The 72,089-nt window shown below is 40.6% G+C and overlaps 2 protein-coding genes across 4 annotated transcripts in view; both read left to right on the top strand.

The window, feature by feature from the left end:
* The window catches only part of KERA (keratocan), an 8,554-nt gene extending 6,721 nt beyond the window's left edge, over positions 1–1,833 (top strand). For both annotated transcript variants that reach the window (XM_054016212.1, XM_054016210.1), the window contains exon 3: positions 1,152–1,833. In XM_054016212.1, the coding sequence (XP_053872187.1) occupies positions 1,152–1,321 (170 nt within the window). In that variant the 3' untranslated portion in view covers positions 1,322–1,833. The remainder of the gene's footprint in view (positions 1–1,151) is intronic.
* Positions 1,834–37,047: 35,214 nt separating this feature from the next.
* Positions 37,048–70,352, top strand: EPYC (epiphycan). 2 transcript variants are annotated; one of them, XM_054016209.1, is made up of 7 exons: positions 37,048–37,165; positions 39,500–39,676; positions 58,213–58,366; positions 63,662–63,820; positions 65,651–65,853; positions 67,381–67,476; positions 69,477–70,352. In XM_054016209.1, the coding sequence occupies exons 2-7, from the start codon at positions 39,509–39,511 to the stop codon at positions 69,645–69,647; spliced, it is 951 nt and encodes a 316-aa protein (XP_053872184.1). In that variant the 5' UTR covers positions 37,048–37,165; positions 39,500–39,508; the 3' UTR covers positions 69,648–70,352. The 2 variants fall into 2 exon arrangements, with proteins under 2 accessions (XP_053872184.1, XP_053872183.1); XM_054016208.1 differs by having other exon boundaries at positions 39,496–39,676.
* Positions 70,353–72,089: the final 1,737 nt, after the last annotated feature.

Genomic DNA, 72,089 nt, shown 5'->3' with positions numbered 1-72,089 from the left:
GCTATCAAAAATCAGAAAATGCCTCAAATCAAAAATTTCAGTTTTTTTGTTGCCAAAAATCAGAAATATTTTTAAAAGATTTAAACAGAAAAACATTGCCTGTTTCCCTGCTAGAGGAGACCTCCTCAAGCTCTTTTTGAGGGGTGTACGATAGCCAGCTGCAGCCTCAGGTACTCAGGTTAGTAACTAAATGGCACAATTTGGCCCAATGAGTTTGGCACCCTTGGTACATATAAAAAAAATCACTTCAGCCATCATTAATCTGAAGCCACTTATAGGCTGAAGCAGGGTACCTGTTGAAAATCACTACAGAACAGTTCAAGACAAGACATATAGAATACTTTACAAAACTGAAACTGCAGATAGAATTTAGCAGGGCAGATTTAAAGAGGGTAACACCCCTAATTTTAATGAAAATAACATGATTTGAGCCACAATTTCAAATCTTTATCTGAAATAAAATGAGATACTGTATCTATTGCTTATATATAACTGCAGTTATTACCTGTAAAATAGGAATGGTAGCACCCCAGTCCATCAGTGATGTGAAATTTGATGAAGCCATTGTTCAGCAGGATAGGAGAACTGGGGAGCTTGTATATTAACACTCTAGAAAGGACACTTGTAAGAGGAGTTCCTCTGATCAATATTCTTAGCCTTTGAATGTCAAATATCATGAATTGGACTATATATATATATATATATATATATATTTTTTTTTTTTTTTACTGCCGCTAATGCGCAGACACTCAAAGTGGGATTTTCAGCGGTGCTCAGGATTGACCTAACTCTGCGCTCATTGAAGTCCTATGCGAGTAGAGTTAGGCCAAAACTGAGTATTTTTGAAAATGTCACTTTAGCAGTTAAATGCCTTACTCTTCCAGCTGTCCAAAATATAGTCAGACATTCTGGTACCTCTCTAGAAGGTAAATTGATCATAATCATGACAAGTCATTTACAGAATGAATTTGATTATACTATCTTAGCACACTTACTCTTTTAGAACTGAAATTATGACTAATTCAATATTTTACAGTATTGAAAAGAACAGCCAAACACTGTATAAATATTGTTTAAATGCACCTTAAAAAGTTAATCTCCTTGCACCTTTTTCATACAAATTAAATGACATAGTTTATTTGTAATTATAGGTGTCAATGGCACTCTAATGTGTCCCACCTCTATTGCCATAGAAGATCACAGATCCTATGGTAATATGCCACGTCTCCGCTACCTCCGCCTGGATGGAAATGAAATTCAGCCTCCTATTCCATTGGACATCATGATATGTTTCCGGCTTCTTCAGGCTGTTGTTATTTGAAGATATCTCACTATCGCATTTTCATTTTCAGAGTTTAAGGAGCAAGTTTTGCTGGCATGAAACATGTTCTAATTCATAAGTCAATCAATATTTCTTTTCTCTTTTTACTCTAAATTCCTACTTGCTACTATCATTTTATATTTGCAAATATTTCTCTTCCTTCAGAAAAGAGGTTCCCAGATTTGTATGCAATCTGGTGGGTTTTTTTTAAAATTCCTAATGCAAATATACTGCAAATTATGTATTTTTAATGTTCCTACAGTCCCAGCGCAAGTTCGTCTACTCTTCACCTATCTTGTTAAATTCTACATTAAGTGCGAGTTCCACTAAGGAATTCTATTATAATGCACAGATTTATGAATTCAGGTACACTTGGCCTGATATGTATTATAAAATAATCAAGTACTATACTGCTATTAATTTTCATACCTTACACTCTCCTTCCTTAAAATAGGCACTGCTGTGACAGTGAACAGCCTTTCATTGTATCAATAAATTACACCAATTTCTTGTTTGTTTGTTTTTCTTTACAGATTGAAGTCTTCTAGCGATACTTCCCTAGCTGCATAGGCACGACATTTATTAGACTCTGGATACCATAGCACTTCTAGGGGTACCACATACATTGAACTATGCATATATAGAACTGGCATACAAATACATGAGATGTGAAGTGTTCTAAACTCAAAACCATGGATAAGGAAATCCAGGCTGAAATCCTGACTCCATTGAAGTCAATGGAAACCTTTTTCCATTGACTTCAGTAGAGCTAGGATTCCATCCCCAATGTTCTAATTCTGTTTCCTTCTGTGGCCTTGAGTAAGTCACTTAACTAATGTGTTTCAGTTTCCATATAGGTAAAATGGGGATAATACTGCTTACCGACTTCACAGGAATATTGTGGGGAAATAGTTCATGTTTGAAAAAATATGATAACACACAAAACCCCCAAAATGTGTCCTGCAGATACATGACAAGGATGTGTCAAAATATCCAAACATTTTAATTGGAAGAAATGTCATTTTTAAGGCAAATGTAATCAGCAAAGTGTAATATTTAGTAAGCTATTGACTCATGCAAAGAGACTGGATTTTAGAGAAGTCCAGGTACTTAAACATACAAAATCCATCAATAGTGGCAGTACCATTGGGATAGCTTTCTATAAAGTCTTTCTTTCCTTTTTTTATAGTAAGTTATGTCAATAGTCAGGGTTTCAGTACACAACCTGAATATTAGAGTGAACTGCTCACTGGGGGGAAATATGAAGATTTTAGCTATTTCTGATATTTAGTATAAATTATTACCCACCGATCACATTGTTTTAATCTCTTTTTATCTGTAAGTAGAAGCAAATAGTTGATGTTTGATGGGCTGCATCTAATTCTGATATTTTAAGACTGACCTCAGTGACAAGCATATAAGGACTATGCATGATGTACGTAAATTCTAATTTTCCCCTTCAAAATGAAACATTTTCTTAACTATTTTAAGAAGGGCTGAGAATGTGAAACTCTAAGTTGCAGGTTCTCAATATTTCCAAAAACCAGGCCTGTAAAGTTTTTATTCTGCTCTAACGTGCTGGTAATAATACTGATGGTATGTTGATGTAATTAGTTGCAATTTTGCCTAAAATGTATAATTTTTCAACCAGCATGTTGGAATTGAAACCTTGGTCAATGTCTGAATTCACCAAAGCTTGCCAAATGAACACTGCATATAGCAGAAATTAGTTTTTAACTTAAAACTTCACCATAATGCAATTATCTCTTTCATAAACCCTACTGCAAAAGATTTTGCTTTCATGGTTAATTCCATGTGTTGGTTGGATACCATCCTGCCTTTATAACTAAATATTGTCTAGATTTAGGTGTTCACAAATAGGGAGAAAAACAAACACAGAGGCTTAAAAAATGTAGCTGTATAGTACATATGCATGTTTAATTATGTTCTTAACTTTACTAATGGTAGTGTACAGTAATTTATTTTTTTATAAAAGCAATTATATTTCTACTAATTAAATTAAGATCTGATTATGTGGCTTTATTTGGAAAATAATTCTTAATTGCTTTAGAAGACAAATGATATATATCTATATAAATAAATATAGTGTGCACCCATACACCCTATCAGTAGTGGTAAATATTTGTATTTCAGTAGTATCTAGAAGCTCAGTCAAGGACTGTGGTAGGCACATAACAAAAAGATTGTTGCTTTTCAGAGGCAGGGACTATCTAGTATATGACAAAGAACAATAAATAGATAGGGACCCTAGATTGTGAGGGAGCATGATTGTATTTATAACAGCATTGTAAAGTTTTAAATGGCATTAGTCTTATCACTTGTTTTCCACTTGATGTGGTTGTCATCAATGACTTTTCAAAAGCCCCAACTAAGGAGGTTTAATTGTGTGTGTGTGTGTGTATGTGTGTTGGAGGGTGGGGGTGACTACATAAAATAATGCTTCTGGAGTCAGCATTTATTGCATAACCTTCATTGGCTGATCCTGTGGATACTGGCCATTCTTGGCCTTGTCCTCTTCCATTCTATAAAGGCAGAAGGACCATGGGATATCCATGAGGAAGGTTCCATGGTGCACATTTCCTTCCTGGGCACCGAGGAGTTACTGTTGCTGCCCTTTCTGTGTTCCGCATCCCCGAAGCACGCAATCTGGCTTCCATTCTATTCTGTATAGTTTCTTATACATCAATCATCACCCTAGTATCTGAGCACCTTCCTGTAGCACATTAAGCAAAATGACTATACATCTGTCACATGTGTGTTTTCTTATCCTCTCCCCAAGGGGAGGAGTGTGTGCAGTGGAGTGTCTTGTTTTGGTTAGGTTTTTTTGCTACGTGTTTATGTTAGACAAGGCAAAGTCAGAGAAATGCACCTTGCAATTGGAGCAGATTTGTGATGGTCCTTCATTCCTGGGGGAATTAATTTTACAGTCTTACACAAGCCCTTGAGAATATTTTGTCTCCCGCACAGACAACTGAGAGAACCATTATGCCAAAGGAGCATAGCAGGCACAGCAGCTGAATGAAGAACTGGGATCCTTGAAACAGATATTTTGCTCCATTCTGATTCCAATCCTGGCTAGAACCAGGAAAAGCAGAGGCATATAATGGAAAATAGTTTTGTTACAGCATTTAAATCTCAGAGACTGGTTCAGTTCTAACTTGGGGGTGGGCCCTATTGTACACAATCCTGTTCTCCCATCTCTATTTACAATACTATTGTTGTTCTGAATAAATCAGTGAAAGCAAGGAATTTTCTCCCACCTTGTAGTTAGCAGACCAAACTCCATCTGGTTTCAAAGTTATAGAACTACATTCAGGCTTAAAATATCTGAAATCATGGATGAGATAATTGCTGAGAAGGAGACTGTATATAATACTGACCTTTGCAGGCTCTCAAAGCACACACCATTCACTCAGTTTGTCCAATATAGAGGAGAATCAAATTTTTAATTTAAAAAATAAAAGTAAGATTTTAGCCTTTTTTATTGCAAAGATGGCCTCTGAAACAGTCCAAAATCATTACAAAAGTTAAAAGGTTGCCAGTGATTCTTCTTAAAGAACATAGAAGAACATAAGAACGGCCATACTGGGTCCGACCAAAGGTCCATGTAGCCCAGTATCCTGTCTTCTGACAGTGGCCAATGCCAGGTGCCCCAGAGGGAATGAACAGAAGAGGTAATCATCAAGTGATCCATCCCCTGTTACCCATTCCCAGCTTCTGGCAAACAGAGGCTAAGGACACCATTCCTGCCCATCCTGTCTAATAGCCATTGATAGGCCTATCCTCCATGGACTTATCTAGTTATCCCTGTTATAGTCTTGGCCTTCATAACATCCTCTGGCAAGGAGTTCCACAGGTTGACTGTGCATTGTGTGAAAAAAATACTTCCTTTTGTTTGTTTTAAACCTGCTGCCTATTAATTTAATGTGGTGACCCCTACGTCTTGTGTTATGAGAAGGAGTAAACAACACTTCCTTATTTACTTTCTTCACACCAGTCATGATTTTATAGACCTCTATCATAGTCCCCCTCCCCGTTTAGTCATCTCTTTTCCAACCTGAAAAAGTTCCTGAAAAGCTAACAGACTATTCACAATCCCCTCACAGACATGTTGTGGTCCAGAAAAAAAAATGTAGTCCCTCCACAATACTCTACTACAAGCCAGGGAAGAATAGAACTTTGAATGTCCCCGAAGCCTGTGTCAATAGCTGCCAGCATATGGTATCAGTGCAATGGTACTCACATGCAGCACTCCATGGAAAGTCAGATTCCACATCTGTCTGACTCTACATGTGGGGAAAGGCTAGCTTGCTAAGGAGTGCTTCAGGGAGGACAGCATAACAACATCATATGACAGGCCTGGAATTGTCCCTGAGGTGTGCGTGCACTCATCCAGCCTGCTGTCCATGGCATCAGTTCAACAGGCTCTTATTTCCTCCCCTGGGAGACTTGACATCTATTTTACATGATTATTTCTGTTCTTCTCAAACTGCTCCGATTGGAATATTAGTGAGGCTAAGATTTTGTCATTGAGATCATGGAAGTCACGGAATCCATGACTTTCAGAGATCTCCATGATACTTTTGCTTCAGACGTGGGGCAGCGCAGCTGGAGTTTTCAGTCAGCAGGGCCCCCTCTACAACTCCCCACTGCTGGCAGTGAGGATGACTCTAAACTGCCTCCTGTTGTAGGTCATAGTCTTTTACAAAACCAGAAATTCACAACCCCTCAAACTTTTCTAGTATTACTTGCTTCAGAACTAGCAGGGGAGTGATCATAGTCAGGAAAATTGTCTATTGTCTGGAATATTGTTTAGTGATGCCATGATTAAAATGTAATCCAACACTTTGGCAAGGTGAAGCATGCAGGATCTGAGCCCATGTGAAACCACCACCACTGAGCATTCTTCAAATCATTCATTACTATATTCTGTGCACTATTACATGATGTGGAATAGCCTTTCCAAATAAGTTCCAGGAAAAATTTAGTAATAGGTCACAACAATTAATTTTGTTAATGATTTGTTGGAAGCCATGTGAGAAGGCAATGTCAGTTTGCAAATCAGCTCTATAATGTTCTGACCTGAACCCGCATCTTGTAAAAACATGCAATCCGCTGTGTACTTAATTTTATTGGCAGAGACATTGAACAGTGGATGTTCTAAGGTCAGTGGCCTATTATAAGAACAAAAGAATGGCCATACTGGGTCAGACCAATAGTCTATCTAGCCCTGTATCCTGTTTTCCGACAATGGCCAATGCCAGATGCTTCAGAAGGAATGAACAGAACAGGTAATCAGCAAGTGATCCAATCCATTATCTTTGAGTGACACTCTCACTTGCAGTTTGTCATGGAGTAATGTGGTACATCAAACCCTTGCAGATGCCTGGTCACAAGACAGGCATACCCACAAGCTCAGAGGCAAGCGCTGTAGATACTTTAAGTTCCAGGCCCTGTTGACTTTTGCTTCTTGTGGGTGTCCAGTTAACAGCCAAAAGTGAAAAGTCTTTATTTTTAGCCTGGCAGAAAAGAAAAAGAAAAAGAAAAGGGTGTCAGTGTCCTAGCTGAAAGTCTAAGTTGGGTGGCTACAGAAAGAATATTTGCAGATTGAGTCCTAAGTATAGACTTCTAGGGTGCAGTCCAACAAATGGGTAACCTTAATCCTCATGACTCTGCAGATCTCACATATGGGGTGTCCCATCAAATCCATCTCATTTAGGGAGGGCAAACATAAATGTTGGTCTTTAAGACATGGTGGTGTGTATTACTTCTGTCTTCAATATCTTGGGTGAGATCAGGAGGTCTCATTTGCAGAATAAATTCATTATTGGACAACTGTAACCTAGAAATCAGAGGATGAGGAGACCATTTGAAGAGAAAAACATCATGAGATCATCCTGCCTCTTGAAATAAAGTCATTGAACTTTGGAAGATATAAGCAAAAACAGAAGTCATATTTGGCATCCATCACTAGACAAGAGGACAGAGCTTTTGCAAGCTGAGAAAGATGTACTGGGCCCAGTACTATTTAACATATTCATAAATGATCTGGAAAAAGGAGTAAACAGTGAGATGGCAAAATTTGCAGATGATACAAAACTACTCAGGATAGTTAAGTCCCAGGCAGACTGCGAAGAGCTACAAAACAATCTCACAAAACTGGGTGACTGGGCAACAAAATGGCAGATGAAATTTAATGTTGATAAATGCAAAGTAATGCACATTGGAAAACATAATATTACCTATACATATACAATGATGGGGTCTAAATTAGCTGTTACCACTCAAGAAAGATCTTGGAGTCATTGTGGATAGTTCTCTGAAATCATCCACTCAATATGTAGCGACAGTCAAAAAAGCGAACAGAATGTTGGGAATCATCAAGAAAGGGATAGCTAATAAGATAAAATATCATATTGCCTCTATATAAATCCATGGTATGCCTACACCTTGAATAGTGTGTGCAGATGTGGTCGCCCCATCTCAAAAAAGATATATTGGAACTGGAAAAGGTTCAGAAAAGGGCAACAAAAATTATTAGGGGTACAGAATGGCTTCCGTATGAGGAGAGATTAATAAAACTGGAAAAAGAACAGGAGTACTTGCATATTACTATATGCATCTGAAGAAGTGGGCTGTAGTCCATGAAAGCTTATGCTCTAATAAATTTGTTAGTCTCTAAGGTGCCACAAGTACTCCTGTTCTTTTTGCGGATACAGACTAACACGGCTGCTACTCTGAAACCTAATAAAACTGGGACTTTTCAGCTTGGAAAAGAGGCAACTAAGGGGGATATGATAGAGGTCTATAAAATCGTGAGTGGGATAGAGAAAGTAAATAAGGAAGTGTTATTTACAGCTTCTCATAATACAAGAACAAGGGTCCACCAAATGAAATTAAAAGGTAGCAGGTTTAAAACACAAGAAAGTATTTTTTCATGCAACGCACTGTCAACCTCTGGAACTCCTTGCCAGAGGGTGTTGTGAAGGCCAATACTATAACGGGGTTCAAAAGGGAGCTAGATTGATGCATGGAAGATAGCCATTGATGGACCTATTAGCCAGGATGGACAGGGATGGTGTCCCTAGCGTCTGTTTGCCAGAAGCTGGGGTTGGGTGACAGGGGATGGATCACTTGATGATAACCTGTCTGTTCATTCCCTTTGGGGCACCTGCCATTGGCCACTGTCAGAGGACAGGATACTGGTCTTGATGGACCTTTGGTCTGACTCAGTATGGCCATTCTTATGAGTTCTTCAACCAAGGGGCAAGGGTTCAAGTCTCCGGAAACTGAATATAGGTGAAAACCCCACATAATCAATGATCTTTCATGGAGAAAGACAAGGGAAGCCAGCATCTGGTTCTTCTGTAGAAGGTCCTGACTGAGGAAAAAATCAGCCATGGCTGGGAAGAAGAGTGAGTGAGAAGAAGCCATCTGGAACAAAGTCTGTACCTTGCTAGATTAAGTTTTAGACTTTTAGATGCATGTTTTCACTTTTATTTGCTTGTAACCCTTTCTATCTTTGTTCCTTTTACTTGGTATCACTTAACCTATGTCATATTGTTAACGACTTCTCTATTAGTAAACCAATTCAGTGCTGTGTTTAAATGGAAGGGTGTATTAACCCCCAGTTAAATTAATAAACTGTGGGGTGCTTTTGTGTCTTTAGAGGAACAAAATAAACCTTATTTTCTCTCTCAATTGTCCAGGAGAGGGCTGGACTTTGCAGAGCACATGGTTATAGGGAAATTTGGGACTGGGAGTGTGGTGGGGTCACCTTGCTGATTGTAACCAAGGCTGGTGGAAGCCACCGTAGAGCTGTAGACAGGCTGCTTTGGTCAGAGCTCCTGAGCCAGGACTGTCTAGCGCACACTCTTCAGGGTATAACCTGCAGGCGCGCACACACTCTTCAGGGTATAACCTGCATGCTTGTGAACACCCCAGGCTAGGAGTACCAGCAGCAAAGCATTCATTGCAGGGCACTCAAGGTTGCAGGACAAATAGTGACAACCCCTCACTGGTCTGTATTTCATCTCAAACCCTGTGACATATGTGGGCTTCAGTCCAGATAAGAAAAAAGGAGGGAAGAAGAAAATTGTGGGAAATATGGATAATGTTTTCCTCTCCCCTTCTGGAGTAACAATACCTGGGGAATTGGTACCAGAGATGGTGTTTAGGGCCTGAAGGTTCAACATCAGGTAAGAATGATAGACAGATGGTTTTGTGATGTGAGTAGAGATCTTAAATGGGAGTGAAGAAGCTCTTGTGCTGAGCTCCAGTGCCTACAATGCTATCTCCTTCAATATGATCACAATACCATTGTGTGTTTATTGCAATAGTTTAGGGGGTGAGGGGAACCTATTCTATTGCACATTGCAGAAGATCTCATACTCCTTACACTAGCCAAAAAACAAAACAAAATAAAAAGCAGATTTGAAGGCATTCATGCGTTTAACATTCACTGGGATTTTTCCTTGTGTAGATAGTATGAGATAAGGCCCTGTGTGTGTTTATTTCAATGTACCGCCATCCAATTATGTGCATGTCTGATGCATGAAAAGAACATATTGCCCATGCACAGTACTGATAGGCTATTTACATGTGACTATACATTCTTTAATTCTCAGACAATAAAGTATGCTTTTTTCACAAAGCCAATATATATGCTAGGTTTGACACACAAAATGAAACTGGCTTTAAATTACCCCACGGGAGAAAAAAGTCTGAACAATTTTCTTTAGCTTTAGGGGGCAAGGGATGATGAAGTATCCTAGAATGCCTAGTAAACATGACATTTTTTACATGGCTGAGAGCAATTAAAAAGGGGACAGTCCTGTGTGAAATGGCCCATGGAGTTTCTGCCTAGGAATCAGACTGCCATGGGAGTCTAGGATCAGCATTAAATTTGCAGATGATACCAAACTGGGAGGGATTGCAACTGCTTTGGAGGATAGGGTCATAATTCAAAATGATCTGGACAAATTGTAGAAATGGTCTGAGGTAAACAGGATGAAGTTTAACAAAGACAAATGCAAAGTGCTCCACTTAGGAAGGAACAATCAGTTTCACACATACAGAATGGGAAGAGACTGTGTAGGAAGGAGTACAGCAGAAAGGGATCTAGGTGTTATAGTGGACCACAAGCTAAATATCAGTCAACAGTGTGATGCTGTTACAAAAAAAAGCAAACGTGATTCTGGGATGTATTAACAGGTGTATTGTGAGCAAGACACGAGAAGTCATTCTTCCACTCTACTCTGCGCTGGTTAGGCCTCAACTGGAGTATTGTGTCCAGTTCTGGGCACCACATTTCAAGAAAGATGTGGAGAAATTGGAGAGGGTCCAAAGAAGAGAAACAAGAATGATTAAAGGTCTTGAGAACATGACCTATGAAGGAAGGCTGAGAGAATTGGGTTTGTTTAGTTTGGAAATGAGAAGACTGAGAGGGGACATGATAGCAGTTTTCAGGTATCTAAAAGGGTGTCATAAGGAGGAGGGAGAAAACTTGTTCACCTTAGCCTCTAAGGATAGAACAAAAAGCAATGGGCTTAAACTGCAGCAAAGGAGGTTAGGTTGGACATTAGGAAAAAGTTCCTAACTGTCAGGATGGTTAAACACTGGAATAAACTGCCTAGGGAGGTTGTGGAATCTCCATCTCTGGAGATATTAAAGAGTAGGTTAGATAAATGTCTATCCGGGGTGGTCTAGACAGTATTTGGTCCTGCCATGAGGGCAGGGGACTGGACTTGATGACCACTCGAGGTCCCTTCCAGTCCTAAAATCTATGAATCTATGAAGTATGTCCTGTCTACAGGCATGTCTATGGTAGAAGCACACACTGACAAGGAGACCTGCTGCTCACTTTTTCTTCAAACTCAGGTAAGTCAAAATGGCTGAACAAGCTCTCAACATTTAAAAGGAACACCTTATATAAATGAGAGCAAAAGCAAACATAAAATATGTCATTGCAAAAGATAGTTTTAACATTGGTTGAAAATGTGTTTTTGAAAACAAAGGGTTAGAATTAGCATTCTTCTTCAACCAGAACTGTAGTATCTCTCCTAACAGCACTGGAGGAAATCCAGCAAAAGAGAGTTGAAAAGCCAGATGGACGAGGGAAGCGGTATAATAGTGAATACAAACTATTATGAAACAAAGGCACTTTTTTTTCCATTTGAACTGGTTTTACTTACAGAATAATGAAGCTTTTAGGCACAATCAATGCTTCAAGCTACTCCGGAAAGAATCCAACAGAAATGAAATGAGAATGGAACACATCAAAGCTTCTGTGTTTGCAGTAGTGACAGCTGTGTCTAAAAACTTGAGCTGAGGTGGAGGGTTTGTTATTCAAACAAGTCTGTTTGAAACAGCATTTTGAATTCAAGTGCACATAAATGTCTATTAAAACAAAGGGAAAGTGTAAGGATATAGAACAAATGACATATGATTTGAAATAAGGTGCTTTTACAATAAAATGCCACAAAATTTAGTGCAAGAATAGAGTGCTGAAAATGTGTTGCAATTCTATTGAATTTAGTCTTAAGGAGTTGTAAAAAGGAACAAATATTCTAGGACCAATGCCCATTTATCCTATTCTGCTCCACATGAAAGAAATGTGTATTAAACCAAGTGCATATCTGGAAAAAATTAAATCATCATCTACCATTGGCAAGCTTAAAGGAAAAGTTCACGAAAAAGCTCAGTTTTGTATAATAAAAGTTCTCATGTTTCTTGGTCAGAATGGAAAAGCATGACTGCCAAAGGGAACATTTTTTATTGCCTTCAGTTATTCTCCTCCCTGGATAATATATTTTAGGGTTCTCCATTGCACCCTTTCATTGAATGATCCAGTGTTCTGTACTTTGTACCAGTGTTATCTAAACAATGTTCTCTAAATGGAGTCAGTTCAAACTATCACAACAAACACCCTAGGAATGAGGGACCCAGTGATATCTAACGACATTATTCATTAGCAATTAAAGTTAACTGCCCCCTGCTACCCAGCCATGTTCCTTTTTAACTTTTGAAGAATAAGGGTTTTTTAACTAGTCCAAAGGTGCTTGATTTATTGAATGTTTTTCATGGGCCAAAATCTGCCATTAATAAATGGGGTTCAATGGGTGTGAATGAGTACTGAATTTGTTCCAAGGGATTAAATTCACCCCTGGCTCAAATTAATTTACCTCAAGGATGCATGTGATTCAGTATTGTAATGCAGAGAAGTGGGATGTAGTGTTCTAAAGCGTTACAGGTCACAAGCAAAATAAGTTTAGTGGTTTCATCCTGTCACCATAGAACATTGGCAAATATTAAGCCACTGACAGTTTTCAGGGCAAGATGCTCAGCTGGTGTCAGTGTTCTTTTGTGGAGATTATTTACACCAGCTAAGGATATGACCCTCAGTCTTTACACAGGAGAAACCCATAACTATAATATAAAACATGTTGTGGATCATAATTGAGCTTTAATAACAGATGTATAGAAAGTTTGCTTTTTAAATCTGGCATCAGAAAATGAAATGATTTACCACTGCTGTGCAGCATTAATGGTTTTAGCATGCTTAGCTTTAAAACAAACATATGCACAACAGCAATGAACGGTGATTTAATTTTGCTTCTTTATGCAAAAGTACATCAATATGCAAATGATAAACTTAGCAGCTGGTAAATTATTCACCATCATGTCTTTCCTGGGCTTTTAAAACTCCATCCATTCCTGGTTCTCCTCCTACTTCTTTCATTCCTTCAATATCTCTTTAAGGCTATCCCCACAATTTCGCTAGGAGTGTGATTCGCTGCTTGTGTACATATACTTGTGCTTCCTCTGAGAGCTAGCTCAAGTATAACTAGCAGTATAGCCATGGTAACACAGGTAGCAACAGCGGGAGGCACAGCCAAGCTGTGCAAAGTATAAACCTGCCTGAAAGCAGTGGGTATGTATTTGGCATAGCTCAGCCATGCCTCCACTACTGCTACCAGTGTTACCATGGATACACTGCTGTCTCTACTTATGCTTGCTTGATGAGAGCTAGTGAGAGTACGTGTACCCCTAGTTCCTAGTATAGGCATATACCCACTGAGGCTGTCTACATACCAAAGGAAAAACCTGCGACTGGCCTGTGCCAGCTGACTGTGGCTCGCAGGGCTGTTTCATTGGTGCAGACTTCTGGGTTCAGGCTGGAGCCCAGGCTCTGGGACCTTCCCACCCGACAATGTCCTAGAGCCCAGGCTCCAGTCCAAGCACAGACATCTCCACAGCAGTGAAACAGCCCCACAACCTGAGCCCTGCAAGCCCCAGTCCGCTGGCATGGGCCAGCTGCAGGTGTCTAGTTGGTGTGTAAACATACCCAGTAAGTCCTTTACTCCATTTTCCCCTTGTCCGGAGAGTCTGTTTTTTACCTCTGCTATTCTCCCTTTATTTTCTTAGGTAACGTTTTTGTAGATGAAGTCGCAGGATAGGCTTTATGGTGATGACTCACAGTCCCAGCCTCTCTCTGACATCTCCTGAATGTCACACCAATAACTTACATTAAATATGGACAAAGTGAACTCCTGATTTTTCCTTGAAATCCTCCCCAGGCCCTTCTTCTCTGTCACAACTGACAGTACCATCATCCTTCCTGCTACTCAGAGCTCAAAGTCATTTTTGATTCCTCCTCCTCCCTAGCTGTGTCCAATCTTACTCCTTCTTCCTCCATATAAAATTTCTCTAAGATCTGAACTTTTCTTTCTATCCACACCATGAAAGCTCTTGCTATCTTCAGTCTTCATTATTGTAACTGCCTTCTCTCTGGGCTCCCTGATAGCCACGTCATGCCACGTCACGTCACGTCACATCACATCATGTCATGTCACACCCCCGTCCCCATCTGCAGCTTCTAAGATCAGCTCCCCTCTCATTCTGACCATGTTACTCCCCATTTTCATCCTTCCATGACTCTCCCTTTTCCACTGCATAAAGTTCAAGCTTCTTGTCTTCACATTCCAGGCCCTCTATATATCTGCCCTTCCCTACAGATTCATTCATCTCTTTTGTGCACTCCACTTTCTGCCAGCAAGGTGCCATTGTGCAATAAATCTACTGCTGCAAGTCCGAACTGGTCAGGAAATGGTTTTCCAGTACAACAAATCTTCTCAGAGTATTGAAAGATTTTCCCATCCAAAATGGGATGAAAAGTAAAAGTCTCAAAAATGTTAATGAAAAAGAGATCCTAAAGAATAAATTTCAGTTGGGTAAAGTGTTGCATTCTGATATTTTCTAAATGTTTCACTGATTTCAAATATTTCATTTTTTAACTATAATAAAGTTCTAAAGGAAAAGTTGTTACACAATGAAAAAACAGAATTTTTCATGTTGAAATACCAAAATGAAGTGTTTTTGACAATTCAAAAATTCAAAAGTTTTCCAAGTTGAAATACTTCTCACTAAACCTCTCACTGAAAGTTTCAGTTTTGACTCATCGGCATTTGGTGATGAAAAATTATTTCCTAAACAAATTTTTGACCATCTGTATTGCAAATGAATTAACAGTAATCAACCCTACACATCTGCAGAGCCTAGAATCCTTATGCTCTCTCTCTGTAATACAAGCAAACACTAGAATGCAACATTGCCCACTCACGGTGGACAGGGTCCTTACGCCATTTCTGTTACACACACTATAGGGTTTTGTCCCAGACTCATTCCATCTACCCGGAGTTGCATCTAATTTAAGCTACAGAAACATAACTAAACAACAGTAGAACTTAACACATATGAGGCAGGGCTGTTCTGCGTGTTTGAATTGGATTGGCTCACAGTGGCTTATGGAACTGGTATTTTTCATCTCCGAGACTGCCATCTTGAACCTTGGAATTTAAGCTGCCACTTAGAGATCATTTTAATTAAGTGTGACCTGCCTTGCATTCTGGCTGCTGTACACCTGGTAAATCTCACTGCTTGAGGATCCCTCTGTGTAGAGAGATGAAAGCCTCCATGACAGACACTACATCACTCCCTGCCAGCCCATCGGCATGGGCCAGATAGCCTTGGATAAGGGATGTTTAGCTAGGGTATCAGTATTCCCTGGTGATCCCCAGCTGCCACAAGGTACCCTGGGCGCTGTTGAAGAAATGTATTATGAAGATTTGTACAAGTGACATTTTTTGTGTCTCCAGTCAATGGAGCTCTGTTGGGTAGATCTTGGGATAGTACCACTGCTTTTCTCCCAGTTCAACCTCTGACCACTCAAAAAGAGCTGCCTACAGACCCTCACTCTAAGCAGATCTATCTTATTCAGTTAGATACAGTTTATTCCCAGTGTTGCTCCCTGTAAGACTTCTTTTCTCTCCCTCTAGTCCCCTCATCTCAGAGGGATACCCATTTTTTCCTCTAACTGGTGCTAGTGAGACCTACTTGGTCTGGCTACTAGGATGAGTCAGTAAAATAACTCTACACATAGCCTGACATCCAGTCACACAACACTAAAGCATATTGTAGTGATTATTAAGGACAGAAACAAAAGTGAAAGGTACATTTATCCAATTAATGTCTAATTCATTCCTCTTCTGCATGGCTGCAGAGTTCCCCTATGTAACAGAGCCAGCGTGGTTCTATTGCACTAAAGGAAGGTGGGACTGGGATGAATATAAATGGAGGTTTTCACCTTCTTGCACAGAATGAAACCTTTCTCTACATGAGACCCCTGGGTGGCTGTTAGCAGAGTAGTGAGAGAGAATGAGACATGAATTGACCAGGATTGTTGCTCAGGGATCCAATGCTGAGCAGACCCTCCTGTCCTTCCTCCTACTCATGAGTGAGCTGCACCAGAGCATCACAAGACTACTGCGTCACTGAGCTACAGGAGCCTCTGAGGAGTGAATCCTCAGCCACTTTCAGTCCTGAAGGAAAGGGGGGGGGGGACAAAAAACAAACAAAAAAAACCATCCTGCCTCTGTGATTTTCCTAATACTCAGCACAGCTACTCAGGCCTGGGCCTGGTTTCTGGATGTGTCCCTTTCTTCTGATATACAGTACTAAAATTCTGCACAATGGGGAATTCCTAACTACACTGGCTCTGCCAGAGAAAACCCTTTGGCAAAGTTACTCAGATACTGTTTCTATTAAAGCAGGGGTTCTCAAACTAGGGGTCATGACCCCTCAGGGGGTTGTGAGGTTATTACATGGGGGGGGGTCACAAACTGTCAGCCTCCACCCTAACCCCCCTTCTCCTTCAGCATTTATAATAGAGTTAAATATACAAAATGTGTTTTTAATTTGGGGGGGTCGCACTCAGAGGTTTGCTGTGTGAAAGGGTTCACCATTGCAAAAGTTTGAGAACCACTGTATTAAACTAATAATAAAGAGATGACAGCTTTCCCTCCTAGAACAAAGAGTATATGGTAACTGATGCAGACAGTAGTCCTTTAAAGTTTCCGTAAATGCTGGTTGCAGACTAATTCTCAGTAGAGAAAGTAAATGACAATGTGAAATCAATGAAGCAAAAAATAAAATAACCCTTAACAAATAAGATCTTTCAAAGCCACCTGATGAGAATCATTTTTAGGCTCTGTCAAGTTAGCAAAGTCATGGATCAGTCACAGGCACACATGGAAACATTATGCAAAAATCATACAAGAACTGGAAAAATGGGTTATGAAAAGCCAGTTCATCAAAAAAGCATGAAGCACCAATGTATTCCTCAAAAATATGGCTAATGTCTGATCTCCATCATGGTAGCAGAGATTCATTTTTTGTTTCTGAACCAATATTAGCCTTCACCTGTGTTATGCAAGTAGAAATCTGCACCTTTGCCAATTTGATACCTAGGGTGATCTTTTCTGGGAACCAACATTTTGTTAAGTATATTACAATGATAGGTTTAGAAACCTGGTTAATGTGATATTTTACTCTGAGCTGCTCACATAATATTTCAAATAATTTAAAAAGTCTCACTGACAAAAAATAGTGTTAATTTTCAAATGTACCCTTCTGCCAGGTGTTGCTGGCTGCAAAGAGAGCCAGGTTCAGTTATCTAGGAGTTCCTTCTGAACGCTTACACCACACCAGCTGAAACGCCAATCCAGAAACCCAGGAAATCTAAATTACCTCCCTTGAGTGTCCTTGGTAGGCAATACTTCCCCACTCACAAGCACTAATTTTGGGAAGGATATGGAATAAACTTGGGAAAGCCAGCAATTACAACCTCAGGCCCTCTCTCACTTATGAGTAGCTAATGAGGCAATGTATTCTAGCATTAGCTACCTCCCTCCTCCCCAACTCTGCACTCAGTTTGTTGTCCAAGGTCAGCGGAGGCCAAAATTCAGGCAAATCCAGTTCATAATGGAAGTGCTGCTTATTCTGTTCCAGGGGCTTTATCATATATCCCAGCTGAAGCAATTACAGTTTTGTTGCTGTGTAGGTAGACCATCACTAGCGTTCATCAGGTAGGTTGTTGCTGATTTGTATAGCTTCATCCCAGGCCACCTCAGCACATATCTACTGCCTCAAAGAGAGATCAGTGGCATATAGAATCCTTAACAGACCCCTTGACATAAGTGAGAAACTCCCAGCCAAAAAAAGAGAGTTCTATTTCTTTGTGGTTAGCCCTGTGCAGGCTCCTTTACCTAACAATTTCAGATTGCAGTTATGGTCACTGTGACCCCTCGCCCCAGGTAACATCAGTACAGTTTACTGGCCCGTTAGTTTCCCTACAGGGATAATGCTTTACAACATACCCAAACTTAATGGAACTTTTACCGAAATTGCAAAAACTCTTCTATAATAGAAATGCAAATGACTGCTGGCCAGCTCACTCTTTTCCCCAACAGATGCTGGCAGAAAGCTCCCTCCCATAGGGCACTTCTGGAGTTTTAAAGCAGCTCTGGGGTACTCTTCTCTGTGTTCCCCAATAGCTGTCAACAGCAACCTCCGTACGCTCCAGAACACAGGGGTTATACTGTAAATTCAGAATAATCCCATAGTGTAGACATACTCTAGAAGGCAAATCTTGTGTGATGTACAGGACCCTCCCTTGCATAACGGAGCTCTGTGGCCATCTCCCCAATCCTGAGATCCTACACCCTCTCCACAGTTTCTGCTTGTGTGTCTCTTCTCAGAGAGATCTAGTACCAGAAGACTTTTCAATATCTGTGCTGCTGGGACACTCTACCGTTATACACTGACTGTCAGTGAGGCACCCCACCCACAGGGACATGTGCAGGGCCAGCTCCAGGCACCAGCCCTCCAAGCATGTGCTTGGGGCGGCACCTGGAGGGGGGCGGTGCTCACCTGGGGAGAGCGGGGCCGTGGCTGGGCTCGCCGCCCTCCCGCCGGTGCTCCGGCCAGCCGGGGAGAGCGGGGCCACGGCTGGGCTCTCCGCCCTCCTCCCGGCGCTCTGGCCAGCCAGGGAGAGCGGGGCTGCCCTCCCCCCGGCGCTCCGGCCGGCTGGGGAAAGCGGGGCCGCGGCCGGGCTCTCCGCCCTCCTCCCAGCGCTCTAGTCGGTCGGGGAGAGCAGGGGCCCGGCCGGGCTCTCCACCCTCCTCCCGGCGCTCCGGCCGGCCAGGGAGAGCGGAGTCGTGGCGGGATCGCCGCCCTCCCCGGTGCTCTGGCCGGTCGGGGAGAGCGGGGGCCCGGCCAGGCTCTCCGCCCTCCCCCCAGCGCTCCGGCCACTGGGGAGAGCGGGGCTGTGGCTGGGCTCGGTGCCCTCCCCTGCTGCGCTCCCTGCCAGGGGGCGGCAAAACATTTTTTTGCCTGGGGCGGCAAAAAAGCCAGAGCTGGCCCTGGGCATATGGCAGTAGGGAAAGGAGCAGACTTTCAGACTGCACTTCTAGGATAGGATACAGGGCAAATGCAAGTAGCCACAGAGCATAGTTACAGCCTCTGCTGGAGAAATATAGTAATGCCTGAATCAGATGAGGTCTACGTAGTCTAGTATCATGTCTCTGACAGTGGCCAGCATATGTTTCTAACATTTCCTCTATTAGAGGCTCCTCAACTCATGATTCTCAGAGTTTTCCACAAGCATAAAGACTGCCAGATGTAGGTCAGATAGTCAAGATCAGTTTTACCAGAGATCCCTGAGTAAGCAGCTAGCCAGGTCTATAAAGCATGCCACACTAACAAGTAAGGATTGTATACACCCTGGCAATAGGTAAAGTCAGCAACACATGAAGTGGAAATGAGTGAAAATGAGTGAAAGCCCACTCCTGTTCACTACCACTGGTTATTAGGATTGCAGCTCAACCCACTGTCCTACTCATAAGTATGACCCTGACTTCGTTCCAGATGATTTAGGCTGTTTTGTTACTATCTGGGCCAATGGCAGCAACAATTCAAAAAGGGAAGAATAGGTTCAAGCTGCCCAAAGTATAGATACCTATATTTTCTTTATAAAGCTGTGCCTATTACTAAAAATAATCCACCTGATATACATAGTGTGAAAAATGCTTACAAGGGACACTACCTAAACGTGACAGGAAATTTTACATGGCTGCCCGATTTCTGCCTTCAGACACATTCACGCAGTCCTACTGAAATTCAGCTCAATTCCAGAGAGTGGGTGGTCCAGTCCTGCTTTCAAATAATTACATACAACTGTCACTGGCCTCTCTCTGAGCCCTTTTACTCACTATTTACACATGGTACCGTTGACAGCTTACTTCAAAATGTTAGTAGAAGACAACTATCTTTTAGGCCTGTATAGTTCTTAAAAAAAACCAAAACCCCACACCTACAGCTAAAGTTGGATTAAAAAAAGTGTTTGCATTTTCTAAGATTCTTTGAAAAATTCTGGAATACATTTTTTTTTTAATTTTGATTCTAGGTGTTTACAAGTTTAGAGAGAGGTGGACATTTAAAAAAAAAAAGTAAAAAAAAAAACAATACACACAAAGAAGGTTTTAACTGTGAAAATGTTTCTTCATTTTTTAAACCAGCTCTACCCACAGCCATTTTTCCATGGCGTGCTTTCCCACAGCTTGTGTTTAATGCAGCCTCCCTTTTTCCATGGCCTGTCTTTGCTCAAGCATTCTACCAAGGAAAGATATCTTTTAAGTTGAGACTGGTGCCATAAGAAGTTATTTGGCACCCAAGAGATGTATTGAATCATTGTGTTTCCTGAATTCCCAGATGAAGCAGGAGTTGCAGATGCTTATGCCACAGTGCCCTCCCATGAGGCAGACTTTCCACCCCGCTGACATCAATAGCTTGAATTCTTCCAGTTGAAGAAGTCATTAGAGCACAGAGTAGAGAACTACTATTGTGATGGCTGCCATATTGGCTGACACGTACCCAAGATTGAACTGGTGGCCTCCAGAGCTAAAAAACATGAGCTGCTACAGACTGAGCTAAAGAGACAAGTCTTTGTAACTAACTGCTGTAACTACTCATATCATCTGTAGAGGACCTAAAACACACACTGAGTGGGTTACGCTGTTACTGCAATGCACACAAATCTAGATGTTACTACATAATAGAAATTCACCTGATTTTGCAATAAGTGATATGAAACACAGATGGCCATTAGGTCTGAATTTTAGAAATTAGATGAAACTAAGTTTGTACACTTCTGATCTTCACCTTGTAGGCATTTTTAGAATGAGAGTAGAGGACATTAGACTCTGCAGGAATATTGAATGTCCATTTCCAAACTAAAAATAACCATAATTTCATAGTCAAACATTATATATAGGAAATAGGGTCTCCATAAAATTTATGGTAATGATAATGTGTGAAAACCCACTTATTTAAACTTTGTTTTCCAAATTTCAAATTTGCTCTGGATGGTGGTTGGCATTAAGATCCTTGTACAATGTAAAGGAATTCTAGGGGCTATATTTAGTAACTACAATATAACACACTGTCTTGAATGTGGGTGTATGTGTATCAACTCCGAAAGTGGACAGGAGAAACTGCAACATACAGTGTGTCCAATGGACACTTTAAAACTCTTGCATTATTGAATCCTGCTTCTGGTTTATTGCTGCATCCCAAATGAAACTTTATAGTTCTTTCAGTGAAGAATACAATAACTCACATCTGAACTGTATTTGTTTAGCTAAGCAAGAAAATTCTAAACTAAAGTTTTCCATCTCTGTGGCCAAGAACTGCATTTTCCTGAGAGGGTCTAACACCAATCCACAAGCTGGGCAGGAATTACAGGCCATAACTCTAAACATTAATAAAGAAACATTCTGCCACACCACATGTTTGCATGCTCAGCAGAGCTACCTTATGTTCAGCTATGATTAAAGAAAGATCATATATTCCTTTTCCCTCTCTCAAAACTGTGGCAAATTATACCTTTTCAAATGTAAATTTGGTTTTAAAAGAATGGTAGTCTGTAATGTGAATGAAATATAAGCCAAAAAGAATCAGATCCAGCAGCTATTACTCAGGCCATTGGCCTTTATGGGATTTCTGTCTGAGTAAGGACTGAAGGATTTGATCCTAGAAGATCTCTGTCATCTACTGTAAGTTCTTCAGAAATGTCCCCTGCCCCTCAGGTATACATTAGGCACTGCTGAAGAAGTTCTGATAAAGTTAAACACCTCTCCAAACTATGCCAAAGCAAGAACCAAGCCTTATTTTTGACATGCCAAACAGTGCATCTAACTTTCTTCTCCCATTTTTTAAAAAAAGTTTTATGTAGCTTTGAATTCCCAGATTCTGACAGAGTCCAGAACTAGAGATGACAAAATCTCAAAGAAAGGGTATTCTCAGGGACACCTCGGACCCAAATAAAAAGAAGGGAGTAGCAGAAATCTCATGAAAAAGGCTATCACTGAGAGATTCTTCAGAAGAGATTCTTCAGCAGACACTAGAGGTTTGGACAGTTTGAATTTATACCATGTGAACTTTCAGATACTTATTCAAGGCTAACAGCTAAAACTGCCATATGGTTTGCCCATCATTAACTTATATTGACAATCTGGCTTGTTTTTCATCTGCCTGGGCATCCATAGAAAAAAAAATAATACAAGGAACACCACAGATTGAGGGATTTCACTTATTGGTTCCATGTGAAAACAAGGTTTAAAGGGACTTGAAGCTGGAAGAGGATTAAGCAGGATCTCTTTAATTCTGAAGAACTTCCATGCCAATAGGCCTGTTCTAAGGATCATTAAAGTCAATGGGCAGTGGATCAGACCCAAAGTTTACAGCAAGGATTGGGGATTTCAGAAGCAGGTTTTGTGGATTCTGTAGCATCTCTGCAGTGTGGCATCTGGGAGGCATTAATTCCTGCCCACTTCCTCCTCCTCTCTCCCACCACCCCATATATAAAATATGAAAAGCAATATGAAAAAACAAAATCAAATAGCTATATACAGAGCTCTATTTGACTTTGTACAAATTTTTCATATTGCTTGCCTAAGTTTACTTTTTAATAAAGTTTGATTATGAATCTTAAGAATTTCCAAATAAGTTGAATGCAATCCTGAAGAGTCAGGACTGCAGCATCACTAATCCTGGTTCAGTGGATGCAAACATTTATGATTCATGCCTCCATTTTGGAATATATTACATTCCAGGAACCTTTGTAGACCATCTTGAGAATCCTGAAAAGCCAGTGTTTTTAAAGATTTTGAGATTTTACAATTAGTGAACAATACCTAGTATATATCTCAAAGAATTTCACAAAAGCTGTGTTATTGTTCTCACATTGTAACTAAGGAAACTGAGGTCCAGAGAAATTAAGTGGCTTGCCCTAGGTCACACAGGAAGATAGTGGCAGAACTCAAAACAGAACCCAATTAATAGGATTTCAATTTCTGAGGCTTTCCTATTAAATCATGCTCCTTCCATAAGTTCAAGAGAAGAAAGAGCTCAACTTCTATTGGTGAAAAGGCAAAAGTGATACCATACATAGCCTAATTTGCATAGGCTACCTACCCACAATTCCTCTAGTGACACTTGGGGAAATCACCAGAAGTATACGTGAACTTCTAAGCAGCCAGAACTCTACTCAAGGGTCCTAAGTATTGTTGGCTTTCCTCCTATACAGACTTTGCTGTAAGAGCTTTTATAGACAGAGAACTTCATGGCAAGAAACAACATAAAGGTCAGAGACAAGTGGATTCTGCTGAGTCTTTGCCTCCCAGAACCTTAATAAAGCTGAGTCATTAAGCTGGGTCATGGGGTGGCAGACATCAGCAGGAGACAGCAAGCAGCTTCCCTGTGTTGTGAGCTAGTGTGGGTGTGTGTTCTTGCCATATGCTGTCCCAGCCCTGCACGGGTAGTTGGTTCAGCAGACCTCCATATTTCTACCCAGCAAGAAAGACCACAGGCACTGTATAGTGAGCAGTCAGCCAGGTTTATTGCCCTCAATGTACAGTACTAGCGCCCTGGCTCTATGGTTACAGGTACACTAACATGTGTGCCCAGTGGCAAGAAGTGTCTCAGTCAGTAGCAGCAGTCTCTGCTGTCCCTTAGGCCACACAAAGGGTTATGGTGAGGTACTCTGACATTTATGGACTGAGAAATGATTTACATACCACCTTTATGTGTTTCATGAATCTACTTGTTACCTCCCCTTGTATCTTGCTCCAGGTGTCTTGGACAAAATATCCCTATTCATCACTTTTGTCAAACCCTCTTATCCTGTGCTAGGTTACATTGTATCTGTGCTAATCTTTTGGAGTGGATAACTTCACACACAAATTTAGTATCTGTTGCTTTTTAGGAGTGCCTGTGTTCTAGCAACGCTAGCAATATCTTTTCCAAGGTCATGTATCGGACAGTAAACTTGTAAGCATCTGCTTTACTACATGGCTTGACTTTGGTTCACGACATGACCTAACTTTGCTGATTATGATTCAGGCCTCAGATCTTGCTCTAGGCTCTCTCTCCCCTACACCTTGGAACTAGAGACAGACATGCAGAGAGACACATGGACTATTGCTATTCCTCACTGATCCCCACCATGGCTAGGGTTTGGTAGATTGTGCAGTTTTGGGGTTACTACCCCTGGGACATTCTAACTGGTGGATGGGAAGGAAATTAGATGGACTACTGCCAAAGTTATTGAAAGGGAGAGTTGTTTCACTCTTTATTTGTGTATGTATTCTATTGCTATGTTTTCCCAGTTTATGGCTGGATCCCAAGACTGTCAGCTGCTCCTTGATGAGTGACCATATGACCTTACAGAGGCCCTCCACAATTGCAAAATCTTCCTGCAAGTGCAGAGGGGGTAAAGAGAAATCTTACCACTATTCTCTGAGGCTTAAGTTCAGTGAAACACATATATGCTTAAATGCCATTGACACCAGTTGAGTTGGGAGTAAGGAGGTGATTTTACCTCTTTATATGACACTGGTGGAACTGATACTAGAATACTGCATACAGTTCTTCTACCCACATTTTAAAAATGATGTTGGAAAAACTGGAGAAGATGCAGAAAAGAGCCACAAAGCCTACTCCAGGGCTGGAAGAGATGCCTTACAGTGACAGACTTAGAGAGCTCAATCAGTTTTGTTTATCAAAAAGAAAATTGAGAGGTTACTTGATTACAATGTATAAATACCAAGTACCTTCACAGGGCAAAAATACAAAGTACTAACTAGTGGAGAAAGACCTAGTAAGAACCAATGGCTGGAAACTGACAAATTCCAATTAGAAATATGGCATGTAGCTGTGGGTGTCATTAGTACTTAGAACAAACTATTAAGGTATTAGTGGATTCTTCATCTCTTGAAGGCTGCAGATCAAGACTGGATGCTTTTCTTGAAGACATGCTCTAGCCAAACACAGGTTATTAGGCTCAATACCAGAGTATCTGGATGAAATTTTATGACCTGCATTATACCAGAGGTCAGACTAGATGCTCTAATGGTCCACATAACCTTAAAATCATTGAATGTGCTTGTAAGATTGTGTACTCACAACCTATAGTGTCCCTTGTTTCAGGGTGCAATGCTGTGAGGGGTCCTCATTTCTGGCTCCTCATGCTGACCATCTGCCTCTCGCTGGGTTTTCCATGCCTTAGCCTCATCACACAAAGTTCAGTCCCCTTCCAGGGTAAGAAAAGTTCCAGTTGAAATTCCTAATGCAAAAGAACCTTTGCCCTCCTCCATCTTGGGCAATTCCTTGGCCCTTCCTTTGGGGTCAGTTTCCAGCCCCACCCTGGGCTCAATCTCCTTCTATTGGGTTTGCATGCCCCTTCCTCAGGGGCTGGTAGGGGAAGCCAGGCCCACCCTCTACTCTGGGTTTGGCTCAGGGACCCTGTATTAAGCAGTTAGGTCTGCTTCTTCAGATATGCTGCTATCTCCAAGCGCTCTTGTACTGCTTTCCCACAGCTTGTGTTTAACACAGCCTCCCTTTGGTTCTGAGGCCTCTGGCATATCCCTAGATCCTTCCATCTTCTCCTTTCTCTGCTGATCTAATAAACTTCTGTCCCACTCAGGCTCCACTAAAATGCTTTTACTGACCCTACCTCAGGGCCTCCCTCACAGGAGTTTAGCCCGCTCCTGCAGAGTTCTTCCTTTGTTGCTTGTTGTCTTAGCAGGCTTTCCCTCCCTTCCCCCAGGACTTTGGCAGCTTGTCCTAGGGATCTCCCTAGTTTGTCAGCTCTCACGGCTTCCCCCACAGGAGCCTGTGCTGCTCCCTGTGGGTCCACCTCCCTGACTTCTGGCCTGTTTAAGCCCTGTCTCAGGACTCCAAGTCACTATAGCCTGACTCTGCTCCTTGTGAGTTTTCCTCCTTGTGGGAAAGCACTGCTTTCTCTTCAGTCTCTCCCCCTCAGACAAGCACTCCACTGTGTATATCCTTTACATGACCCTTTCACAGCTGGAATCACTAATTATTCTTAAGATTCCATATCACCCTCAGCTGGGGGCTAGCTGGTAGATCACAGGCAATGCTGAGACTGGCTTGCCTTAAAGGGACAGTCTGTGGCACTGAAGTATGGACATAAGTGAATTTGGACCCAAGCGAGCAAGGTGGGGGAACTACAAATGATCCCTATTCATCACCCTCTAAGCACTATAATCAGTGTTAAGAAGTTGTCTGCGTTCTTACCACCATGTGAGAGGACACAAAGTGCCAAGAAGAATCTATTACCTTTTCTTAGTATCTCTCTCCAATTAGAAGTCAAAAACTTTTAAGGAAAGGGTAGCACACTATAGGTATGAGTATGTAACAATAATTAGAGAGATGAGATCTCAAAGGTTCATCATGTGGCACAGGCCTTTCTCTTTCATTCATTCCTGAATAACAGCTGAGATTCAATCTGTACAGATATTTCTTCCAAAAGCTTCAAAACTTCTTAAAAGAGAACTGAAAGGGTTTTTTTTTAGATGTCCCAACATGTCAACTTTTACATATAGGAGAAGAGCTGGGCAGACAATTTACATCTACATAAATTTTAACAAACATTTAAGAGTTCTCTCCCTGACCCAAAGATAAAGGTCAATCTTCTCTGGCTTGAGGGAACTCCAACAATTTAATCTCTCTGCAGCCTGAATGAGAAGGGGGTTAATTGTTACCCTACAAGTGAGAATAGAGTGTTCCCCCTCTGTTGTATCCACCTGTTCTCTTATTTTATGCTTAGATCATACAAGCTCTTTGGCCCCATCTTGATGGGCAAAAGGGAGGTTGTTTTCATTTGAGTTAGTTTAACTTGACTGAAAGTTTCATCAAGACTCATTTAAAGACTTCTTAGCTGGTCTTGTTTTACCCAAGTAATCCACAACCTCTGGAGTCTCCCTCATATAGCCAATGAAATTGTTGTGTGCAAATTAGCTGTAGAGTAAGGGCTGTGATTGGTTGCGTTACCACTGATATCACAATATTCTAGGATACTTGGTATGGCATAGATATATGCCTTACTGTCACACAGGTGCAATCTGTAAAGTCAAAATGGCTGAAAACTTAAACATTGGATGGTAACAGACCAGTTACTGGTAATCCCAGTGATTACTGAAGCTGGTGATATTCTGAACAAAAATAACTCTCAACCATGCTTGTAGCTATTTCTATCACTTCACACTGACTCAGACATTCTAGATTTCAGAGTAGCACACACAGTGACCATCCTGAAATCTTATTACATAGATAACTATGAATAAATAATATCACTAGAAATGAGCATAAACAGTTTCAAAAGGCCAAACATATTTTGCACTATTGCCCAAAAAGTGATTAGTAACCACTTTTCTCTTAAATCACTGATATATTGACAGTTCAGGAATTTTATACTGTCACCTCCTCCCCAGAGAAAAGCACAAACACATAAAACTACTTGATTTAGCATTCAGAGAGCAAGAGAACGAGCACACACTTATTGGGGAGGTACTCTCTTGCTCAAGATCCTTCCCTGGACTTTTGTGCTACTTATTGACTATAGCTGACTATAATAGCAGTGAGTAGGGAACTGGATGGGAATAAGGAGACCTCGATCTGCCACAGACCTGCTGTTTAATCTGGGGCAACTCACGTCACATCAGTAACCCTATTTGTAATTATACTCACCTTCCCTTGTAAAGATTTTTTCAATCTATGGATGAAAAGCACTATATTAGGGTTGAGTGCCGTTATTATTGAGGGAATTAAGAGATAATCATTTCTTAAAAATCCAGATGCAACCAGTGGAACCGTATATCTGTTAACCAAGGGAGTTTTGAGCTGCAAAAGAACTGGTACTTTCCAACATGAAATACATTGATTTGGGATTTTGTAACTTCAACTGATTAATTTTACTTTCAACTCTTTTCCCTGTATTAAAATTCAAATTAAAGAAGAGGAATTCCTTGCAAACATTAGCTTTAATTAATAAAGGATGTGTGTGCCACCAGAAAATCAGAAATCTAAAAGAAATAGGTTACAGTTGGAGTTATCTAAAGACACTTAAGAAAAGAGTGCAAGCATTTATAGAATGAAAATGTATGTGTAAAGCAATAAGAAGCATTACCACTTCAGCCATGAATTCTCTTCTGCTACATGCAAAATGTACTACATACTATATAGGGCTCTTAATGTAATCAAACTAGCTCTTTTTGTAAAAAACAAAAAAACAAAAAAACAAAAACAAATAAAAAAGGTAACTCCTTGTCTGGATCTATGGATGCCAAGTGTCTGCCTAGAAAACAAGTTTAGAAATCAGATTTTAAATGACTAAACAGAAGTTTTAGCATTTCCATTATGACACACTTACAACAATGGCCTGATTAAGTATAGGTGATACCCTTTGCCTCTGGTGAATCCCCAACAAGAGCTCTGAGAGTGTTAGGGGATCCATGGTATACAACTACACATGGATCCAGGCTCCTGGCACAGCTGCAGCTGGCCCGGGTCAGCTGACGAGCTTGTGGGGCTTGGGCTGCAGGGCTAAAAACTGCTGTGTAGGCATTTGGGTTCAGGCTGGAGTCTAAGCTCTGGGACCCTCCAACCTCTCAGGGTCCCAGAGCTCAGGCTCCAACCTGAGCCCAAGAGTTCACACAGTGATTTTTCAGTCCTGGAGCCTGAGCCCAGCTGCAGGGTTTTTTTTTAATCTCTGTGTGGACAGAGCCAATATTGCAAATGGGCAAGAACCCCTAGCTTTTTCAACGGGGGCCAGACAAATGGAATTCCTCTCCTGTATGTAGTTTAGTTCTATGCAGGTGACAAGGTGGCCTTAAACTCATTGTTCTTATCTTTTATGGATTTTTTACTACTTTTGCTATATGATGTAAGATCTAGGGGAAGATCATGCAACCTTAGCTTTGCCAACTAGTTCTTCCTTATTCATGTGAATAATCCTGATGAAATCAAAGCAACCTGGGACTCCATTCTGCCCTTCTTACTTATGCTGAACACTTACTTACTCCACATGAGGAAGGGTGGCTGGCTTGGACCCTAACGGTCACATAAGGACTGTAGGATCTGGTCCTTGTTAATAGGAAAGACACAACATAGCTCTTTTAGAGACGGACCTAATTTTCAGCTTTTACTGTAAAATAATAGCTTGTTTCTTATTGCAAAGTTTTTAGATCTGAAGTCTGTGATCCCAAAAGAAAACAAAGCAAAAAACAACAACAACCCTCTAATCAAACGGATGCTGACAGCTGGAAACACATGCTGAATATTTTATATGGAAGAGCAAGATGACACTGAAGCTTTGGGACTGAATTCAAGTTCTCAGTCAGAGGCCTTTCCACTCCAATAAAGCTGAAATGCAAACAAAAACTTCTGCAAAACAAGTAAATAAACTAATTCACTTAACTTTGTGAGCTATTAGATATCAGGAATGCATGTTAGATAGTAATGTGTTAGGCAATAAACCACAGCTGTGTGTAGTTGCATCTAAGGCCCTGATCCAAAAACAAATGAAGGGAATAAGAATCCCTCCGTTGACTTCAAATGGACGGTGAACCAGGCCCTAAGTTAATACGTGTGACAGCAAGATTGGCAAGTGATTGACAAAGTTTATAAGGCAAAGTAACATGGTGCTTTAAGATAAGAAAGCCCTGTTAATTACATACTGTATATGGAAAAATAGATTTAAAGTGTATGCTAGCTAACCCATTTCATGATCCTCTGTGGTAACAGGCTGCAATACTAAGTCCTGGTCTACACTACGAGGTTAGGTCGAATTTAGCCATGTTAGGTCGATTTTATAAGCAATGCAGCTACACAACCAACCCTGTTCCGCCGACCTAAAGGGATCTTAAAATCAACTGCTGTACTCCTCCCCAACGAGGGGAGTAGCACTAAAATCGACCTTCCCGGGTCGAATTTGGGGTAGTGCAGATGCAGTACTGTGCAATTCGAAGGTATTGGCCTCCAGGAGTTATCCCAGAGTGCTCCAATGTGACTGCTCTGGACAGCACTTTCAACTCCAATGCACTAGCCAGGTACACAGGAAAAGCCACAGGAACTTTTGAATTTCATTTCCTGTTTGGTCAGCATGGAGAGCTCAGCAGAACAGGTGACCAGAGCTCCCAAAATCACAAACGAGTTCCAGCATGGAGCAAACGGGAGACACTGGATCTGATTGCTGTATGGGGAGAAGAATCTGTGCAGGCAGAACTCCAATCCAGCAGAAGAAATGCTGATATATATTCCAAAATTGCACAGGGTATGGTGGACAGAGGCTACACAAGGGACACACAGCAGTGCCACGTGAACATTAAGGAGCTAAGGCAAGCCTACAAAAGACAAAGGAGGCAAACGGTCACTCTGGGTCAGAGCCCCAGACATGCTGCTTCTATGATCAGCTACATGCCATTCTAGGGGGGGACCCTACCACTACCCCACCACTGTCCATGGACACCTGCAAAGGGGGAACCTCACGCAACATGGAGGAGGATTTTGTGGATGAGGAAGAGGAGGAGAATGTGCAGCAGGCAAGTGGAGAATCTGTTCTCCCCAGCAGCAAGGACCTTTTCCTCACCCTGGAGCCAATACCTTCCCAGGGCGTATTGTTCCTGGACCCTGAAGGTGGAGAAGGCACCTCTGCTGAGTGCACATTTCTAACTACACTACATGGGTTAAAAGCAATTGTGTTTAATGTTTGATTTGCCCTGAAGAATTGGGATGCATTTGCAGCCAGTACAGCTACTGGAAAAATCTGTTAACATGTCTGGTGATGGAGCAGGAATCCTCCAGGGACATCTCCATGAAGCTCTCCTAGAGGTACACTGAAAGCCTTTGCAGAAGGTTTCTGGGGAGGGCTGCCTTATTTTGTCCTCCACGGTAGGACACTTTACCACGCCAGGCCAGTAGCAAGTGGTCTGGAATCATTGCAGCACAAAGCATGGCAGTGAATAGTCCTGGGTTTTGGTTGCATTCATACAACATTCGGTCTTAATCTTTCTGTTTCAGCCTCAGGAGAGTGATGTCATTCATGGTCACCTGGTTGAAATAGGGGAATTTCTGTAAGGGTACAGTAATCCCCTCTGTTTGATGATCCATGGCATATTAGACCCTGGTCATGCTGGGCTGTTTGCACTTGGCTAAAAGGGATCATCCCAGAGAATAGCCACGCGGGGGAGGGGTGTGCTGCACATCCACCCCGAAACCCACAGCCCCTCCTTTTAAATGGCAACCCGCAGGCTCTCCCTTTAAACGGCAAACCCAACCGGCATTGGTTGCTATGGGAAAGGAGGGTGCTGCAGTTTGAAACCATTCCCACATGTTATGAACGCGGAAGAAGCCAACCCCATGTACCCTTTGGCTTACCATGGCTGTCTGGAAACTGAATTCTGTTGCCCAGCTGTGTGTGATGTGTCACCATACCAGCAGGTGCTCAATATAAAAGGCAAAATGCAACCTTGTACCTAAAGCACATGTGCTGTCTGCTGTGAATTGCTTGATTCACTGTGAAAGAGTCTCCCTTTTGTTCTCAGACATGTATCTTCTTATATTCTACTCTCCCTTTCCTCCCCGCCCCCCCCAGTCATGAACATACAGCTAAGAGTAGCATAAAATCCCTCCTTTACCTGTAAAGGATTAAGAAGCTCAAATAACCTGGTTGGCACCTGACCAAAAGGACCAATAAGGGGAGAAAATACTTTCAAATCTGTGGGGGAAGGTTTTTCTTTTGTCTCTCTCTCTGTGTTCTCTCCGTATCAGCAAGGAATCAGGGCAGGAAAAATACATCTCCCAAAGTCATACCTGAACTAAGCATCTAAAATTACAAATTGTAAGTAATAGGAAGGAAATGCGTTAAATTATCTTTTGTTTTAGCTTGTGAATTGTCCCTATGCTAAGAGGGAGGTTTATTCCTGTTTTTTTTGTAACTTTAAAGTTTTGTCTAGAGGGGAATCCTCTGTGTATTACCCTGTAAAATGATTTTGCATCCTGATTTTACAGAGGTGCTTCTTTTACTTTTTTCTTTATAATAAAGTTCTGTTTCTTTAAGAATCTGATTGGGTTTTAGTGTCCTAAAAACCCAAGGGTCTGGTCTGTGCTCACCTTGTTAACCTATTTGGTTGGTATATTATTCTCAAGCCTCCCCAGGAAGGGGGGTGAAGGGGCTTGGCGAAATATTTTAGGGAAACAGGAACTCCAAGCGGTCCTTTTCCCGAATCTTTGTCTAATTCACTTGGTGGCGGCAGCAGTAGCCATCCAAGGACAAGGAAGGATTTGTGCCTTGGGGAAGTTTTTAACCTAAGCTGGTAGAAATAAGCTTAGGGGGTCTTTTATGAGGGTTCCCACATCTGTACCCCAGAGTTCAGAGTGGGGAGGAAACCCTGACACCCTCTAAAGCTACAAATGTTTCAATGCTCCCCGTATCAATTCTATCCCTGAGGTTATTGCAGATTAGAAGGCGAAAAAACGCACTCGCAATGACATGTTTTCAGAGCTCATGCATCCTCCCACACTGATAGGGCACAGCTGAATGCATGGAGGCATTCAGTGGCAGAGGCCAGGAAAGCATACAGTGAATGTGATCAGAACATGCAGGAGGAAATACTGAGGCTAATGGGGGAGCAAACGGACATGATGAGGCATCTGGTGGAGCTGCAGGAAAGGCAACTAGAGTACAGACCCCTGCTGTATCCATTGTGTAACCGCCTGCCCTCCTCACCAAGTTCCATATCCTCCTCACCCAGATGCCCAATAATGCTGGGTGGGGGGAGGTTCCGGGCACTCAGCCACTCAACTCCAGAGGATGGCCCAAGCAACAGAAGGCTGTCATTCAAACAGTTTTGATTTGTAGCGTGGCTACAATAAGCAATGTGGCCTTGTCCTTCCCTCCTCCCCCACCCCACCCGGGCTACTAGTCAGCATTGTCAGTGATCTCAATATTTTTTTTATAAAGAAAGTATGAATGGATTCAAAACAATAGGGACTTTATTTCCTGTGCCAGCTGGGTCAAAGGGGGAAGGAGGATTGGCTACAGGGAAGTACATTCACCAAAGGGGGCAGCTTTGCATCAAGGACAAACATACACAACTGTCACACAGTAGCCTGGTCAGTCATGAAACTGTTTTTCAAACCCTCTGATGTGCAGCACACCTCGCTGTGCTCTTTTAATTGCCCTGGTGTCTGGCTGTTCAAACTTGGCCACCAGGCGATTTGCCTTAACATCCCACCCTGCTATAAATGTCTACCCCTTACTCTAACAGATATTATGGAGCACACAGCAAGCAGCAATAACAATAGGAATATTGCTTTCACTGAGGTCTAACCTACTCAGAAAACAGTGCCAGCACTCTTTTAAAGGACCAAAGGCACATTCTACCATCATTCTGCACTTGCTCAGCCTATAGTTGAACTGCTCCTTACTGCTGTCCAGGCTGCCTGTGTACAGCTTCATGCGCCACGGGAGCAAGGGGTAGGTTGGGTACCCAAGGATAACTATTGGCATTTCAACATCCCCCACAGTAATTTTCTGGTCTGGGAAGAAAGTCCCTTCTTGCAGCTTTTCAAACAGCCCTGAGTCCCGAACAATGTGAGCGTCATGCACCTTTCTGACCATCCCACATTGATGTCAGTGAAACGGCCCATGTGATCCACCAGTGCTTGCAACACCATTGAGAAGTACCCTTGCGGTTTATGTACTGTTTGTCAAGGTGGTCCAGTGACAAGATAGGGATATGCATTCTGTCTATTGCCCCACCACAGTTAGGGGACCCCATTGCAGCAAAGCCATCCACTATGACCTGCACATTTCCCAGAGTCACTACCCCTGTTAGCAGAAGGTTATTGATTGCCTTGGCTACTTGGATCACAGCAGCCCCCCGGTAGATTTGCCCACTCTGAATTGATTCCCGACTGCCCATAGCAGTCAGTCATTGCAAGCCTCCACAGGGCTATCACCACTCGCTTCTCAACTGTCAGGGCAGGTCTCATTTTGGTATTCCTGTGCTTCAGGGTGGGGGAAAGCAACTCACAAAGTTCCATGAAAGTGGCCTTACACATATGAAATTTTCGCAGCCACTGGGAATCATCCCATATCTGCAACACTATGTGGTCCCACCAGTCTGTGCTTGTTTGCCAGGCCCAGAATCGGCGTTCCACTGTATCAATATGCCCCAATGCCACCATGATATCCCAATTGCCACATCCCATGCTTTCAGGAACATTTGTGTCCATGTCCTCCTCACAATCTTGCTCGTGCTGGCAGCTCCTAGCCAGGCTCTGCACATACTGCAGGATAATGCATGAGGTGTTTACAATGCTCACAAAAGCAGTGTGCATCTGAGTGGGCTCCATGCTTGCTGGGCTATGGCATCTGCATGGATAACTCAGGAAAAAAGGTGTGAAATGATTGTTTGCCATTGCTTTCAAGGAGGGAGGGAGGAGGAGGGGAGACTGACGACATGCACCCAAAACCACCCGCGACAATGTTTTTGCCTCATCAGGCATTGGGAGCTTAACCCAGAATTCCAATGGGCAGTGGGGACTGTGGAATAGCTACCAACAATGCACCGCTCTGTGAGTGATGCTAGCCACGGTATTGAGGACGCACTCCACCGATCTAATGCGCTTAGTGGGAACATGCACGATCGACTGTATAAAATGGCTTACTAAAGATTGACTTCTATAAAATCAACCTACTTTCATAGTGTAGACATGCCCTAAGTGTCAGCTAGGGAGTCAGAGATCTGGGGTCAATTTCTGGCTTATCTACAGACTTCCTGTGTGACTATGTATATCACTTAATCTCTATATGCTTTGGTTCCCCATCTGTAAAATGAAACTAACAATACTTCCTTTTTCTACCTGTTTAGTCTGTAAGCATTTTTTTTCCGGCCACGGAATGTCTTTTACCATGAGTTTGCACAGTGCCTAGCACAATGGGGCTCTGAACTCAGTTGGGCCTTCCAGAGGCTACTAAAATAATAATAATAATATAATGTTTGAGAGTGAATGTATTGCTGTATAGTCAATAAAGCATATTGTAGTCTGGGAGGACTCCAGAAACCAAACAAAGGATTTAAGCTGAGGCCCGCAGCCAAGGGGATTTAAATTTTGTTTGTCCTGATAACCACAAATCACCAAAGCACCACTCCTACAGAGCCACAGATATAACGAGTTGCAGGTCCTAGGCTACAATATGTCTAAATCAACCTTACTATGTGAGGAGTATTAGAAACATGGATCTCCCTTTATGATGAGCTTACCTTAAACAGTTACCTGCCTTAGCCAGGCTCGCCAAAGCGTGAAGGATCAGGGCCTTCTGTGTAAAAGAAATTCAATCACTGACCAGCCTGCCTGTCTGGAAAGAATAATTCTGTAAAGGAAAAAGACATATGGAAAGTGAACTGAAGTAGAAAAAATCCTTTAAATCAATTCAAAATAAATTTTAATGTAAAGATAGAGCATAGGTCACCCTAGTACCCAATCAGCAGGTTAAAAAAACCCACTTGTATAACCAATGGAGGTAGAAAATCAGCGCTAGATTGCTCAGGACGGTGCTTACTCATTTGCTGCACAGTGCATGAAAGGTACAACTGCTTGCTTTGAGGCCAAGTGGTAAATGCTCAAAATGAAATCAGTTCACTCCTCTCAGAGCCCAAGTACAATACCTTAGGTTTGAGACCAGTGTTGCTTGATTCAAGAGCAAAGAGATGGAATTATTTGCAGAAAGAGCATATTGTATAGTGGGCTACTTCAGCATTCACTATCTCAATTGTCTAATGGAGGAAGCTATTGATATAATGGAAGGAGACCCAGGAAAATGAAATGACAAATACTCTATTCTCTTAGTTAAGACCTACCTTCAGAGAGCAGAATGAATGTTCTTTAAAACAAAAGGGAAATTGAAGAGAGGGGATATTATCATGAGATAGGGACCACCATCATTTAAACAAGAGCTATTTCCCAAAGACTGGGAAAAGAATACTTGGATGAGGTGCTTTCTAAGGATATTGCTGCAAGAGTGCTCAGTGAAATGTAAGAAGAAAATATTAAGCAGTACATATGAATGCAGAGTATCTGTACTAGGCTCAAATTCAGTTCACACTGTCAGGTATGTTGAACCAAAAAAGAAATATTACTTGCAGGGAGAACTATTTAATATTTAATCCAGTTTGCTAGGGTCTTGCACTTACAGCAAGGGAAAATATGCATTCTCAATTCAATGGGACTCATAGTGTTTGCCTGCAGAAGCCTGGCTATGTGTTACTTTTTGAATGTTTTAAATGGCTTAGCCAAAACATGTTTTCCACTTGGTAATAAGGGGCCATATTCAACTCTCAGTTAAATCATTATAAATCCAGAATAACTCAACTGAATCTGGAATAATTCTATTGAAGTCACTCAGGTGTAATTTAAATCAGGATTTGTCCCAAAGTTAAAATCAATACAAATACTTTTTAAAAGTATGTAGATATTATCCTGGATTTTGTTACATTTTCTTTTACCATCAGGGATATCCTGTAATTAGGTATATTCTTTACTTAATATCTGAATATTAAATAGTAATAAAGACAAACCCTTCTAAATGTAAAAAACCTTGTTGTTCTAAGTCTTTGATTCCATTTGTTTCATTGCATTAAAGCATCAGGTACATCCTTGCACAGATGTAATACATAGAATGCAAGTATTTTGCTTTTTCCTTTATTGCAGAACTTATAATGAATGGGCTCTAAAATTAAAAGTCTCTCTCTCTTTCTGCTCCTGAGATTTGAGGCACATTGATGGATTTTATTTATTTATTTATTTAGGCAACATGCTCTGTAACTTCTGAAGCAAACTGTACTTGCTTACAATACAAGCTTTGTTTGATTTCACTTCAATTTGATTCAGCAACATTAATATCAAGACCAAAAACCTTCTCAGAATGAGGTCTCCACTTGAGGGTAAAAATTGTACCACCCTCCCACAGGTCCAAAATCCCAATGCCATTGGTCAGGGTCAAATACCACTGGCTCTGCTTTCTGAGTAACTCTCTGCCATTTGAGAAAGTAGAAGCCAAAGGTAAGTTTTACTACTTCTTTTCTTGATTGGTAAATTGGATTCTTAAAGATGGAAATAGTTTTTTTGATATTTGTTTTATTCTATCATGGAAAATACTAATTCAAATGAGGTAGACTACGGATGCTATTTACTTTATTTTTTTTCTTTAAACATTTCTTAGTTCCTTCCTGTGAAAGGTGTATATGATCTTCAATAAAATATTTGAACTGACAGCTACAGTAGATGCCAATATAATTACAGTGTGTTCCAATATCTGCTGCATAAAAAAAGTAGAGACACAAACTTTGCAAGCAGGTCCAGGTACTACAGTTATAGAGATACAGTTTAATGGAGGTGAGAAGATAACTGATTACTTATTTTGTTGCTGATATTCTTGTTACATGAGATAAAGTCTTTAAAAACTCATACACTTTTATATCTAGGAAATGTAAAAATGGTTTTAAAATTATTTGAACATAAAGAAAACAGACAATTCTTAAATGATTAATTACATGTAATATTGATATATAGGGACTGCTCAGAAAAGTTTACACAAGGCAAAAAGAAACCTATGCCTGATACATTAGTGATAATACACAGCATACTTTATTGTTGGACCTTGGGGATGAATGCCAGAATCAAGCCAACCATAAAATGAGGCCAGTAACAATCCTGACAAAAATAGGGAACAGAAAATAAAGACAAGGAAAAACAAATTATTTCATGTTTTCTTTGGCTATTAAACCAGCAGCAACAATTAAAAGAACTGGGAATACAGAACGGAGTGAGGGCCATAACGAATGTATTCTTCTTATATTTGAAGGCTCTGTAATAGAATTATTTGTAAAAACAAAACAAACAAAAAAACTTTAATAATCTTGTAAGACACCATTGAAAAGCTGCCATTCAATTAAGACTTGTTCAAAGACTAGCTAAGCTGTCTCTGGGTTTTCCCAGAAGCAGATAAAAAAATTGTTTGAAAAAGCACTGGAAGGAAAAATGAGTGCCTTGTGCAGTTCATCATCCCCACTGGAATTTCATAACCTCGTGCCTAAACCTGCTTCATAAAGACCTTCTTTCAAGTAGCTGAAGTTCAGTCTGTTGCTCAAACTATGCAACCTCAAAAGGAAAGGTTCTCATGAATTTCTTATCTCTCATACACTGGGTAGTTTTTTAAGCAGCTAGAATTTATAAGTGAAATAATAAAATACCATAATACGACTGAGGATTGTACATAGTATCATAGGGAGTACAGTTTATTAGTCCTTATTGGACCTATTCAGCAATTATTTACTGTCAGTACTCCTGTTGAAATCAATCATAGCTATAGGTAAGTAAAGGATTGAATAAGGAATGCTAAATAGAGCCATACACATGGATATTTTAGATATCAGTGAATGGATCACTTAAGCATGAGAGGGAAGGAATGTTAATATTCAGTCCTATCCTATTTTCTACTGATTTTATTAAAATATGGAACATTTAAATCAATTTCACATGTTCGATATTCTAGCTGGGGAAACGAGGTGACTATCACACCACCACTTCTTATTGGAGCTAGTTAAAAGAATGGATCGAGTGGGTAAGAAAAAATGCAGCATACCATTCCTTTAAGTTGTGGTGGGGACATACTGTTTTTATTTTTTTTCAGTTGGAGATCTGCAGAGGGGATATTTTTAAAATATCTCATGCCTTCCAACCAGTTGAAATGCTATATTTCAACATATTGGTAAACAGAGTAAAAGTACTTGAAATAAGATACTACTGGAATGGTGGAAAAAAGATTCTACTCTTCTTGGGTTTGTAGGGGAAATATAGAATTCTGTTGCAGGACATTTTGAAAGGTGAATCATTATTAACGTGATGTATAAAAAGTCTACTAATTTGGCCCTTGATTAGCTTCTCAAATGTCATTTTATGCTGGAATTGAAAGGGCCAACGTTATGAGAGTCAAAATGTATTCCTCTTTCAGCTTTTCAGAGCTATTCTCATAGAGGCAAGTTTTGTCAAGAAATCCTCTGTTAATGTTCTCTTGAAACACGTGAAAATCAGTGGGCCAGATACTAAGCTGTGGTAAATCAGCACATGCCCAATGAAGTCTGCAGAGCTATGCTGATATATACCAGCAGTGGATCTGACTGAATTATCCTGATTCAAATGAAATTGTAAGGTATATTCACATTAACATAATCATCAATTAATAAATACTTTCAATCAATGATCCTGGAATTTTTACGATAGCTCCTCAGTCTTCAGAATTCTTGCTAAAATTGCATATCCTGCTTGTATAAGATTGAAATTTTGCAGGTTATTTGCAATTGTGTATTTATGCATATTATGTTTCCATTTAGAAAGAATTGAACAATGAAGACATTTGCAAATATTTTTCTGGGACTTTTTATCTTTGAGACCATTGTGGCTGCTCCTACAATAGATACCTTAACTTATGACTCTGAAACCTATGATGTAGCATTGGAAGACTTGGATAATCTTTATGACTACAATGAAAACCTCCCCGTGGACCAGGCAGAGGTAATCTGAACTTCATTTATTTTGCTTTTCCAAAAAGTACAATGCATAAATGCAGTGGTTATTTAGGATATTTTTAACTATTCATCATTGAGACTGGTCTATTGGTGTGGTGGCTATTGCATACAGTTGACTCAACAGTTTTCTGTGTAATTTAATATACCATATTTAACACATGATTTCTCCCCATCTTCACATGTGGTCCAAGATGTGCCCCTGAATTTTTTAGAGCTAATCCTTGAGATTATAGCCAATAGCCTCTGTTTCTCTTAGCTTTCCTCACTTGGCTCTGATACAGGTTGGAGGCTCTCATGGTGGTGCCACTATGGTAGTGGGACAAAACCGAGAAATGGAGAAAGTTGGGATGGAAGAAACATCCACAGTGCCCCATAAAGTGGGATAGAGCAAGGCTGTTTCCTGAGGTTGCATTATAGAACAATGGATACACGGGATACAGGTATTTCAGCCCAAAAGCTCTTTCTATAACTGTTGGAACAGAGATGAAGGAAAGGAGGAGGGAAGGAAAGGGGAATAAGAGAAAAACAAGAATGGAAGAAAGATAATTAAGGAGAAAAGACTAAAAGAGAAAATGATTAAACTGATTATAGTCCACTCCTGCTGTAAGGACTTAGGCAAACTCCCAAAGAGGCAATCGGGGTTTGCCTGAGTCAGCATTGAGTGCTAAGAAAATATGAAGAATAAAAGAATGTTAACTAATGTTAGATTTAGATAATAAAAACAAGACTTGTATTAAATATTATATGTTGGGGGTTCTGAATCTGAATCCTTCCTGTGCCATCAGATGTTCATTAGGGCACAAACAAAGCAATGCCATCCCTGTCTATCATGCTGTTTGCCAGAAGGACTAGCTTGTTGTGTTTCTATAACTTCTTTATGAGGACAGGTTTTTGACCTCTCATTTAGCCCCTAACCTGGATCATCAATGAGCTGCTTCTTGTCTGGTCCCTACCCTTTGACATGCTCAGTTTGGACGGCCCTGCCAGGAGTAAAAGTTCCTACCCGCCCAGCTCTCAGGGTCATTGGAATGTGCAAGGTTGCATCAAGGTGCAGTCCCCACTCCACAAAGTTTTGGTGCTCATTACCTAACAGAATTATACAGGTTTACAGGAGTTGTTATTGTTTTAGGGTTTGATGATCGAGGACAGTAACTGTAACTAACATGTGGTAACTATGTAATAAACATTTCCTAGCAGTAAAACAATAGGCCAGAGTCAGATGGTGTAAGTTTGCATAGGTCTATTGAAATAAATGCTGAATACTAACATAGAATCTGGCCCTAAGGTCATAAACACTCACTGATGTAATGCAGGGGAACTGTACTGTTCCTTTTAAAATAGGGAGGAAGATTTCTGCTAAGCCAGGGATCTGCCTTTATGGAAAAATGTTTGAAATGGGTTTAAATGTTCCCAAAATACAAGGTCCACAATGAGCTGGTTGCTCTCAGGAATGTTTGCAAACTGCCTGCTAATGATCATCTTCCTTCCCTGCTCCAGACATGGTGAAAAGGTGGCTGACTCTCCCCTACAGAGATGACTCCCCTTAGTCTATCTCCCCTATGCACGGCCCCCATTTGCAGACACCCAGCTCTCCCCACACTCATGTTTCCTGTGTGTCTTCCCTGAGAAATTTACCTCCACTCACTGAAAGCCTCAGCTGCATGTCAGCTGAGTATATTTGATGTTGATTACTATGTGATACTTATGCCTTGCTTCCATCTGCAAAATAAAGGAACCTACATCACTACTGTAGGGCTTCTCTTATTTAAGAGAGACAATTTTGCACCTGCTACCCTTCCTTTGTGATGTCTGAATTAAACCAGTAAATATATTACACCACCGAATGCCAGTGGTGAATATAATGAATCCCATGCACTCTGTTCTCTTTGTGAGTTGCCCAGTAAGCTCCCATTTCATCAAGACATGGAGTGGCTCTCTTTACCAAATTCCAACGATTAAGGATCGAAACAGGGCTAGCTTCTTGTAGCTCACTTCCTGCTAAATGGTAGTGCAGGGTTCAGTGCTTAATTTGTGCCGGGGTTTCTCTGGACTGAGTCCCGGCACCTCTAGGCTTGGCCATTCATAGCCCTGGCATCTCTGGGCTCCCAGACAGCAGCCACCACTCTCCAGATGCCAAGCTCTGAAGACAGCACTGCCATCAGCAGCAGTGCAGAAATAAGAGTAGCAGGATATGGTGTACTACCACCCTTACTTCTGCACTGCTGCTGGCGGCAGCACTGCCTTCAGAGCTGGGTGCCCGGCCAGTAGCCATCACTCTCTGGCTGCCCAATCTGTGCTTAATTTGTGGTGGGGCTTGCCAGGGCTGAGCCCTGGCGCCTCTTTCATTACAATTTAAGCAGTGGCAGGGTTCTCAGCCCAATCTTTGCTCCCACCAACCAAAGAGAAGAAGTCTCTCCATCTCAATTTCCCTCCACTTCCCTATGAAAGTAACAAATGGGAGGGTGAGATCCCCTCAATAGGAAAGAAATCAGAGCTAGAAAAGCCCTATTAAATTGTTTTATCAATCTCTCTCTCCCAAGACAGGATTGTCTCCTATTACTGAGCAGTTCATTCAGTCTTATTTTAAATTCCTTTAGTGATGCATCATCCGTCACAGCTCTTGGAAGGTTGTGTAGTTTAAAAGACCTCCTGGTAAGAACATTTTCCAGCTATCTAGCCAAAAAATTTCCTCTGCTTAGTTCCATCTCTTTACTTCTTCCATGTCCCATCCTGAGCAAGTCAAGGCACTCATAGTTCCCTGAAGTCAATGAGAGTTCTGAGTGCTCAGCACTTTTGAAAATCAAGCCACTATAAAGTAGGTGTTTAAATAGGGATTTAGGTGCCTAGGCACCCAAGTTTAAAAATTGTGGCCATAAATTATATTTTAATTGCTAAAAATAATTTGTAATTTGTTTAATTGCTAAAGTTAATTTGTTTAATTGCAAACAAAATGTATCTCCTCATTCCATCACTCCTATGCCTCCTATCTGACATGGAATCCAATTGTAGTTATAAATCTGAGCTACATAAAGGGCTCTGTTTAACAGAAATTATTCATGCAATGGCACAGATTATAGGTATTGGTGTGAAGTGATGAGTGATGGTGCAAACTCAGGCTAGCTGTAGAATCCCAGTCTATCCCATTTATGGATGGCTGCTCTTTAGGGTCCTGACACACTTCCATTCACTTCAGTGGGCTTTAGATCAAGCCTTAGACCCTTAAGGCACTGTAGACAATTACTCTACCTCTTGCATTAAGCACTTTAAAGTCAAGTGACCTGTGAATTTTTCAAAGTGCCTGATTTACACCAACATCCCATTAAATGTCAATGGGACCTAGACACCAAAGTCAGTTAAGTGCTCTTCAAAATTTTACCCAACAGGTATTATACCTGAGTATTCAAATATGCAAGCACCAAATTCAGTTAGATCTCTGCAGACTGGGAAAAGATATAAAGATATTGAAAGTCTGAGTTCATTCACCATCTAGGTCAGTAGTAAACAGTGGGTAAGAGAAGAATCAGTTCCATTTTGTTTATTTAAAAAGAAAGAGAGTGTGTACTTGATATTCTTTTATGGAAGTCCATCTCTTCAGGCTGGAGATCATGTTGCCTGTGAAGTGAGTACCATCTCAACACTGAATTAATAGATCTGGAAAATGACAACCCTTAGACATTTATCTTGAACATGAGCACAAATAAAGAGCTGGTCGCTTTTTCTAGACTTGCAGGGGTCCACTGATGTGAACCTGCTGGAAGGAGCATAGGCAGATCTTGCAATAATGTGAAGTCATATGAGTGTGGTCTCAGAACTGAATGTTTGAGAAACTTAGTCACTAACACTTTCCCTCTGCCCTTTGGGGTTTGTTGGTAGGATGTATCAGGATGAGTGAGCCTGAAGAGAGGTATCTGTAGGAATGTTTGTGAGAAAGAAACCATTTGGAAGGTAGGTGAGGAAAATGGCAGCTGTAATTAGTGGAAGAGATCATGGGGGGAGTTGTGGGCACTTTTAAAAAATTGCCTTGTTGGCCAGATTTATTTATTTTTAAGTAAGGGAGCTCAGAGAAGAGGTCTGGTTGGGTAACTTAAGCAGCCTGCTAGAGGCAAACAGGGCCTTAAATATCCTGTCAATTTACTTCCTCCGATTCCGAGGAGAGTCTATTTCCTTTAAATTTTGTGCTTGGGATCCAGGTCCAGGGGTTCATTTCTGTGACTTCTGTTTTAGAGATTTTCTTTGGGGAATCTTTGTATTCCAGTGAAAATAAATGTATACTGGTATTTTTATAGACTCCATGGACTTTGTGGACTATTTTCTGTAAATTATGTCACCTAGCTGGTGGTTGTTAAAGTTATCTCTGGTGAAGCCTCTAATTTTTAGTTAGTACAACGTTAAGTTTGTACAGTTAACAGGCTACAAGGATGATGTCAGTGAGCCCCTGAGGTCCCTTCCCACGGTATGTGGATAATAGACCTAACTTTATCTCCTTCAATGTGTTCATCTGGTATAATCAGTGTGTGTGGGAAACATGGTATATGGATGTTAGAAGGGTAAGATAGCTGAGGTTTTGTATTACTTAGGAGAAATGTACTCAATCCTTCATCAGAACTGGGGGGCAGTATAATAGGTAAGGTTAAATTTTGGCTATGAAACCCAAAGTTGGTTCTAGCACCATTGCCCTGAGACCTGCAAGTTCTACTATGGCTTTGTAGTGGAAGGAAATTTATTGTCGGAGAGCCTTAAGTAAAGAAAAGAAGTAACTCAACTAGAAATTTTTGTGGTGTTTGTAAACAGACTAGTGCCAACCACAGACAACAGGAAAAAGAAAATAAACTTAAGAACCAGGAAGAAATGCTGAGGTCCTTACAGAATAAGACTAGGAAGGAGAGATTTAAAAGGCAGCCTTCAAACTTTTTAAATAGGGTTTATCTTTTTAAACTGTCAGACAATCATAGTTTAAATATAAGTTGAAATACCATATCTTTTCCTCATAATATTTTTATTAATGATTATTTATATTATAGTAGCAACCAGAGGGTCGCAATCAATATTGGGGCGTCCTTGTACTAGGTTCTATAAAAACCATATACAAAGTCATATTTTCTTCCCCAATATTGGTGTAATCAAAAGACCAGACTGTCAAAGGCACTACTCATGTGAGTAAAATGATCACTGATTCCGGGGTTCAGAGACTTTCATTCAAAGAGGGCTTACACTGAATCTGTTAAATGAAAACTTGATTTGAACAGCATGTAAGACAATACTGAGAACTGGAGACTGATTTATGCATATTCCAGCTAGTAAACTCAAAGAAAATCCTAGCACAGTCTGATTACAGGGTATATTTACACATGTCTAATCTATTTTCCTTACAGCAGACAAAGCTGCTTTACAGCAGAAGGAAGGACAAATTGAGACAACATCTACACTATGAACTAGGTGTGTGATCCCCCGCTCTTGTAGACTTACTTGCAGGAGCTTAAGAGGTAGCACAAACATAAACAGTAGTGTAGCTGTGGTAGCATGGGCCATGACAAGTACATACCCATGGGGTTCAGGTGAGTATGTACTCGGCCCCACTAAGCCATATCACCACTGCTGCTGCCCGTGCTACCAGGGCTATTTATACTTGTGCTAGCTCGAAAGGAGCCAGCCAGAGTATGCCTGCGTGAGCTAGGAATCACACTCCTAGCTTGTAGTGTAGATGTAGCCTAAGAGGCATTGAGATGGAAGTAAAATGTTTTCAACTGAGATCTGCAATGTGATGGGGAAAATCAGTGAGCCTGAGAGATACAAGATGGCTATGTTAGATGACAGGAGCTAAGGAAACGGTAGCAAGTTTAAGAGAAGGGACAGAGATGAGGCCAGGGCAAAACAAGTGAAGAAATTGGATTGGGGAGTTGATGGCAGGAAAAGGGTTAAAACACAATAATATCCTGTGACTGGTGTTGGGAGTGCAAGGTGGGAAACTGAGTCACAAATCCATCCAATTTAGGCTTAATTAATTTTGACCTTAATTTATACAATTTCAGACAGATTTGTTGTTATAATGTCTGCCCATATGTTTATGCCAGACAAACGGATAAGATGGACTTGGTAGAGGGCCCAAGTTACCACATTCCTGGGCACTGGGAAGGTCTCCTGTACTTCATGATGGTAGTCACTGCCTCAGATCTGGTCCTTCAGTCCTGTTCCTTCAGTTTCTGGCCTGGTGTTTGCCCAATTTGGACCTTTATCACTTGGGTCTTTTTATATATTTCCTCATCATGCATTATTTAACCTTTCTCCAATCAACATTAAGCACACTAATCATTTGTTTTAGGTAATATGCATGTGCAAGTTTCAATTTACACAACTTTTGCTACTTATACAATTTTCATACCATTCTACATCTGTGTCACCCTGCTCTTGGGATTTCCCAGTAAAGCGGGCTTCTTGTCATTATAGGTTTATATATTTTACCTAAAATTTTCCAGCACATGTTGTCTTTGTCCTGTCATCAATTACATCTGCAATTCCATGAAAAAGGAGAATTGGAAGAACAGCACTCGTGTCAGGCAAAGCTTTGGCCTAAATGTAACCTTATCTAAACTCATTCACTATCCATAATTGTAAATTACTAAAGTGTAACTAACAAAACTCTTAATCTGAACATTCTGCAATTCTTTATATTTCAATATCATTATTTAGAATATGTGTATTATCATACACACATAGGCGATAAAAAATGCCACAGCCTCAAAATGTCAGCATTTTCTTTATCTTCCTTAAACATAGGTTTTGAGAGACTTTTTCACTCAGAGTCCAACCCTAGGTTTGCAAATCATTACAAAAAAGCTTTGTCAGTAATTTTCCTGTATTGCATTTTAAGGGGTGTCTTAATTTTAGGGGCTTAATAATCAAAACTGGGGAATAAGAGCCTACACAGAGGATGGCTCAGAAGACTGGTAATTGTCTGCACACTATTTTATCACATACTCATTGGCTTAAACTTTTATTAAGTAAGTTATTATTGCTCAGCTGCCCACACAAAACAAATTTGTGGTGGTAGTTTAATTCATAGTGTACAGGCACATATGACTACAAAAATTCCACCTGCAATTGGCACACTTTTTGGCAATCTCATTTGAGAAGATGAGGACTGAATAGGAGCGAAGATGAAGCTATTAACTCACTCCTACAAGTGAAGGCTCAGGTACATTGTCAAGGTAGTGTGAGGAAGCTTGTACTGCTTCTACTACCTACGCTGTACTTTCTTGAACTAGATAGAAGACTTCAGGGCATGTCTGTATAACGCCAACAGACCCCGGTCGTCAGCGGGTGGGATCGAACCTGGGACCTCTGGAGCTAAATATATGAGCCTCTCCTGCATGAGCTAAAAAACATATGGCTGTTAGCTAAGGCTGTAGAGCAGACTCATTAATCTCTCTCTAAGTAGTCTCGGTACCACTAAATGGGACAGAACACTAGACCCAGGAGGTGTGGGTTATATTTACACTTACCGGGGAATCAACGCTGTGGCGATAGATTTACCGGGAGTCAATTTAGCGGTTCTAATGAAGAACTGCTAAATCGACTGCAGATTGCTCTCCCGTCAACTCCAGTACTCCACAGGAATGAGAAGTGTACGGTAAGTCGATGGGAGAGTGTCTCCCGTCGACCGAGTGTGGTGTAGATATCGCAGTAAGTCGACCTAAGCTGCATCGACTCAAGCTATGTTAGTCACATAGCTGGAGTTGTGTAACTTAAGTCGACTTACCTCCGTTGTGCAGACAAGGCCTCAGGCTGACAATCCAACACCTTTCATGAGCATGACATGCATTTTTAAGATGTTAGCTTCATCATTTTCATTTGATGAAGCTAACATGGATCTGGGAAATCCTCAATCAACAGGGGAATTAAAGCTTTCACAAGACACCATTTGTCCTTTATCTTAACACTGAAAATCTCCTGCTTTCTATTAGCTTCTTATATAGCTCAACTGTGATGGAGGTATACAAACCCCACACTGGAGGAGGGGTTAAGGAGCTGCTCTGGGCCTGTGTGACTCTGACCTACCCCAGCTACAAAGCCTTCATAGGCTGGAGGAAGAGCTTAAAAAGGGAAGCAAATTAGCTCAGTGGCAGACAGGCAGGTGACCTGAACTCCTCTCCCAGGAAGGAACACCACAGGTACTCTTGCTGCCTCAGGCCAACTTGCAAAGGAGGGACTGGTGACTTTTGAAGGTCAGAAACTTTATCTCTGTGTTCTGTTATTTACTTTACCCTGTGGGAAGAACAGGCAGTGGTAGGAAGTGATCTAGGGAGGCAGCTATAAAACACCCCATACTGTAGGGTTTAGCTGCGATTGGAGCTTGGTGGAGAGGGTGGGCCCAGGCTCCCATACCAAGATTTAAAGAGTGGACTATAGCAGATGTCTATCCCTCAGTGAAGAACCTAGCTGGGGAAGACACTGACCCAAGGGGAGCAACAAAGAGTCCTGTGGCACCTTATAGACTAACAGATACTTGACCCAAGTGGGAATTTCCAAAGCCCTTGCTGACTTCAGAAGTCACATTGTTGGACTTTGTATACCCCAAAATGGGTGGTCACCTTTGAGTGACCTGGCCAGAGGGCTGAGCCTCTGAAAGAACAGAGCTCCACCACCAGATGGAGCTATAGTGAGAAAGGGGAACACCTGGAAAGACGACATCTCCCAAACCCTAGCCTGAGCACTAGGCAGCACTAGTGGTAAGTGTTCGCACCAAGGTTTAACTGCAGCTCTTAAATTTGTTCAGTTATTCATGATTGCCTTCACCCACTTGCACTCTTCAAAAAAATATTAAAGCTCATGGATATTAAAGGATAGTCATAAAGTCACATGGCTGCAAATCTGTAATTGTAAGTAATTGATAGTAGTCTTGGAAAAACTGCCCTAGAGCATATGGGTAGCAGATCAGCATATCTATTCCCTGCCCCCAATATGACTCCTACATATGTGGAAAGTGGCATGCACAGGACCTTGAGCTGTCACAAAATGATCATAATGATCCCTTTTGACCTTAAAATCTATGACTATGACTTGCATGAGAAGGGAGTTCCACTCTGACTATGAATTATCTGCTATCCACTCCTTTGCACCTCCTGAGCTGCAAAGAGACCAGATCTAAGTATCAAAACTGGCCCAGTACAGTTTTATACAGTACTATTGCTACCACTGGGTTTTTAGCACTGGTCCAACCAAAAGAGCTGCTGAAGGCTGACTTATTTCACACACCTAATACATTTCTAAACAAAACATCAGGAACAGAAACTAGGGCACCTGAAACTGCAAATGAAATTGGTAATCAGGCTGGATGGAGTCAGAGTCAGAATTTGATTTCATTGGTATCAGTGTAAACCCAGCGTCTCTCCATTTAAATCTGGTACAAGTACAACAGAAGTGAGAAGTAAAGCCTCAATCATACCAGTAGAATTAGGGGTTACTCAGGATTTACACCAGCATGTCTGAAATCAGCATGCAACCCACAAACTCTTGCCCTTCAAAAGAGGAGCCTCAGGATACCTATTTGCGATTCTGTGGCCAAAGATGAATGGATGGAACATTCCTACTTCCCATAAGAAATTCAATGGAAGAACCCAGGAACCTTCCTGTGTCCATGGACAGCTGCCACAGACGTTAGCTTCTGAAGAGTCACCATACAACTAATTTTGTTTGCACAGAGCTATACATATAACAGTGTACCTGCCTTGAAGAACTTGCCATCTAAATAAATGTTACTTTAACATGCAATTTGCTGCTGTCTCACTGGGTTATAGATTTTAAGATAAAGAGGAACAAAGAAAGAAACTAGACTGAGGCAACTTCTGTAATAAACATCTTAAATTGCTAGGCATTTTCTTGTATAGTAGCTGCCATCTTCTGTACCATGCAATCTGCCCCTCTTCCTTCAAATGCCTCCCCAAAACTCATTTGCTTTCAATTAGTGTTTCATCACTCATTTCTGTTCAGAGGTATTTGCTCTCTTTTGTGCCTCACCATAAAAGTTCATAAACATCACAAAAATAATGTAAAGTAAAACAGCAAAAAGCTAATACATTAATTTGAGTTATGAATAATACTCTCCCTCCATTTTACTCTCTGCCTACGATATACTGTGCCTATGGACATATGAAAACTGGTTTTGAGTGCCTCATTCCATGAATAGCATCTAAAGAAAGCTGGGATGCTGGTGGAAGAGAAAGTCTATAGAACATTGGTACTGACTTTGGGGCTTATCCAAAGCCAGCTGATTTCAATGGAAAGAATCCCATTGATTTTAATGGGCTTTGGATCAGGCGCAACATTAGTAAATTTCATACCTGAGATGAAGAGTTGTACAAAAAGTCTAACTAGAAAGTCATTTTAAGAAGTATTGAACACCTACAATTCAAACAAAAGTCAGTCTGAGCTGGGAGTGCTCAGCACTTCTGAAAACCAGATCTTAAGTTATCTAAGATATAGACCTACAATTACAAAGGTGACTAGTAATTTTAAGTGCTCAACTTGACATGCCTGAAAGAGGCCTAATTTTCAGAAGTGGGTGCTCAGCACTTCCTTTTAGGCATTCCAAGTTGTGCATCCAAATTAAGTTGTCACTTATGAACATTTAGTACATACTGTGTAAATAGACAAGGAGAAAAATTACAAGATGCTATGTGGGTATCTGAGCTTAAAAGATTTCATGGTGTTATATTATATTAAATTCCTTGAGAAATAGTTTGACCATGTGGTTAAATATCACTGGTCTACAATTTTTGAGAAGTCGTCTGCTTCAGAGATAAAATGTGCTATTTATTATGTATTTTGATGTGCTGAATTCAAATATGACAATTAAACAACTGATTGGCTACTGTTTCTAAGATATTTAAGTTTTTACATTTTATGTCTATGTATATTGTGTAAATAGTAGAGTTTTAATCATAAATTGTAAACCTACGTCTTTTCATGTGTTTATGGTTGCTTTACATGATAATATTTCACCTGTCCTGTTTATGTAACACTTTAAAAATCAGCAAAAGGGTTATATAAATAAAATGTATTATGAAACAAAAGGCAAAAAACTATTATGTACATAGTTTAGTCCTATTCAGTGTCTACTCGGCGCTTCTTGGCTTGTCTCTTGTATTCATTAAATGGCGCATCTCTTGTCACTATCCAGCAATAGTCTGCAAGTATTGATGGGCTCCATTTGCCCTGATAGCGTTTCTCCATTGTTGCAATGTCCTGGTGAAATCGCTCACTGTGCTCATCGTTCACTGCTCCATAGTTCGGTGGAAAAAAATCTAGATGAGAGTGCAAAAAATGTATCTTTAGTGACATGTTGCAACCAAGGCTTTTGTATGCCTTGAGGAGGTTTTCCACCAACAACCTGTAGTTGTCTGCCTTGTTGTTTCCAAGAAAATTTCTTGCCACTAACTGGAAGGCTTTCCATGCCGTCTTTTCCTTGCCATGCAGTGCATGGTCAAATGCATTATCTCGAAGAAGTTCACGAATCTGAGGACCAACAAAGACACCTTCCTTTATCTTAGCTTCACTTAACTTCACTTGGAAATTTTCCACGGAGGTACTTGAAAGCTGCTTGTGTTTTGTCAATGGCCTTGACAAAGTTCTTCATCAGACCCAGCTTGATATGTAAGGGTGGTAACAAAATCTTCCTTGATTCAACAAGTGGTGAATGCTGAACACTTTTCCTCCCAGGCTCCAATGACTGTCAGAGTGGCCAATCTTTCTTAATGTAGTGGGAATCTCTTGCACGACTATCCCATTTGCAGAGAAAACAGCAGTACTTTGTGTATCCAGTCTGCAGACCAAGCAAGAGAGCAACAACCTTCAAATCGCCACAAAGCTGCCACTGATGTTGGTCATAGTTTATGCACCTCAAAAGTAGTTCCATCCTTTTGATGGTCACGGAACATGGAAACCCTAACATCACCTGCCAGGAGATTCCACTGCTGTAGTCTGGAGCCCAACAGCTCTGCCTTAATCTTGGGTAGTTCCAAATCCCTGACAAGGTCATTCAGTTCACCTTGTGTTATGAGGTGTGGTTCAGAGGAGGGGGATGGGAGAAAATGTGGGTCCTGTGACATTGATGGTTCAGGACCAGAAGTTTCATCCTCTTCCTCGTCTGACTCAAGTGAGAATGATTCTGGTGCATCAGGAACCAGCAGTCTTTCTCCGTGGGGTACTGGGCGTATAGCTGATGGAATGTTTGGATAATGCACAGTCCACTTTTTCTTCTTTGACACACCTTTCCCAACTGGAGGCACCATGCAGAAGTCACAATTGCTGGTATGATCTGTTGGCTCTCTCCAAATCATTGGCACTGTAAAAGGCATAGATTTCCTTTTCCTGTTCAACCACTGGTGAAGATTTGTTGCACAAGTTTTGCAGCATATGTGTGGGGCCCACCTCTTGTCCTGATCTCCAATTTTGCAGCCAAAATAAAGGTGATAGGCTCTCCTAACCATAGTGGTTATACTGCGCTTTTGTGATGCAAAAGTCACTTCACCACAAACATAGCAGAAGTTATCTGCACTGTTCACACAAGTACGAGGCATCTCTGCTCACTTTGGCTAAACAGAAATGTGTCCCTTTGCAAAATCAAAAACACAAATAAGAGAGCACGACACTGTATGATTTCTAGAGCTGATATAGGGCAATTTGTTCAGCAGAGTGATGTAAGCTTCGTTATGATTGCATCATCCATAACTTCTAGGAATAACATGATGCAATTCATATCATGTATGTATACCAGCTTCAGATTGCATCATTCATTATTTTGCCTAAAAAGCAAGTACTGTCCAAACCCAGTCATAGATTTATTCACAGATCCAGTCAAAGATGTATTTTAGTCATTTCTGGTTTAAATTGAAATGCCTTCCCTTTATAACTCACTTATCCTCTGCCATTCCCAAGTCAAGGGTCGTATATACTGACCCAATAGCATATCTTGAAAACCAGAGCCAATCAACAATTTTAAGCATCATTTTCGTTCTCAGTGACCAAGAATTAGTAAAGTTTGACTACATTTATTTCAGAAGCATTTTGGCTGTAGAGCAGTGTATTCTGTCATAATGTGTATGCACAAAGGAACAGAGTTAAGATTATATGTGCAACTTTAAGATTGTCCTTTGCTTACCTTTGAGGGTATAAGTGTGCAACCTTAATGTTTTCTCTCTGTGTGCGTAAAGGGATATATTTATACACAATTTGCTTATGTTTTGGTGTGTTATGCAAGGCAAGGGAGATTTGTAACGATTTAAAGAATCACACTATTTAACAAAGAAAAACAAATTCCTATAGAAAACCAAAACAAAAAAACAAACACATACTTTGACCCTCTGTAATGTCTTTGTAAAATTCTTCACTTTCTTAAAATAAGAAAGGAATTGCAGAGAACTACAGAGAAAAAACCTACTAAATCATCTAGAAATGTTTTTGCCTGAAATATCTAATAAGGCAAATCCTGCCAAAAATAAACAAACATCTGAAAGACAAAGGGACATTTTTGACAGTCTAGGAAACATCTTTCTCTTATTAAAATTTTGCGTGATCTATCACATATGTAAAAGATGGAGGCCTGCAGAACTCAGAAGCTTGATAATAAGAAACAGACTTTTACCTCTAGGTCACTGGTTCAAATCCAACCCCTGTGTAGTGGCCAAGAAGTGTTCAGAGTTTGTGAATTGTTTGTAATACATATCAGTGGTTTCTGTCCATTTTCTAGTGGAGAAATGTCGACATAAAAATCACCATTTAAACTGGCATTTTCCTCAACAACTTCAGCAGAGGTGCTAAGACTTAAATGGACTTTAAGAATGTCTCAGTAACTCTCTGTTTGCAATAGCCTCTCCAGATCAGTGTTTAAACTCATTGGCAGGACAAATATAGGGAAGCTCCCATTGTCCATGCTATCATTTCTGTGTTTGAAAGAAATGCAGTTTCAGTCATGTATCTTTCATAAGCTCTAAATTTAAAATAAAATACCTGTAATATTACACAGGAACGCAATAGGAGAAGTGATGATCTTATGCTTAGGGTATAGGAGTGGAGGCTGGAATAGCAGGATTTACTTCCTGACTCTGCTAAAGATTGTCTGTGACCTTGGACAAGTCACCTAGCGTGAAATCCTGGCTCCACTGAAGTCAATTGGAATTTTGTCACTGCCCTCTATAAAGGCAGGATTTCACTTTTAATCAATTTTCTTCAGTTTCCCAACTGGAAAACCAGGGATAATACTTATTTCAGAGGGGTTCTGTGGGACTTAATTCATCTCAATAAGTGCTTTGAGATCCTCAGAATATGTAAGTAGAAAGAGTACATACTGTAAACATCAATGTTCCAATAATGTGCCTAAAAATATGGATCATAGGGTATAATAATGGTGTGGTAGACAGGAATGTTGGTAGGAAACCTATCTTTATGACTTCACCCCTGTCATATAACATAGACCACGTTTACAAGAAGTTATTGGACATCTGTCAATAACTACTACCTCTGAACCTCAATGGCTTTCTTCCCCAGAATTTTCTTTGGAGTACAATTTCCATATCTTACTTGAATAAAAATGTGCACAAAGCCATTACTGAGTTTGGAAACACATTTTGGATGGGTTAAAACTTTTCCAAATCTGCACTTACAAAAAGTGAAACTTTACAGATGTCCACAAAACAAAGAAAGTTAACTTCTGTAGACAGACATATGCAAACACTTTTGCACAACACCAGCACAGGGTCAATACGTTTGGAATGCATCTCTCCCTCTAGGCTTTCTCCATTCAGAGAACATCTGCCCCTATTTCCTGTGTTCTCTTGGTCTTCTTTTGATTTGTCCACCCGTCCATTCCTGTTAAAGCTGTCTCACTCTCAGCCCCACAGATTGGAACAGTATGTGTTTTTGGTAGATACACTGATAAGGTGCATCCTTACTTCCTATTACCCCACATTGGCAAGCACTCATTTGCTGTCTTTTGAAGTTGTTAGTTTTTCCTTACTCCATTTGCCGTTTTCTCTTACACATTTAGAAACATTAGTGCTTCCTAATTCCAGCACCACATGCTTTCCTTTTAATTATATTGAAGTGATAGTATCTGTGAATTGTTTCAATCAAAACAAATATTGCTGCTTTCTATACACAGTCATTAGGACAAGATAAAAACATAGGGCTTGATTCTGTGTGGTATTAAACAACTTCTATGAGCTTCTAAACTGCCTCACTGTTCACTGACTTCAATGGAACTCATCACTAGAGCTGGTCAGGCATGTTTTGGCAGTTTTCCCATTGAAAAATGTTGATTCGTCAAAACTGAAACTTTGCAGGAAAGAGTCAGTTTTGACATTTTTTTTTTTACTTAAATTGAAAAAATCAAAACAGATAGTTTCAAAATCATCAAAACAAAATGTTTCAGTTGACTGGAAATAGTTTTATTTTCAGTTTGTTGATTCATGAAAGTTTTCAAGATTGACTTTTGTCCCAGTTCAGGATAGATTTTTTTTGGAAATCTTGATTTTCCCAGATTTTGTTGTGGAGGGGAGGGGGGAACAATATTTACCCTCTTCAGCTCTACTCAGCACCTCATAGTACTGGGACCTGTAATCACCCCCGAAGTTTAAATCAAACTATTTCTGTTCAATGAGTATAATGTAAATGGTTGCCAGGATCTCTTCCATACAGCATTATGGTTCTTAACATTACAAGCACCAATACAAAATTACAGCACAATATTTAAAGAGATTATAATAAGTGTGTTTTGTATTCCCGGACAATCCTGGAATCTGTCTTTCCAAAACAAACATATTGAAAGTATAATCAAGCTAAGTACTTGTATGGGGGCATATGGACAATTTTGTTCATGTTTAGGACATAGACCAAGTGCCATGTGTGTTTGTTCTTAAGTTATTTGTCCTTCATGAAAGGCCTGATTTAAAAAAAAAAAAATCCTAGCAGTAAAAGTCCTCCTCATTCAAATGCAGGTAGCTAGGATTTATGCACAGTAGTTCAGGCCATCCAGCAACCCACACTCAACTGGAGCCAAGGAGACAAGAACAGATGGGCTTGGCCCAGGAAGGGGCAGTGCCAAATCACCTGGGAGATGTGGGGATTCAGCTCCTCTCCCATGTCACCTGGTGCAACTTGTGTAAAGCCCCAAATAGTTTGTAAATCTGCTGTTCCCCCCTGGCCAGTTATCATCGTATGAATGCCCCTCTCCAGCACTGCTCACATATGGACACAGAGGAGTGAGTGTTAACTGCACCACCCTGCGCTTTCCGGAGAGAATCTACCTCCACACTTGTAAAGGCAGGTTAAGTATGCAAATCATGTTGACAGCACCCATCCAAATTGCAAAATAAACCATTTACTAGGAGAAGAAAGCTCTAGGACTAGATGCAGGCTGCCAATAATAATTGTATACAGCACACACATGCCTGTGGTTTGGTTTCTAATTTTTATAACACTTCAGAATTCTGAATCTGGACTATTCTTCAGTTCAGCTTCTCTAGTTTGAAAATAAATAAATCAAAGTGGTTTAACTAGGGAGTCCATTATGGCCAGCACACCAGCATGTGATGTCTGTTCCGTTGTCTGGGCTGATGCAAGGACAGGCAGCTATATTCCATTCTATAAAGCATTCTTTAAACACAATACTGATTTGGTGTCAGGGGTGTCAGGCCTTGTGGAGTGGACTTTACTCTTTTGAGTGAAAATTCCTCATTGTCCCTCCCCTCTCCTTCCCCCCCAAAAAAGATATTCCTTAAACACCTACACAGTAACGATTTATGGAACTTGGGCAACAAATGAGGCATTTCAATTGGGTCCAAACACTAAGAGGCTTCCCTACACCTTAATATGGAGGAATATATGCCAATTTATTGAACAGTTTACAGACAGAATTAATTCTAGCCCAACTCCTTGGGGCTCATTTTCATGGTACAAACATAAGGCCCAAACCAGTAATCCTTTCTAAGGCACTTACTTCAGTGGGAGCTGAGCTTGAATTTTATAAATTATACTTGGCAGTTATCTAGCACCTTAAATGTTCAAAGCACTAGACAGACATTAACTACTTGTTCCTTATCAAATGAAAATACTAATGTTCACCCACCCTCAGAGGGGCATTTCAGATAGATAAGCATTGTTATTTCCATTTTACATATGGGGAAATGGCAGCAGAGAGGTGAAGAGTCTTGTCAAAGACCACACAGTGAGTCAGTGGTGGCAGAATCCAAAGTAGAATTTGTGACCAATTGATTCCCAATCCTGCATTCACTCCTTCAAACCTAGGGTGACCAGATAGCAAGTGTAAAAATTCGGGACGGGGTGGGGGGTAATAGGTGCCTATATAAGAAAAAGCCCTCAAAATCCGGACTGTCCCTATAAAATCGGGACATCTGGTCACCCTATTCAGACCACAATGCCTATTTGCAATGGTAGGCTTCTCCTATACTCACTTGCCAACACTACTTTGTTCTGTGATAGCAGCAGACGTGACACTAGAATCCATAAGTGCTGAACCAGGGGTGCTGCCTCACCCCCTGGCTTGAAGTGGTTTCCATTATATACAGCGTTTGTTGTTTGGTTCAATGGACTTCAACATCCCCACTATACAAATTGTTTCAGCACCCCTGCTAGAGACTAGTCACATTCATTTTTCCCTAAAGTAGTTTTGGAGCAACACTGACAGAATGCAGCTTTATAGTTAGTATAGTAACAAAAATTGGTTCTTCCAACTTATTAGGTGGTTGGACTCAGGGAAAGAAAAAATGTTTTCTAGTACCATGGCAGGGTTTACCAAAGTTTACAGGATTTTCTTGAGTGTAGGTCTTCATGCTTATTTAGATGCTTTTTATCTTCAAGCCTTCCTTTCTGTATCCTCTGCAATTGCTGATGAATAAAGCTACACGGTGCTGTCAACCATTCAGACAGTGAAAAAAGGTTGACAAACACTGAAAGACTAATTTATTATGAAGAACACTGACTCCCTTTCCTGTTTTAAGATGAGGGTTCTTTTAAACATATTACAGTTCAAATGTGATATACATGTGCTGGTATGTTTTGTGGATTTATTCTAGCAGATTTTGCCATTCTAAATTCAGATGATTGGCATTTTTCTTAGGAGCGTCTTAGTAATTTTTCATTTGTCAGACAGAATATCACTGGCTGTATCACAAAATTGGTTCGGTATGCTATCTTTGAATAAGTGTGAGAAAAGAACTTGGTTAATAGAAGTTCTCATTAATGCAGAATGTTTATAATATTTTCCCTAACAAAGAAAATATCTGAGGTGCAAAGTGAATAAATGTGTTGCAGTTTTATAAGCTCTACAGTTGCAGACCAAGTCAAAGTCATCTGGTAGCTGCAGTATAAAACGCAGATGTACCGTTGAGCATCAGAGCATGTCTGGCCTCTAGTGGTAGAATCTGATCAATGAAGCATTGTTAGAACACCACCAGCCAGTGAATACAAACATGTAATGTACCTCCTTAATATAACTGTGTTTCTCCCCAGATAGAGATTGGAACCATGTTACCTTCTGTAACTAGAGAGATTCATTCACCACCACCACTGCCAGAAGAAGCTGAGGAAGAAGCATCAACACCAAAACTAATTGACGGTTCTTCACCACAGGGATCAGGAGTTCTTGGGCCCCAAACACATGATGGTTAGTGAAAAAAAAAATCCATACCATTGCATTAGGTTGCTTTCCAGGATGCACTGAGTCTGGTGGTGAGTTTGCTTTTTATTAAGCATTTATCTAATTTGGGATGAGTTGTCATCTATAAAGCTAGTCAAATTTTTCCCACAAAAAAAAATTCTCATCAGAAGTGGAGTGTTCAAAAACAAAACTTTTCATGAAAAAAAGTCATCAACATTTTCCATTTTTTTGTGAAATTGTGACAATTGAAATTTTTATCAATATCATTTTTGAACATCTGTTTGATGATTTCTAACAATTTCAGTAAGCCTTTCCATTAAAAATATTGATTAAAACATTGTGGCAACTCTGGGAAAAGACAGACAAGTTTCCATTCTTAACTTGCTAAATGGAAACATGGGCATTTCCTCTGTCTTTGACTATTGCTAGTCAGACTGGAATCTTTGACAAGCCCCAAGGGAAATTCCTTTAAAAGTTTATAATAAAATGCAAGCCCATCAAACCACAAAACACCACTACACCAAAGATCAGTAATTGCTATAGTCTCAAGTACATGGAAGTTGGGGGTTCACCCATTTTGGTGGCTACCATGACAGGTCTCAATGTCATGTGGTGATAGAGATGCAGCCAGGGAAGAGATTATATCACCAATATATCATCTTAGTGCCTAGGGGGACAAAAAAGAGAGGAGTTCCTATTTCCAAATGTGGATGTTTAGTGGATGGAACGGGATCACTCCCAGACCCATTTTTTTAAATGCCACCAACTGGACTTTACCAGGATAAAGAATCTGTACTGATGTGAAAACAAAACAGGGGTGGGAGATTCTCTGGACAATTCTGAAATATCGAATGCAATTTTTTCCATTTTAGATTTTCAAACCTTTCAAAAGAGTTGTTATGCAAAACTTCCCTATGTATTATGAATCTGTCATACTTTACAGGGGCTAAGAGGGATCTATCAGAAAGAGAGATCTTCCTTTTGAAAATGTGGATAGGGAACTCCTGGCTGGAACACGTGTTCTTATGTCAGGTGTTGGTGCTGCTCTGCCAACTAACAGGAAGGCTGAGAAACCCAGGATCTCCACCTTCCCTTGCTGAATCCACTTCAGAATCCCTTGCCTCCTAAGTCCACACCAGCCCAGGAGAAGAAGTAGTAGTCTCCAAGAAGGAAGGAGAAGAGGCAAAAGTCTGTCCCTATTTTAGCTGCAAAGTCCTGTCTAAGGTGACCATCTAAGACTCTGAACTAAGCCTGGTTGGGAAACAACAACTCCATTTCATGAAAAGTTTAAAGGCTTTAATATTTGTTTTCACTCCAATGAGGAATAACTCTATAGCCCAGTGATAACGGCACTCACCAGCAATGTCATTTGAAACGGGGACTGGAATCGGGGTCTTCAAGTGCCCACATGAGTGCCCTGATCACCACACTATTGGCCATTCTAAAGTCTGTGGCCATCTCTGTATCCTGGCCCTGAGAAACCATTTTAGTTGAAACTGATACATTTGCAAGAAAATTGTTTTCACAAAATGGCATTTTTTTGCCAGAAAAAAAGTGTCAATTTTTTTTCCGAACAGCTTTACTCTAAACTCACTTAGGCCCAGATTCACTACAACTGATTCACAGAGGTTTGAGGAGGTGTAACTTACACCTCTCTGTGTCAGGCTTGCTCCTTGAAGCTAGGTCAAATCACCCAGTGGGAGGGAAGGCTGGAGTGGAGTTTGCCTCTAAGATATTTCTCCTGGATCCCTGAGCACTGCAGACAGAGGTTCCAGAATAAGGGAGGATTTTAGCCTTTGGCTCCTCTCTCTGCTTGCCTGAAGAAAGCAGGCAGCAGACCTAGTATGCCCTTGGAGGGGTGTCCCTCAGCTGAGCACTGCTAGCAATTATTATGCTCTTCAGTGATTGACCTTTTTACAGAAACAAGCCTTCTTATCCTAGTTGGCCAAGAGGGGCAAGCCAAAACAGGCAACTCCAAAAAAAAAAAAAAAAAAAAAAAAATCTAAAAGCCAATCCAATAAGTAATGGTACTTTTAAATGGTAAGTTCCACTAACTTTCACTAACTACATCACTAACTGAACTTTTAGTAAAACTGACCAAATAAATTTTAAAAACAAAACTATCCAGCACAAAATGCTCAGTTGGGTCCATGGCCAAAACAGGTGAGAAACAGATGAGGTGGAGCAGGAATACTTATACCCTCCATCAGTGAAATGTTAGGTTTCAGGGATACGCACATGCCCACTAATATTCACTACTCAAAATGGTCTGAAGGCCATCTGGCCAAGCATACGATTTCCATAGTGTGGCTCTGTGGAGGAAATATCAGGAAAAGGACCCACTCTAGCCTTCCATGTCCCACACCTTTTAGTAGGAACCTTCTGTGAATGAGGTGAAATGGCTTGAGTTTCGATTTTCATTTTCATATTCCTCCTGGGGCAGCTAAATGTTTTCTTTGCAAATGCACATCTTTCAAGCAGTTTTAGCTCCAGGGATGAGAAATCTTTCCTGATGTCAAGCTTCTGGATCAGAAATGTTAATTAAAAAACAATGGGAAGGAAATTGATATCCTGTCTCTATAAGCCTCTGAAAAAACTCATTTCCTCAATAATCATCCAAAAGATACTGTTTACGGAACTAAACGTAAGTAACTGTAATAAGTTTCAAAGCCACCACATTTGAATCTTTAGGGTAGCCTAGCATCTGAGGAGTTCAATGTGACTATAATCTCATAACCCTAATAAGAAGGAAATGTCAAATTAATTCTATTTCTCATATGAAACTCTTATGAAAGTGGATTGCAGTTGTTGTGACTGCTGTTCTTATCATGGTTTTAATCACCAGAGGAATCTATCAGTAACTTAGATGTTTCATATTACTGTGTATTAAGTTCATGTTCAATGGGTTCCATTACACTGAACTTTGAAGCACTAAGTTCTGACTGGCCATATCATGTCGGTCCACTAGTAAATAAGACATAGCAATCCAAGAAAGGAATTAGCCATTAAAGACCCCAAGAGGATTGTCCAGCGGCAACCCGTATAGATAAGAGAGATAATGAATTCCAGTTCACGTACCTAATCTTTGTAATCAAAATTATAGCAAGAATGGAATTTGCACACAATATTGATTGTATCCATTGTGACCATTCATAGAAATCTGACAATCAAAGGAACTTGATCCATTCCACTGAAGTTTTAAACCTTCTGCTCTTCTGGGAATACCACAGGACCAGGGGATGTCTGGGATGTGTAAGGATTCCAGGTTCAGTTTCCCCATATAATTATGTTAGTTCTACAAAAAAAATTGGATCCTACAATCTCTGGGACATATATAGTAAAGATAACCACAAAACCTAGCATGTGGACAAATGTCAATATAGATAGAACCTGCCGCCCCCTCCATCCCAAACTACACCTTATTAGATTCTGTACTTTAACTCCTTTATGCAAAAGCCTAAGGCCAAGACTAGTGAGTGGGACTAGCATAATCATACAGTGGTGGGCAAGCAGCTATCACCCCTTGCATGGCTGCTTATGGTAAAGGGGAAGCATGTAGGTAGCTACTCCTCACAATAGCAGTCCCTGCACTCTTGCCCTCTTGAGAGAGCAGGTGTAGGAGGGAGGGAGGATCAGAGAATCACATCAGGCCACAGAAAAGGTCTGGAATACCAAGGGGAGCATTCTGCACCCGCTCTGCAGCCTCAGGGGAGCTCATGCCTACATGAAAGACAATCTCCCCAGTATTGCTCCTGAGCATACGGAAGCCTGCACAGCTCTGTACTGCCCCCTACTGAACACTTGTGGCTTACAACCACAGTCTAGCCCTAAGAAGAGACACAACAAGCCCTGCACCTTGAGCTGAAGGTAAACAGACTGACAAGAATGCTTGGGCCTGATTTTCCACTTTGCTATTGTAATCAATAGTGTTGTACCCATGGCAGGGAAGGGGACTGGGGGAGTACAGCAGAGTTGAGTGTCAGCAGTATAGCAGAGTATAAATCTAAGAATTGAGCCAAATGGCTCCAAATGATTTCAACTGTCATGACAACACCTAGGAAAAGAGGGAGCGAGCTTCCAAACCATGCAGAGGTTTCTAGATCAATGTCAATACCTTGAATTGCTCCTCGAAGCAAATGAGAAGCCAGTGAGATCTTTGGAGATAATATACACCCTATGTCAAATGGTGTTAGAGGTTAGCCTCATATCAAACACACTGTCATCATTTAATCTGGAGGTCAGAGACATGTAACTGTGGCAAGGTACGCAGAGGATTAGTGTCCACCATCTTCTAATCAAAAATAGATGAAAAAAGGTATTTTGGCCACTACTATAAGCTGGAAATCAAGAAGTGCTAAGGGATCCAGGACCATCCATATGTAGTGAGCCTCACACACACACACACACACACACACACACACACACACCATTTTTGGCATACCATCTACATGCTTCTCCTTTACCTATAAGCATCACCTCCATTTTATCTGGACTGACTTTTAATCAGCTAATCTCATCCATGCCCTGTTTACAGCCAGACCCTTGGAAAGCAGAGAGGCTACACCATTTGGGGGGAGGGATAGCTCAGTGGTTTGAGCATTGGCCTCCTAAACCTAGTGTTGTGAGCTCAATCCTTGAGGAGGCCACTTAGGGATCTGGGACAAAAATCAGTACTTGGTCCTGCTAGTGAAGGCAGGGGGCTGGACTCAATGACCTTTCAAGGTCTCTTCCAGTTCTAGAAGATAGGATATCTCCAGTAATTAAAAAAAAAAAAGAATAGGATCCCATGTATACATATACTTTTTTAGAAGCACAGAATAAAAATGTCAGCTACTGTAGTATTATTTGATTCATTTTATATTTTGAGAAACACATATGTTAACAGCTACAGTTCCTTTAATTTCTATTTCCATCATCAATAAGTCAAACAGGCTAAAGTATACATTAAAAACCTTTAAGTTTGGAAGGAATATCTAGAACATATGTTCTATAATTATTGCACAATGTGCTGTTTTCCAGTGCTTATTCTGTAATGAAAGAGGTGCCAGGGCTCAAGCAATTTTTTTACTTTCATAACTGATGCGGCAAGCCCAGAGGTGCCGGGGCTATGAACTGCCAAGCCTAGAGGTGCCAGTCCTCAGCCCTGGGAGGCCCTGGCACAAATTAAGCACTGCTATTTTCTTAATGATAATACCAAACTCTTAGATAATACAGTTTTTATAAAACTGGTCCAATCTTAATATTCTCAGTGCACACGCACATTTTTCTTCACATAATTGCTTTCCTTTAATTTTTTCATAGGTCTTCCGACTTGCCTTCTGTGTACATGTCTAGGGACCACAGTCTACTGTGATGATCATGAACTCGATGCTGTTCCTCCACTGCCCAAGAAAACCACCCATTTCTACTCTCGCTATAACAGAATCAAAAAGATCAACAAAAATGACTTTGCTAATCAAAGTATGGATGACAGTTCTGATGCAATTGGTTTCCCTTTTTTTTTTCCTTTTTTGCTTCATGCCATTTTAAGTGGTAAACTGTTTTATATAATCTTATGTCAAATATCGATGTCAGTGGGACACATGCTGAAAGTTTAGCACCTGGTAAAGTGTTTTGCTATATTGAGGCCTAAGCCTTCAGTAGCTTGACTTAGATTCACTAAAATTCAATCCTAGAATTAGTGCAAATAGTACAATACAAATAATTGACTGTTTATCTATGCACTTGCTAGCATTTCTAATTAATGTTAAAGGGGAAAAAAAAACATAGAGAATTTAAAGTACAGTGGTTAGTTCTCTTCTTTAAAGAAAGCAATTATCTTTTAGGCAGTATATCCAGTAATTAGCAAGCGTAAGAAGGGAATCTATATAGAAGCTTAAAGAAGGTTCTTCGTTTAAAGATATTTATTGGTTTGCTCTGGTATGAACAGGAAACCCTTACGGAAAAGGAAATATTGAGGCTAAGATTTTCAAAAACGTGCTAAAGTTAGGCTCCTTGAGGCCTAAATTGTCAAAATCAACTAGTGATTTTGAGTCCCTCAATTTTTTAGGTAAGGAACTTATGAGGCCTTAAAGGGGCCTGGTTTTCATAAAAGTTCACAGCCCCCACAATTGATTTCAGTGGAAACCATTGGGTACTGAAAACTTTTGAAATCAAGCCAGTTTCTGGGAACCCAACTTTAGCCACCCAATATTGAAAATCTTGTCCTTACTGATTTTATTTACAGAGTAAAACACCAGTACTGAACCGTTAAAGTGGTGCACTTAAAAATTAATCATTTAATATAACACACCAACTTATATCATTAATTTTATATTAAATTGAAAATGCCCTATTTGACAAAGTAACACAAATTTATTCTTATTGAGTAAGACTGCTCATCTCAAACATGTTTACAATATCCAGAGACACTACCAGGCTCACAAACAACGTACTGAATTTTTTTGTGGAATCTTCCCCCCCCCCCCCCCCCGCAACACACACACTTTTAATGGAAAATACTTTTTTAACCAAATGAAAAAAAAATTCTTTTGGTTTTGTTTATGAAAAATTGCTTCATTTTGGTAAAAAAACAAAAACAAAAATTGAAACCCATTATCACTTTTTACTCTTTTCTACTGGAAAAAGGTATAAAAAAGGAAGAAGTGGGTAATGAAAGTGTTTGGATGGAAATGCTTACTTTTTTAACCTCCCTCCTTTCCTTTTTCCAGTATGAAAAATATTTCACTCTGAAAACTTTAAAATTTTCAGAAAATTTGGAGAATTTGACATTTCATTCTGAAATTTTTCAATTATGAAAATTTTTGAACAAAAGGAGTCTTTTTTATTCAATTTCATAAGATACTCACTTTTTTTTTTTTACCAGCTCTCCTCAGAATCTCTCAAAGTAAAAATTGTTCCAATTGTGTAATTTTGCTCTCAGTGGAAGACCCCCCACTAAAGGAGCTTACTGGACCTCCTAGAAGTATGTTCTGCTCTTGAAGCTTCCATAAATTACATTTGTGCTCATTATTAATGGAAGCTGGCCCCTTTCAGAAGAGCAAAAGTTCTTCAAGCCTCAAATTGGCATTACTGCATTATTAAAGACCTCTGGGAGAAGTAATCAATGCTCTACCATATAAGTACACATGTATAATTAAATACCATCTAAGGGAATGTTCATATGTAATTAAAATGCATTTGCGTCTTTTCTTTTCTTTTTTTCTTTTTCTTTTTTTCCTTTTTAGGTTTTAAGACAGTCAGAAATAAGTTCTGGAGTTCTCTAAATATTTTATTAATTTTCTCTGCCAGACAATTTAAAGAGGATTGATCTGACATCAAATTTTATATCCGAGATTGATGAAGATGCCTTCAGGGAGCTGCCCCAGCTTCAGGAGCTAGTGCTCCACGATAACAAGATAAGGCAGCTCCCCGAGTTACCGCCTACCCTGACATTCATTGATGTTAGTAACAACAGGCTTGGCCGCAAAGGAATAAAGGAAGAAGCATTTAAAGTGAGTTTGGGATTGACAGAAAAATCTCTCCTCCTCTCTGGGGGAAATTGTGGCCCGACCTTTGTGGGCGGGCAGAGCCTTGGCTCTCCTTTCCAATTTGCTCAGAAGTGTAGCTACACTGGCACTTTGTAGAATGCACACTTCGGGGCATATATGTTCACTCCTTCTCTGGAACAGCAGGTAGACAGCAACTTCCTGAGTGACATCCTTCCTCCTGGTAGCAAAACTATCATGTGCTGCTCCTTACTCCAGGCACATCACTAAATCACAATCCAGGCCTCGATTTTAAAACATCTAAATAATGAAAACAGTGGGTCAGATTCTCATGCCTGATCTGACTCTTATACACTGTCCAATTGTCCCAAAGGAGCTAGATTCTAGCTGTACTTGATCAGCTATGAATTTCTTCATGGGAAAGTGGCTCTCAGACAGCATAACAAAGTTTGCAGAATCAGCTCCTGCACCAACTACTTCCTCTCAGCCTAGCACCTAGCATGAGATGGGGAATGCACAATCCAGCCCCCAGGCTTCCTGATGGCCTCTCACTCATGCATTGAAGTGGGTCTCAGACACTGGAGAAAATCTGCCCCACTATTCCACACATACACACCTGTCATCCTAGAGTCTCAAAGAGCTTGGCAAATATTAATGAATTCACAACAACCAGTGAAATAGGTAGGTAGTCTTATGCCTGTTTTACAGATGAGTGAATTGAGACACAGAGCGGTTTATTGACATCCCCAAGATGATCATAAGGGACGAGTAAAAAGCAACAGAGGGTCCTGTGACACCTTTAAGACTAACAGAAGTATTGGGAGCATAAGCTTTCGTGGGTAAGAACCTCACTTCTTGCATCTGAAGAAGTGAGGTTCTTACCCACGAAAGCTTATGCTCCCAATACTTCTGTTAGTCTTAAAGGTGCCACAGGACCCTCTGTTGCTTTTTACAGATTCAGACTAACACGGCTACCCCTCTGATACATAAGGGACGAGAACTCAGGAGTCCTGATAGTCTGTACCTTGGTGAAATTAGAAGATACTGCTTATCCCAGACTTGCCACTGTTGATACACAGGAGTCCATCTTACTTTTGGGGGTGGGGGGTAAAGATTATTATTTAGATACATTTTGCTTGAACAAAATTGATTTCTGCCAAACAATAACCTGATGACTCCTCTAGGGGGGAAAAAAAAACAGGCCCAAAGGAAAGGCTTTCTGCAGAAGCTGGGACAGACAGTATGTGCATTTTGACACAATGCTGAGGTGAAGACTCCACTTCAATATTTATTTGCCATTCTCAGTTGCTTTACCAAGATAGAAGATCTCTGATAGTAACTGATCTTGGCAATGCATGTTCCTATCTATATTTCATTGTAATTTTTTTTTAAACCTAGAGTCATGTTGATTTAAAAGGAATTTGCGAGTTCAGTTTCTCATTGCAAAGGTGGATGTAAAACTTACTGTCTCCTTCTTGGAGATTTTACAAAATTCTAGTTTTTTAGGAAACACTCCCCTTCCTTCTCTTCCAGGATATGGTTGATCTGCATCATCTTTACATCACTGACAATAACCTGGATCACATCCCACTCCCACTTCCTGAAAGCCTCCAAGCTCTTCATCTTCAGGTAGATTAAAAAACAATTGATTTTTTAATAGCAAAACAGAACAACAGATATAACTGGGAGGGCAAACCAATATTAGTGCTTAGTGGTTTGTTTTTTTTAAACTTCAGGTAAACTCTTATTATCCAAATGGATCATGGGATATCTGAAACCTTCGGCTAATCGGGGTATTGATTACATGAAATTCACTCTTTCTACTCATTTCAGAGTCAGGTGACAAAAAATGAAATTTGAATAATCCAAACACTAGTCCATCTGAAAATGAATCATTAAAACTTATCTTTGCAGTGTAAATATTTTCAAACATAAAGGGCCAGATTCTCCACTGATATAATTTAGTGTAGGCAATGGAGCCATTTTTATTTACACCAATGAAGGAGCTGGCCCACAATTCGGAACATAAGACTAGCAAAACCATGTTATCATTTGTCATTGGGTGCTTTACTCACCACTAGGTGGCACCTCCTCCTGGATGCTCTGAGGATTAGGTCTTTACGGGTCCAACACCCTGTTGTACTGCTTGCTGCATCTCTGCCACCACTCTTTCTTACCCCCTGTGACTTAGGGTGCTCTGTCTTCATGCTTAGCCCTCCAGCCAGGTCACTACACCCCTCCCCTTCCAGGGTACAAAAGTCCCACTTGACAACCATCCTAGGCAGTCTGAATTCTGCTGCCTGGTCTGTGCCACTTCTCCTGTGGCTGGTAAGGGAACCTAGGACCACCCACTATTCCAGCTTCTAGTCCAGGGACCCTATACCTGGCAACTGTGGTCTGCTTTCCCTCAGACTCTGTTGAGTCTTTCCCTGGATTCCTTCCTACAGCTTCTGGCTCCCCACTCTTTGGGTGTACCAGCTCAAACTCCTTCCTCCCAGGGAGAAGCTGCAGACTACTGAAATCCATAGCCTCAAACTCCCCACCCTTCATCCCTTTTCTGCTATCAACTTACTAGCTTTATACCAGTCCTTCCTGTTCCTCCCCAGCTGGGCTCCATCTTCAATCAGCCCTTCAAGGCCTGGCTCATCCCCAGGTGCAGGTTATCAGATTAATTGGCCTCTCCTCAGCATCATAAATCCCTTTTGGGCTGGTGTGGGGTGAATACCCCATTGCATATTCATACTTTGATTCCTACTTTTTAAAAAGTAAAGACCTGTATAGAATAAATGTATTCTAACAATGTTAATCCATTCTATTGGTTTCACATTGCTAAACTGGGGCAACATAAACCACTACATATTGAACAATATGACACACAGGCAACGAGCTGGATTCTCTCCTGTACCAATATCTGGCTGGCACAAAAGTGTGGGAGGGGATCTCCACAGTGGTTAGGTGCTCCTCATTTTGAGACATGTCATTTTAGTTCTAAAATAACCTATGTCCCACACAAATTTGGTGCCCTATCATTTTTATTGGTGAAAATTGTTTACCTCAGAAAAAGAATCACAAAGCTGGGGTTACAGAAAGAGTTAGTTACGCTAAATGAATGAATCCCACAGCATTTTAAGCTTCCTGCATGAATTGTGGGTGTGTAAGCCCTTTATTTAGGGCCTTTGACATACATTGCATTCCAGATCTGTGCCTTGGCAAGTTGAGAGGTCTGAGGATGTCAAGGGGCTGGTTATAGTTCCATGATTCTTTGGGTTGACCTCCGCTGGGCATGATTTTCCAGCTGGAATTGCTCTGGTCTCTCACCTTCCCACCTTGCTCCACCCTGTCTTCTTGGCCTTTTCCCGAGAGTGTGAGGGGTTGTTTCAGGTTGCAGTTTTATACCAGTTGAGAGCTTCCCCTAGCTGGGACAACTGTCAGTTGGCTATCTGCAGCCAGAATCTTTTTTGCACTGTGAGCAGTGCAAAGGCGCTCGGTCTGGGAAACAACCTGATCCTCTGTGCTTATGTTACTTTCTTTTTACAACACAGAAAATGTGTCAATAAATTGGTTTTCAAAGACAATTATTGTCAAACATATACTTGTGTCTTTATGGATATTTTTGCTTTTCTTTTTAGAACAACAACATTCAGGAGATGCATGAAGACACTTTCTGCAAAATGAAAGATGTTACTTATGCCCGTAGAGCTCTAGAAGACATCAGACTGGATGGCAATCCCATCAACTTGAGCAAGACTCCTTCTGCTTACATGTGCCTACCCCGTTTGCCAATTGGTAGCCTCATCTAAGCTTCGACAGTGGCCAGCACTGTCATTTGACATGGTAGTGTCTATGACAAATGAACAAGTCATTGCTACAGAAAGCCCAATGCTTATTATTTTCAAAGTTCATTCATTTGACAGGTTTTTAATCAGTAATTAAATTAATGAAAAAGACAAACAATAATGTGAAATGCTAAAAGATGTACTGAAATATAGACTGCAATGCTATAGATATCAATGCATTCAATACAACAACTGCATTGAATATATAGAAAAGGGGCATCAGAACAATGGAAACATGTATAACTTGGATGCAAACAGATGTAATGTACACACGCTAAAATTTAATAATTTTATATAGATTTAAATTAATTATAACACAATAAATGAATAACACAAAATGCATGTACATAAGATCTATATCCATGACATTTTCATTCTAATTGGCTTCATACTCTCAGTGAAATACAAATCTTTGCTTTCTACTTGTTTTCTAAAGCACCAGATTGTTTTGGAGAAATACTAATAATATTCCAAAATATTTGGCAAATATTGAACCATCCCTTGCATCAATACCAAAATGTGAAGAGTAAACATATACAAATAAAGAAATGTACATAAAATGCTTCTCAGTGCCTTTGTAGTAATTGGGCATTATAATCTTGATGAGACACAAAGCCTTGTTTTCTATATCCAGTTCTTTTAGAGCAATAATAAAATCTGCATGTTAAATGGCCTGTTTGGAAAATATTGAACATTAACCTGTATCTGTTAAAGAAGCTGAAGAACTTTATCTGGAGTACCTTGATAGTCATACAGAACATTCCAGCTGAATAAGTTCAGTTTTGACATGTGATCTAAATCTCCAAGTATATATATCCATTTCTTTGAGTTCTTCTTCAGTCCTCCTGGAGTCTCAGCAATTAGGATCTGGAAATTCTCTCACCCCGGCAATTCTGAAGAAATCTGTTTCCTATTGAATGTTTAATACCTTCCACTTTGGAACATGATGGTCAGAAACAACCTGATGGATTCAAGAAGCTGGTCACTCATAAGGATAAAGAGAGAAAAGTGACCCCCTGAAAATCTTTTGAAATATTTCTGAAAAAAAAAATTGTGCTAGCCAATAACAAAAAATATCTTCCCACCTACAAAAACTAAAATTCATTTGGTATGAACATTCGCCTGAGCTTAAATGAGCATGTGCATCATGTAAGTGTCAAATGCAGCAGAAACACTTCCCCTACACTTCTGCTGAGCCAGGCAATGGAACACTGCATCTCCCTTTCCCATTCTCTCTGAACCACAACGTGGAACTAGGCATGCTGGGGACATGGACAGCAGGTTTGTTTGTGCATGGCATGAATTCAGAAGAGCCAAAATGAATGCTGGACAGTCATAGCAGGCTACATCCACTACTCCCCGACTAAGCTTGACAGTATTTTTCTGAAAGCTATATAGGAAGGATATAAGTTCTTCAGGATTGCAGCCTCTGTTCTCATTTCATACTTCTGCTCAGACTTCAATTTTTCAGTTTCCCAAATCCTGGTGTATCAGGGAATGCAGGAAAATAGTTTATTTTTGCATTCTCCAACCCCCTAAACATGCATCTCCCGCCCCCCCCCCCCCCCACTCCCAAATGTGCTATAGCATCAGCCTTTCCACTTGTGAGGCTTCTTTTTGTCCTCATAGGGCCCTGCTATCTCAGACAACAACTGGTGGGTCAACAGTTTCAAAATCTCCCCCTACTTTAGACCAAAAAATCTTAGTCAGCTGCTTTGTATTTGGTAGTCCAAGGGTCACAAACAGGCATGCATTGCATTTTACAAGATAGGGACTCCACATTGGTTTGTTCTGCAGCCATTTTGTCTAGCCCCCGGGGCTCATTTTACCCATCTTGTCATTCATTATTCAATCTGTGAGAGATAGGACAATTTCCTCTAATATCTTTGGGAGATCTCACTGTTTTAAATTTAAGTACCATTGCAGGATAGGGATTTTACCTAATTCCATGCAGGAGGGAGATCATAGCTCTCCAGGGACTAAGAACAGCGGGGGGATGTGATTAGGCAAACACCTCCAGGGAAGTACCACCGCCTAGAGAAGCTTGCATATGCTGGTTCAGACTGGATTTTTTAGAAAAAAGCAGACAACGAAACGACTTTTGGATAAATAGCCTGAATTTAAGTTGACTCAAGGCCTGCTTTATGATCTAGCAAACAGACAGGATCTTATGCCCAAAGGAGACCCCAATCCTTCATGGGAAGGGTTGGAAGGACTTTGTTATACCAATAGAATAAAAACCAGCAGGATCTTGTTAAGAGGGATAAGGCAAAGATGCCACATTTATTGTAAATATAATGATAAAGCAAAAGATAAAAGTAAACAATGTTGTTTGACTACTTATTCCTATCACTACTTATTCCTTATACACACACACACACACACACACACACGTATTCATTCACA

This window comes from Malaclemys terrapin, chromosome 1, assembly GCF_027887155.1.
Source record: "Malaclemys terrapin pileata isolate rMalTer1 chromosome 1, rMalTer1.hap1, whole genome shotgun sequence".
NCBI lineage: Eukaryota > Metazoa > Chordata > Testudines > Emydidae > Malaclemys > Malaclemys terrapin.
This window is presented reverse-complemented; position numbering and strand designations above follow the sequence as displayed.

Excerpts from the sequence above, each read along its gene's own strand:
- EPYC (XM_054016209.1), top strand. The coding sequence starts at position 39,509 with ATGAAGACATTTGCAAATATTTTTCTGGGACTTTTTATCTTTGAGACC. Across the intron at positions 63,821-65,650 it reads AAATGACTTTGCTAATCAAA|ACAATTTAAAGAGGATTGAT; the intron begins GTATGGATGACA and ends TTTCTCTGCCAG. Across the intron at positions 67,477-69,476 it reads TCCAAGCTCTTCATCTTCAG|AACAACAACATTCAGGAGAT; the intron begins GTAGATTAAAAA and ends TTTTCTTTTTAG.